We start from the raw sequence: 72,089 nt of genomic DNA, 5'->3' as shown, positions 1-72,089 counted from the left end.
CGAGTGTTCTGGCTCGTATTTGTCACGCTTACCCTACATAACCTATCTTGTCCATAACCTGAAATCTAACATCTTAATATAACCTAATGCTAACCTGACCGTTACCGTAACCCTATTTAACCTAACTTGTCCCTCACCCTAAATCTAACTTTGCCTAACCTAACTTATCCTTAACAATAACCCTAACATAATCTAATCAAGAAGACTGAAGGGCCATGTTGTTATGGCTCCTATTTGTCACCTTAACTCTAACCTAAAATCTAACACCTAACCTAACATAATTTAACCTAATCCTAATCCTAACACTACTTAACCTAACTTGTCCATAAACCCAAATCTAACATAACCTAACACTAACCCTTACCCTAATCTAACTTATCCCTAACTCTAACAAACGTAATCTAACATGTAACTAAACTAACTTGTATCTAATCCGTATACATAATCAAGGGCACCCCGAGTTGTTATGTCGCTCGACTCGTATTGGTAACGCTAGTGGTTCTGGGTTCGAATCCCAGCATAGCCAATGGCTTTTTAATTGATCATAATATGAAAAAAACAAGTGTAAAGTGGTGCTGACTCCTATTGCTGACACCCAACAGGTAGTTGAACGCTAAGTCTAAGCGGTGAGTGGTGACGTTAAGTACTAATCCTAATCCAAATTCCTAACACTTACCTGTCGTTTTTAGGTTAATAAGAAAATCAAGAACTAATAGGTTAGCATAACACTAACCCTACCTAACCTAATTTATCTGGTCCCTAACCATAACCTTGTATCAAACACTACCTAACCGTTCTTTCCCTCACCTAGCCCAATCCATTCGCACTCACGGAAACGCAAAAAGTCTACCCTTAAAACATATCTATGTACAATTTAAGGAAGAGACCTAAATTTTAGGTCTTAGGTCACCTTTGATGTCCTGTTAGGCGCATTCCATTTCGTCAACTTCAGAGGTGAACTTTTTTTAAAACAATCTCACCAGTTAATGAATTCGTTTGTTAAGATAAGACAGGCTTAACTGACCAGTGAAGCTAGCATAACCAAAGTGAGGATAAATGGACCAAAATGATAGGAAAATACCTCAAAGCTACAAAATTCAACAGGATCATCAGAGAATATTGACTATTTTCGTTTCATTCGTCGTTCCCGAAAAACTCTCAATACTTATTTATTTGCTTATCTCAGAACTTACATTAATCTTATTATCTTATCATCATATTCATCCTCGTCACGACTTTTCTCCAGTTTATCAACATAAAAAGCATTCCTCGTAGTTCACAACAAAAAATTTGAACAGGAATGTTGATTGTTGAAGCTATTGATTTATTTCTATTAAAATTAATTATTTCTTACAATGTGTAATTCGATATAAGAAATTTACAATACAACTGAGATAAGCATTGTAACTATCACTGAAATGAATAATGTAACTCTAATAATAAATGAAAGAACAGTAGACTTTAAAAAATTCCTGGATATGTTGAAAGTTATCGGCTATAAAACGCTGTCGTCTGTGGAAAATAATAGTTTTTTCTTCTCACTTTCCTCGTATAAATGAAAAAGAAAATTAAGACACCCCTTGGCACGTAGGCGGTGAGATCCTCGAAGAAATCAACCTCCCCGCTAAACCAATAAAAAAATCTCGAACTCCCGATACGTAAGAAGGTCTATTGAAAATTAAGAAAATATTTGTAAAGAAAGATAGCTCTTGCATGTTAAACCTCGTCGCGGATAAACCGGGCAAGGATATGCAGATCACGTCGCCCTTCTTGCCTTCTCGGTCGAGATTTTTGAAAAATCGGCTGAAGCCCCGTCGTCATCGATTCCTTTTCCAAATCAAGCCCTCCGATTTTTTGTCACCATTTCTGTCGAATGCAAGTTAGCACTTAATACACAATACTTAAAATGTTTAATTTCTTGTTTCACGCATTACCAAAATTTTTTCTAAAATAACTATCGTACGCTCTAAGGTTTCTTTTAATGTTAGAAAAAAAATACAATGGACAAAATTGAGAAAAAAGTTCGATTGTTTCCCACAATATTGGTCAATTCGGAAAAAATCAGGAATATCGCAAACTAACATAAATTTTTGTCCCTCAAATTAACCCTTTTTAATTTCAAATTAAATCTTTTTAATTTCAAAACTGATTTTTTTCAACACATTAACCGTTTTTAATTACAAATGATCCGTTTTTCATTTCAAATCAACTCTTTCTATACAACAACAAATAAACCTAGGAGATGACATGAAATGTAAGCACATAAAGTTAATACATTTGAACGAAAATTTTAAATATAAAATAATTGTGCTCTTCGAAGACACAAGGGATATAAAAATTAATTACAATTAAAAATAAAAATACATAAAATTCAATATAAAAACTAATGATTATTCATTTATTTTCAGATTATTTTAATATAATCTTTAATATAATTTTAATATAATAGATCTCTTAAAAACCTATGAAATTTAATTACACCTAAAATTAAAAATTATATTATACAAAACATAAAAATAGAATATTCGAATTTTAATTTGATATATTTAATCTAGTTATATATTTTAGCATCGTGAACAAGTTTTTAAAACATTGTACATAAGAAGAATCCTTTATTTCAGCATTTAATTTTCCGTAACTTTTAATTAATTTTATTTAGTTTTTATATAAAACTTCAATTATTTTATGTTTTAAAACAATCAAATTAAAAACAATCTTTTATTTTAATATTTAATTTTACATAATTTTTATTTTGTTTTTTACATAAAAGCTCAATTATGATATATTTAAAAAAAGCTCAAATTAAAAAAAGAATCTTTTATTAACTGAAATAGATTGAAATAATTTAAAAAAATTGAACAAATTAAAAAAAGAATTTTTTATTAAACTGAAATAGGAAAAATTAAAAAGAGGAACAAATTAAAAGAAGAAATATTTATTATTATGTTTAATTTTATATAAATTTAAATTTTCATTAATTTTGTTGTTTTTTAAAGTCCAATTATTTTATATTAAAAAAATATCAATTTTAATATTTAATTTTACATAATTTTTTATTTTATATAATTTATTATTTATTTTCATATTGTTTTCTGACAGCACAACTATTTTATATTATAAAATACAATTCTCAATTATACAGGAATATTTTTCTTGAGTTGCATATACATCCTATAATCTCGTAAGTCGTTTTATTGTTTCAAGGGTTGATTTAAATTTTAAAAGGGTTAATTTGCAGTTAAAAACAGTTAATTTGATCTTTAAAGAAGTGAATTTAAAGGCCCAAATAGTTAATTTCAAATTAAAAACTGCTAATTTAAAATTTAAAAAAGATAATTTGCAGTTAAAAACGGTTAATTTGAAATTAAAAGGATTAATTTTGGTCAAAGGGTTAATTTGAAGCATAAAAAGGTTAATTTGATGGAACAAAGTTATATATTCTTTCGAGGACGTTGACTTTTCTTACTTCTTTGTTGGAATATCTGTGAATTTGGAGAGACCAAGTTTTTCAGAACAATCTTTTTTCAAATAAACAGTGCCAAGTCTTGAGAGTTGACAATAATCAAGGCTTTAAAAGAATAGTTATCCCTTCGTGTCAAGTCACTTTTATTAAGCCAGTTTCTAAACTTAAATTTTAATATTTTGTTTATTGAAAAATAAACCCCTCAATTCCTCCCCCGCCCCCTTAAAATGATAAACAGCTCAAATCTATTGTGAAGAAAAACGGCTCCGGGCTGAAGTGTAAATTCGATTTTAGGATTTGGCTCGGGGACGAGATCCGAAGAGAATATTGATGGGGCCCGATAAGGAAAAGGATGGGGCGGTGTTGGAAGGCAAACAGACGCAACAGTTACTGTTTGTAATTAGTGAGAATAATGTTTGGAAGGAGTGTTTGTACTGTTCATTATCCAGATGGGGGTCCCCCTATCGGCAAACCCCCGGGGCTACGTTTTATATTGAAAATATCATAACTCTGTTATTGCCCTGCTTGTCTTTCAGCTCGCCCTCCTCCTCTTCGCCTCTCAAACCAAATCTACTATACAATCAAATAGATAGTTGTTTGCATACCGTTTATTTCTCATATAGAGAAAGCAGTTATGGAAAAGGGGAAGTAAACAACTCAGGTTGAATATACGTTTCCTCGCTTTAAACACGAAAGTTTAATACGTTTGGACCGACTTTCATAAAGAAAATGAGAACACACCATGCTGATTATACTTTTATAATATAATACAATTTGAAAAGAAAGGACTGTGGACATGACAGCACCGAGTTTAACCAAACTTGGTTTGGTGATACGTCGAAAAATATTAGACAAGTGCTCGAGTATCCTTGCAAATGCTTTTCCATGTTTCTAAAATCGAAAAATCCCCTGGGTTTTTTAAATTACTTCCACTCTAATTCGATCCTATCCTCAGATGGCCATTGAACCCTTTAGGACCTTTGTTGTCTTAGACCAAGACGAATTTTAGCAATTTTTTAAAAAGTTAGCGGGAAAACCCGTGAGTTTAGATTGACGCCAAATAAATCAGTGTTGCCAATGCAAGGGCAGAAACAGAGAAGGGACAGCACTGAGCCTGCCCTAAACTCGCGGGTTATCCTGCTAACCTTAAACAAAATTGTCAATGTTGGCATTGCTCTGAAGCAATTTTGGGTAACAAAGGGTTAAATTATAAACTAAATACGACAAATTGTATATTTGGCACGTATATTAATCGATACGAGAGGCAGTGGTGGGGTGAAGAGCCTTGTTGAAAGTAGATTTTAAATTGGCGCAAAAAAATTAGTGTTGCCAATACACGGGATGAAACCCTAAAGTGAAAAAGTAAAGTAAAAACACTACCCTCCCCCTAAACTCATTGGGGTAGCTAAGCTTTAGCAGCCTGAAGCAACTTTGGTTAAGAAAAAGTTAACTACAATATACAATGCCATCCTCTCTTTTGGAAATATTCCACTTTCATTTCTAAAGCTCATAAACCTCCCAAGCACATATCCTCCTACAGACCCATCTGCCTTCTTCATGTGATGTTTAAAATCCAAAAAGGACAGTTTTCGAAACGTTAATATCGATTCTAGATGCATGACGTCATTCCACGATCCAGCAAAGTTTTAGAGTCGTTGACTCGATTTTCTCCACTCTACAGAACAATGAGTCGCCCTCAAACACTTATAAACTTCTCCGCCTTATTGCCATATCTTAGAATTCTAAATGACGGTTGCTCCAGAGTAAAGTGCGGCAACGATTACTCAGATATCAGACCTATACAAGGCGTCCTTCAAGGTCGCATTCTTGGCTCCATCCTATTTATCATGCTTATCATTTCCCATCCCCCATCCATTAAGGTCGTAAAGGAACTGATGTCATCGCTGGCGCTATGCGTACTTTTAGTTCTTTTCCTGGTCTTTCCAGCGTATTTTTCAACCTGCAGCCATTTGAGCGACTCGATCTGTTACTGACTCTTCTTTTGTATGAAAACTAAGTCGACATCCTAAAATGCAAGCCTCTCATTTGTACCTCTGGCCGTCTTCTATAGAATATACACTAGACTACAGTTACATAATGTAACAACATAATTTATTAATAATTAATTAAGGTTTTTAGTTGAGATAAAAAAGTCAATCAGCTATCGTGACCTCGATCCACTCGGACACCAACTTCCCATCTCAACCGCACCTTTTGAATTTTCCCTCCTTTTTGCCATTTTAATTTGGCAATGCCTTAATTAATTGTAATATATTAATTGGTCAAGCGGACCACGAAATTAGTGAATATAATTTATTAACGTGACAGACTACGTGCGATTGTAGTGGCCGCGTGTCCGATATCTTGGAGACAGCGTCAGACATTGACGTGCAGTACGAACATTATTGGAGAGAATTAAAAATATTAAATGGTGAACAAGAGTAAATAAATGACTTATAAAATCGATCCATTTTTAAGTAGGTTTTGTATGTAAGCAACATAAGCATAATATTGCACATTGTAAAACTACTTCTGCAAATAAATTAAAATTTTTGGGAATGTATTGATTTGTTCTTATCCAAATACAATAACATTATAATGGATTTGATTTCTCACCACTCGATATACACCCCAAAGTACTCGATATTCTTCGAGGCGGGGATGACCCCACTCCATTCTCGCTAATAAATTACTTTCACTATCTAGACGTCACGCACTCACCCCAGATTACCCGATATTCCTCAGGGCAGGATTAGACAACCCCTTCCNTTTCTTAAAATAATAATATATATTATTTATTTTAAAAATGTTTATTTACTTTTTTACCATATAAATTATTTATTCAATATTACAGTCAGTTACTACTGTCCGGTATGAGTCGCTAAACGCTGATGTATGTTCTAATTTTCTTTTAATCTTTAATTTGATAGATTTTAAAACTACGTTTCTCCCATTTTCTCTAGTATTGCGGTTTTTTAAGAAGGCGAATGTCCCTTATAGAAATTTTTCTTCGTCCCCGCGATTAAATTTTCGAAGGCAACGCGCAAAGGGCCTTCGTGGCAGGCAATAATTGTCGAACGATTAATGAAACGCCAGGAATTAATAAGGACAAATTATGCCCGGGTTTTCCTTATTTCAATTAATATTAATGTTGAAGCATAGGGTCGAAGGTTGCGCTATATTATATTAACCCTGTTAAAGAGGGGGTTATTGTATTTTTAATTAAGGGCGGTGCATAGTAGTAATCCTAATTGAGCGAGGGTCGAGGGTGTGTAAATAATTTATCCAAAGCTTTTAACTAGGAGAGGTCAGAATGCTTTGTTTCAGCGATCCCAGAGGAGAAAAATTCAACTAAACCCACCCCGTCTCTCGCCCTTGCTACCCTCTCGTTTCATCCCACTCTCGTTTATTTATAATGTTTGTATACCTTTCTAACAACATCAACTTTACTCTCTCTCGTGCTTTATTAAATCCGTCTTGAATCTCTGCCCGTTTATTCCGTCTTAACTCATGAATTATATCAATACGTCAACGATTCAGAAGGAAAATATATAACAATCCAGTTTTTAGATTAAATTATAATAGAAAAAATATTCGAATGGATGTATTTAAAATCATAATCGTTACTATTCAGCGTGCGTTAACACAAACGTCTAAAATCAATAAATTATCTAAATTTCTTTAATCTAATGATCACTAAAACTGGCAACCGCTTCCATAATTCTAAAGAAAATAGCGATCGACAGCAAAACCACCCTCAATCTATACAAAATGGCACCACTAAAATTCATAACAAATAGTCTGTTACGAGTCAAAACTGAACCAATGACAAGAGAGAAATACAAACATAAACTAAAAACAATAAAAGCGATTGCACACAATAACCGATAGAACAAAAAACCCGGTCAACAAAATAATCAATAAAACGCATACACTTAAAAACAAAAACGTACATTAAACGGACCACATACAAAGAATAAAGAACGTACAAACAAACAAATCTATGTTTATTTAGAAATCGTGAGATGCGGTCTGGTGTGATGTAGGTTTCAGAAAAACATTTTCTTTATCGTGCCAACGTTTCGATCTTTATTGAGATCATCTTCAGGGCCTGGGATTTACAAACATTGTTTACATATAACAATTACATTTTTGACGTGGAAAAGTGAATTTATACAATGCAAAATAATAAACACAGCATCAATTACAGAACAGATACATGTAAACTCAGTCGCAGCTACGGCAATATCATTAATCAAATTCAATATAGATAACATACCTATATCACCACATTACATTCCACACATCATTGTATTGTTGTATTATTACAATTTCAATTTAAATACAACAGTGTTACAGTTTCAACAAAGGGAAGGAACTAGATTGGTTCGAGAAATTTAAAACTAAAAAAAATATATATTTAAAATTAAATGGAAAAAATGTTCTCCTGTTGACTTCCATAATGATAAAACAAGAAAGTTAATTTGGATAAAGCAGTAATGAGCAATCAGCTGAGGAATGTAATTCCTTCGACTAGCCAAAGGTCGTGGGTTTGAATCCCGCTTGTGGCACTAACTTTTACATCTCAACCAAAACCTTAAACAAAAAGTATAATCAATTAAAATAATTAACACCTTCAATTATGACTACTAAATACATATATTGATTAATTTATATAATATTCAATCCAAGGATTTCCTTCTATAAAGAACAGTTGTCAATTTCAGATCCAACATTACCTACGGTGCACTATAGTGCAACTCTTTACTCTCAATTTTTCTGTAATGTACCAAGCCTAAAATTCTTTTCTGAACCTCTTCTATGTGACTGATACTGGTGGATTGAAAGATGAACAATAATCTAATATTGGTCGTACAGTTGAAGTGTATACAATTTTAAGCTTATCTGCATCATGGAAATGTTTAGTATGATGTGTAATAAATCCTAAAGTTTTATTCACTTTAGCAATAGTTTTACTGATGTGTGTGTGTGTGTTGCATATTTTCTCCACTTCATGGATAAATATTAATTCAATCATGGATATGTAATGTAACCCTTCCCTAACCCTACATAACCTAACCTATCCCCAACATTACGTAATTTAACCTAGCCAAACCATTCCTAACCCTAATATTAACAGCCCTAACTCTACCTAGCTTAACCAAGCTTTTCCTACGATAACCAGTCTCTAACCGTACATAATCTAATCTATCCCATTCCTATCTACATAACTTAGCCTAACCCGAATACTATTCCTAACCCCTACCTAAACTTAATCTTACCAAACCTCACCACAATACTAACCCTAACACTTACCTAACCTAATATATCCCGACTCTAACCTAGCCTAGCCTAATGCTAATACTAGCACTAACCCCTATGCTTTTAACCTAACTCAATTTAATCCTACCAAACATAACCATAATAATAATAATAACCCTAACTCTACCTATATTATAATCTAATTATACCTAAGTTAACTTACTCTAGTCCATCCCTACAGTAGCCCTAACTCCTATCTTATTAGCCTAACACTACTTAAACCTACCAAACCTAACCATAATACTAACCCTAGCCCTAACTAACGTAATGTATCCCGTCCCTAACCATACCAAACGTAACGTAATCTAATGCTACGTAACTTAATCCTACATAATCAAATTCGTTCGTAACTTTACTATAACGCTAAACCTAACCCTACCTAACTTAACCCAATCTATTGCTATATAATTTAACTCTACATAATCTAAGTCCTCCTTAATCTATCATGTCTCCAACCCTACTTAAATTAACCTAGCCTAGCTAACCTTAATACTAGCTCTAACCCCTACCTAAATAACCTAACTCAACTTAATGCTATCAAACCTTACCAATACTACCTTACCAATAATTTTGAATATTCTGGAGTTGGGTGAATGGTAACTAGACTATTTTGTTTTAATTATTATTTTTCATCCATATGTTAGTTATTTTATTCACAATTGATAAGGCCCTGAGGTAGAGAAAAAAAAGAAAGTTGCCATCTCACTGGCACAGTGTTCTATACCACAGCCTCCACCAGAAAGACAATAGCACATTGCCCAAGTATAGTCTTTAGTGTAGTTCCATTGATATCAGCTCCTGATTGTACTTGGTCTTAGAGCAGTATACCAAATATAGTCGACATAACTGGTACTCTTTATCTCAGTGTGTTCTATTAAGTGTTTTAATAGAACATTATAAATTGTCTGGAGAAACGTTTACGATTATTATTCAGTTGTTAACTAACATTAGTGCTTTATTTCAGGGAGCTGTTCTTACACAAGCCTTTTCTCGTGCAGAGACAAGCATCAGCACGATGGTATGAGCATTGCAATGTATTATAATAATGTAAATAATGCATATCTATACTGATACAATATTTCCCAATTTATTTTTACATTTTATTCCATGAACTCCTTTTTATTTTATTGTCTTTTTATCAAACTGATTCTGACAATACAAACTGGACTTGGAATAAACTCATATTTATTTTTAGGTGTGACAAGAAAAGATGTGATTATGAGCCCCGTGCCTCAACGAAGAGGTGCTCTTCAGCTGTGGCAGTTTTTAGTTTCACTACTTGACGATCCAACGAATTCATCCTGCATTGTATGGACTGGCCGAGGACTTGAATTTAAACTAGTCGAACCAGAAGAGGTAATTGACTTAATTGATAAACAAATTCAAAAGATTTGTACAGAAAAATAAAAACAAAGGTTGTTGCTGTGACTTCCAGTACTTGTTATGATGTCAATACAGACCATATGGGTTGTCGGTCCCTAACAGCCCACTACCCTCATAAGCAAGCAATCCATCTGACCAGAGCAGAAATTCGCATCAACTTGCCCCAACAGAATCTTGCCATCCAGTGTTTTCACTAGTAGAAGTAACATTCCTTAGCCGGAATTTTTATATTTACACGTGCCCACCACCAGAAAAAGGGCGCATGGTCACTCAGATATTGCTTTACAAAAACTTGACATAGACAGTGAGAAGGGTGCCCCCTTGAAGTCTATGAAACAGTCCCACTGCAAGAAATCAACAAGCTTGGCAGAAGACCATAACCTACTAGGCAGACCAAAATGATCACTAATAACCAAAATATGTTCATCACTCTGCAAATAACAGGGAAAAATTTCACAAAACAAATTATTTCTGTTTGGTGAGTTCTAGAAAGGTTTGTCTGTTGAACAGTGAAATATGAAGTACTGACATTTTAAAGAAATAAATAGCGTCAAGAAAAGGCCCTAACTCTACTAGCATAACCTAGTCCTACTCCTACACACGCCCAGGTAAAGCATAAAAATTTTTGAATCTAACCCCAAAGTTGATGTGATGTCATGACGAACATGTTCCTCTTATTTATTTCAAAAATTGTCCAAGCCTCGGACCCTTAGGCAAGTATTAACAGTTTATAAAACCTCAACTTTGTCATTCTTATCAGGTGGAAAGAAGATGGGCAAAGCCAAGAAAGAAACCACAGCTCTATCAAGACAGAGGGCCAGATACGTCGACATAACCTGTCAATATAGCCACTTTGGTAGCGTAATTCTCACACCAAGAGAAGAATGCGTAGAAACACTGAGAAAAGTGAAAAAAAGCATGCCCCAAACAGATCTATATTCATTGGAGTTTCTGTGGTCTTTTAATGAATTTACACAAGGCTTCAGGACTGATAGGCCCACCTGATACCAAAACAAGGGTGGTTTTTTTTGTTATTCTCAGTGTTTGACAGGGTTATGATGCAATCCCAAACTGTTCTGGACTTTACTATTGACATTGCAATTGCCTTTAGTGCCTGGCTGTCCAATTTGGCTAATTTTTTGTTGGATAGACCTTTTGATCTCACTGGCACAGTGTTCTGCAGCCACAGCCTCCACCCAAAAGACAATAGCACATTGCCCAAGTATAGTCCTTAGTGTAGTTCCATTGATAGCAGCTCCTGATTGTACTTGGTCTTAGAGCAGTATACCAAATATAGCTGGCATAACTGGTACTCTTTATCTCAGTGTGTTCTATCAAGTGTTTTAATATGAAATTTCTCATCAAACCATAATTTTGGAATTATGATCCGAAATTTTTTGTCAAATCATAATTTTAGAATTATGACACTGACAGGCATTCCCAGAACCTTGTCAGCCTGTTCTTAGACTCATCGGTAGTAAAGACCAGGGCTGTTTGGGATAAAACAACAAAATTAACCTTTTTTGGGTACCAAGGCATACAGAGCAGAGGGGCAACATGGCTGATAAATTGGCTTAGGAAAGTTCAGTCAGGACTCTTACCTTTTGTGGCATACCAAATGCCAAAAAATGTAGATCCATTAGACAATGTGTTAAGAAGTAGTCCTCAGTTCAATGGAGCTTTGTCTGGGGAATGCAAAATACTTCATTAAAGGATCATTACAGAAACTAATGATAGAAATATTAAACCTAGGGCTTGTTAGGAATGAGTGATGACTGGATACTGCTCAAGAAGCATACATACTCAGAGCAGCAGAAACTATCCTGTACAAATATTATCAGGAAGTAGAAACAACCAAACATGTTTTTTTATTGCTGTGAAAGATTATTCAAGCTGAGATTCCTACTGGGAGAGGAAAACCCAAGTCTTAAAGGATATTCACAGACCTTAACAAAGCTTTGGTACCTGGTAAAAACTCATGTTGAACCGGCACAGGGTCTGTCTCCACGTGCGGGTTTTTGAGTTATTCAAACGCATTTCGGCATTGTGCCATCTTCAGTGAGGAAACCCCTCATCAACCTACTAAAAAGTGTTATGATTAATGAGAACTGGTCAAGGTGATAATGCCATAAAGAAGCCAACTCTTTTTAACCTTTAGGTAACTAGACCATATATTTAGTTTTTGAGGGGTTCACAGCTAGCCCAAGTTCTTCTTTCTGCTACCTCCAAAAGGAGGTCCAACTTCAGTTTTGGATCTGCAATAAACAATCAGTATAAGCAAGAACCTGAACTGGTTTATGAAATATAGTTCCTGCACTTTGAATTTTTTGAGGGAATAACTACAGGTTCTGAGTCTTGATACACTGGCCTGAATTAGTGTTCATAGAAAAAATCATGTTTAATATTTTTGAATAATATTTTTCTTTCTATTTTATTATTATTTATTAATATAATACACTATAAATTCAGGTTGCAAGAAGATGGGGAGTCCAGAAAAACAGGCCCGCAATGAACTATGATAAATTGAGCAGATCACTTCGGTACTATTATGAAAAAGGGATCATGCAAAAGGTTGCAGGTAATTTTTTCAAACATTTGTTTAATAATACACCTCACTATAAGGCTTTTTTTTTTTTTTTAGGAGAACGCTATGTATATAAATTTGTCTGCGACCCTGAAGCGTTGTTCAACATGGCAACATACGGGGCTGACTATAGGAAAACCGATTCAAACAAAGGCTACAGTGAAATGCTCGCTATTTACGGTGGCAGTTACCAATACAGTCAGCAAAATAATGACTACCCACAAGAGACAAACTACCCTTATAGTTACCATAGGTTGCAGAGACAACACCAGAACAATACAATATCTGATAAACCGACCTCGAGTTCAATCGAACATGGTAAATCCGAATCTTTCTGCCTCAGTGTTGGCAGTTGTATTTGATAATTGTGATATATTCAATGTATATTTATATCTTCATGTCTGCAATAAATGTAAATATTAAAATAAACCTTAGTTAAAGTAAATTATATTAGTAGTTTTTCTTTTAGGCGTAGAATGTCTTAACATTCTTAGATCTTCAGGTCGAATCAACAGGTCTTTTGAGTCCTACACACTGAAATGAACAAGATTTAAATAAATATTGAAGTTTTTTTATTTGTTCTTTTAGTATTGACATTAAAGGTGTGTGTATTGATGAATTAACTCAAAACAGACACAATAACTATATTAAATTTTCACTAATTATTGGTATGTACATAAAATATAGATTAGCTGATTTCACTGGTAAACACAAGTCTTCTTTTACTTTTCATGATGGTGGGAAAAGACCAATGCAGTGTGGCCATCAGCCACAGGTGGATTATGTTGGCATAATTGTATCAGTTCACTGTAGTAACTAATGTGTTTGATATCAGATTGAAATGTATCAGCGGTACATTCTTCATCACCATTGTAACTCTTTCCATGGCAAAGTGGCTCGAATGAATTGTGATCTAGTTGGCATGTCGATCTTGAAGGTGCTGGCAAAAAAAACTAGGAATATTATAATTGGTTAGTTAGTGGGGGTCTATAAAGCAATAATAATTGTATTAATTCACTGTATTAACTAATGTATTAATATCAGATCGAAACCTATCAGAGTATTTGTGAGACAAATACTTCGTCATTTCCATTGCAACCTCCTTCCATGGTGTTGCGGCTAGAATGAGTCGTGAAATCTAGATGGCATTTTGATCTAGAAGACACTGGTGAAAACCTACTGAGAAGATTATAATTTGTTAGAGGGACTAGACAAACTATAACCATTTTATTTAAGTAAGTGTATTAATTAAATTATATTGGGTTGTCCGGAAAATAATGCAGGATTTTAAGAAACTAGTTACTTTAAAGCAATGTTCTTTAATCAAAATAATTTCCCATACTCTCAATACATTTCTCCCAACGTGTTGGTAACTTATTAATTCCGTCTGAGTAGAATTCAGAATTTTTAGAATTGATAAAGTCAATAAATGCATTTTCCAGTTCCGTTTGATTTTTGAATATTATGTGTTGTAAGTAGTGGTCCAGGTGTCTAAAAAAATGGTAGTCAGTAGGCGAGAGGTCCGGAGAGTTGGGTGGGTGAGGCAAAGTTTCATAGCCAAGCTCCAATAATTTTTGTGACGTTACACGTGACACATGTGGTCGAGCGTTGTCATGCAACAAAATGGGCCCTTTCCGATTGACCAAAGAGGGCTTCATTACTGCCAATTTCTGATGCATGGTATTAATTTGGTTACAGTATGATTCAGCATTGATGGTTTCGCCAGGATTTAAGAAGCTGTAGTGTATTAAACCAAATGAAGCCCACCATACCGTAACCATTACCTTTTTTTGATGAGTTGGGGGCTTTGGAAAATGTATTGGAGCTTCTCCTTTGTCGAGCCACTGTCCAGAACGTCTAGTGTTATCGTAGAGAATCCACTTTTCGTCACATGTAACAATTCTGGCCAGAAATGGGTCATTTTTGTTTCGACAAAGAAGTGATGCACAAACATCAAAGCGCTGATTTTTTTGGCGATCGTTTAATGAGTGTGGAACCCAATTTTCGAGTTTTTTCACTTTTCCAATCGCCTTGAGGTGGTCAGCGACGGTCGTTTTACTGACTTTGAGTTGCTCTGCAAGTTCTCGAACAGTTGTTTTGGGGTTTTCTTCCACCACTGATCGCAGAACATCATCATTAAGAGAGGAAGGCCTTCCACGACCTTCTTCATCTTCAAGGCTGAAATCTCCCTCCCGAAATTTTTTAAACCACCTTTGCACAGTGCACTCATTAACACAACCCTCGCCCCAGACTTGGTTAATGTTTCTAGCCGTTTGGGCTCCGCTTCGGCCGAGTTTAAACTCGTAAAAGAAAATCGTACGAAATTCTCGCTTTGACATTATAAGGATGACTGAATTATTTCCAAGTAGCGGAATGCTACAGAGGTAAACAAACAATATCATTTGGAAGAGGATTAATAAGTGTTGACATTCATACAAATGAGTAATCCTGTAAACGTAAACAGAATATTTTATATAGATTTTTTTTAATGAAAACTTAAAATCCTGCATTATTTTCCGGACAACCCAATAACAACCAAAAGAAACGACAATTAAAGCTATATATTAGATTTTCAACACTTCAACAATGCACTCCTAACTTGTTATCTACTCTACAGGTTAACCTCCCTCTTAACAATCGAGTCGAGGTAGTGCGCGGCAAATTTCAAAATTAGTTTAAACAAATATAAATGTGCTATATATATAAACTTTAACCAGAGTTGAAAAAACGACTGTTCTATACACAAATCCAACCCCTGAGCCACTAATGCAAGCTGGCTTTAAGTTGGGATAAGTACCTTGGGATTTTATTCTCAGGATCAAGGAAATGTGTGGATCAAATCACATTTCCTGGAGACCTAGTCCAGTTTTGAGATATGACTGTTTCAGGTGGCTGTAGGAACATCCTAGAAAAGTACAAGTTACAAGGCTGTTTAGGGAACATAAGACCGTGGAGTTCATTGACATTTCCAACTTCCATATGTATAACTCTAAGCAGAGTTGAAAAAACTACTGTTCTATAAACTTATCCAACCTCTGAGCTCTTAATACAAGATGGCATTTAGAGGCTTTGACTAGGGATAAGCTGTTTGTTATTTGGAATGACCCCAGGTTTAAGGAAAAGTGAGGATGGTACCACTTCATAGGAATTCTTGTCTGGTTTTGACAAGGTAATCAAGAGGATCTATTTGGGAGAGATGATTGTTGCTGTAGAATCTTCCTAGAAAAGTACAAGTCACAAGGCTGTTTAGGGAACACCAAACCCCTTCCTGGTATCTTCATTCCTCACCATACTGTTTTTGGTACGTTTTTTTAAAAATTATATTAATGAAATAACAGTGTGGAGTGTAGTAGTTACTCCATTTTCAGCGGGTTTTTCATGGTGGGGGTTCTGCAGAGGAGGGAGCCCCTCTCTCTCCTAAAGTCCCAAGGTGTTGACTGCTGTGCCATAGGTGTGTCTGTGTGGTACTGCGTCTCGTCGCCCAGGTCGGGCGGAAATGGTTTCCGGAAGTGTGGGAACTCTGTAAGAAATAATCGGCTAGAGAGCGGCAACATTGAGCCGGCTCTTGGTTGGCAAAGGGCCATCGGTCGTTGACACACTGGGGGCGAGTTAGTTCGAGGAACAAATTTAGAATTGGTCCGTAGCGTCTTCTCGTGTTTCACCAGCCCCGTAAAAGGGACACCCGTTTTTAATTCAGGCCCACCTCGGTTCGCGAGAAGCACACTAACGTGCCAATGTTCATAAAAGCCACAACCCACGGGGTTCGCCATTTTGATTTAATTACAATAATAAAATAAATAATAAAAACAAATAAAAATAGTTTCTTAAGTTTTTAAACAGGCATCTTAGGCTGATCCGATATTTGAGGATCATCATTCTAGTAGCTTGAGACAAAAGTTTTTTGAACTATTGAAAGCAGTTGGAATACGCCTGACAATAAACAGCGAGTATAGGCGGACCCAAGACGAAGCCCTGCAAGTTTTACAAGGTCTATTTTTAAATTGTCCTCGTGATATTTGGTATCATCGTCCTCTGTGTTCTTTTCTTTTGAACTTTTTGCTTTGTAAAAAAATATGCACTTCTGTGAAATAATTCTACAATGAAATTTCAAAGGCTATGCCAGGGGGATTCGAACCCAAAAATGCCTGCGTGGCAAGTACGAGTCGGAAGACCTAACCACTCTTAGTGTTAGGTCCTAATTCTTCTTACTCTTGACATTTTGGTGGTGCATTTTCCTTTTGATATTTAAACATTTTGTTTCCATGCCACGTTCTTTGAAATCTGTGTACATGAAATTGTTGTCCCAAATGGTGAGTATTATGGAAAAAATATCAACCTCAGGGAAAAAGGGTCATAAATTTAGTTTACTCTAAAAAATATACAAAATTTGGTAACAGAGAGAGAAAGAGAGAATGAGTAAGAAAGGAAAAAGAAAGAAAGAGAGAGAGAGAGAGAGAGAGAGAGAGAGAGAGAGAGAGTGACTGAAAGAGAATGAGATGTGAGAGAGAGTGTAATTATTTTTGAGGTTTACTTTGAATGTATTAATTTTTTTCAGTTGTTTAATTTCTTTTGATAATTTATTAAACGCTTCAGAAGTTTTTATAAAAAAAAGAGGTTTTTTTACAGTATTTCCTTTTTCCTAGAGAGTCATAGTGAAAGAGAGAGAAAATGTTTAAAAGAGATAGGGAGAGAGGAAAAATGAAAGAAAGAGAGAGGAATAGAGAGAGAGGAAAAAATAAAGAAATAGGGAGAAAAAGAGAGATGGAGAGAGAGAAAATGAGTGAGAGAGGGAAGAGAATGAGTGAGAGAGAGAAAGGAAAAAGAGAGAAAGAGGGATAAAAAGAGAGATGGAGAGAGAATGAGAGAGTGAAAATGAGTGAGAGAGGGGAAGAGAATGAGTGAGAGAGAGAGAGAGGAAAAAGAAAGAGAGATAATGAGAGAGAGAGAGAGGAAAAAAGAAAGAAAGAGGGATAAAAAGAGAGATGGAGAGAGAGTCAGAAAGAGAAAATGGGTAAGAGAGGGGGAGAGAATGAGTGAGAGAGAGAGGAAAAAGAAAGAGAGATAATGAGTGAGAGAGAGAGGAAAAAGAAAGAGAGATAATGAGAGAGAGAGGAAAAAAGAAAGAAAGAGGGAGAAGAAGAGAGATGGAGAGAGAGTGAGAAAGAGAAAATGAGTGAGAGAATGTGAAAGAATGAGTGAGAGAGAGAGGAAAAAGAAAGAGAGATAATGAGAGAGAGAGAGGAAAAAAGAAACAAAGAGGGAGAAGAAGAGAGATGGTGAGAGAGTGAGAGAGGGAAAATGAGTGAGAGAGAGAGAGGAAAAAAGAAAGAGGGATGAAAAGAGAGATGGGGAGAGAGTGAGAAAGAGAGAATGAGAGAGAGAGGAAAAAGAAAGAAAGAGCGAGAGAGAGATGTAGAGAAAGAGACAGAAAGATGGAGATGGCGTGAGAGATCGGTAGATAGATCGAAAGAGAGAGAGAGTAAGAGAGAGAGAGAGAGAGATATCTGTTGAAACTGTAATTAAAATAGTTTCGATGGGAATTGTGTCAAACTCGAGATGCCTTTGTTTAGAGTACAGCAATGGTGCCAAATTCTCGGCTTGAAGATATTTTTAAATGATTGTCGTTCTAGAGGAGAAAAAGTCCACGACATTTAGGGAAAATGGACCTGCCCCATCCTGGATATTGTTTCAAACTCCATTTATAAATCTGTCAGTTGAACTAGGGTGGGTCTTTTTATTTTTTAAATATAAATTTAGATAAATATTCTAGAGGAAAATAAACATCTGGTAATGCGCATGCTCGGGTAGTTTTATTTTGTTGTGCGCCCTTAATGAAAATAACCAGCCGGCTATATTTGTCGGGTCTTCGATTCTCACGACCTAGAAAAAACAAAACATAAAAACAATGCTTTATCATTATGTATATAGTTATGAAAATTAATAAATAAATATATACAAATAATAATAAATTAAATGTAGACGTATCAATCTATTATATTGTACTGAAAATGAAAACCTCGGCCTCAAAAGAAATTTATAGCCCTGCAGTCAAGCAAACTATTTTTAAAAGAAAGGACACTCCCTTTGACAAAGAAAGAGGATAAAGAATGTGTTTATATAAATGAACACAAGTTGATACTATTGATAACTCCACAAACATTTTTTCGTTGTAATGAAACTTTTTCTGGTGGTAGTAGGTCGAAAAATATTAGACACGTGTCCTAGCATTCTTGCCTTTGAGCCCTGGGAGCCGAGAAAGAAATATCTTAAAGCAATTTCTTTTCAATATTATTATATGTCAGTCGATTTGTTTTTCGACCTAGAATAGGAAAATAATCTAGAGAATCCTATTAAATGAGATTACTTATATAAAATGTTGCAAAAACCAAAAATCGGTCTCAGTAAAGTAGTAAAAAAATACTGATTTGTTTTATGCACCCTTCAAACCCTTTAAATACGAATTTTTATATCAAATTATAAAAATTTATTTTTCGGCTAGATCATCCGGGTCATTCATTTCCTTTCTGATGTCCGGTGTTTTTTTTTTCAGCCCCGATGTCCGGTGTTCCACTTAGAAAATTCACAACTCATCTGGGTTTTATCCTAAATCTAACTTTATTACCATCGTTGTAAATATGAATTAATTTACTTTCAGCATGTGTCAACAGCGTTTAGATTTTATATTACTAAAAGTGAGGAAAGTAAGTTTTTTAAATTGATTTTGACATCTGTAAAATCTAAAGAACAACGGTAAAAATGCTATAAGAATAAAATGGACGTGAAAAAGTGAAAAAACATGTGAGCAGAAATCACCTCCTTTAGAAAAAATAAATATGACCACTTTTCAATTTTCTTCGTCACATAGGGCGTTAAGTAGACATCGGCGTCTCATCAGTAGACGGGGAAGATTATGTGAGATGGTAGCGGAACTGAGCTGAATAAATAAGAAATTGGGATGGGTGGAAAGGGATTGATGAAATTTTTTGTAATTGCTTTTCGCTACTTCTGGAACATAGAGCTTATTAAGGTCTCGGTTTGAGGCTTGATACAGGCTTAGGACTTTAGAATTTTCGGAATCTTTGGATGCGTCCCTCTCTCATTCTCTCACTCCCCTCCCTCTCTCTCTCCTTCTCACTCTCTCTCTCTCTCACTCACNCTCTCTCTCTCTCTCTCTCTCTCTCTCTCTCTCTCTCTCTCTCTCTCTCTCTCCTCTCATTTTACTGGTAAGTCTTTCACTGAAGTACCTTGTTCATAAGCATGTGAGTCATTAAGAAGGATTAAAAAAGATCACATCCATTTCTAATGAGTAGTTTGGTAGATTTTTTCTTCTAATTAGAGTTCTAGAATTAGATTCAGCACTGCATATTTGTTTATTGAGCCCCCCCCCCCCAAGATTCCTTTTACTAGGGTGGAAAAAATGCCAACTTTGACTAGGACAAAGAATCAACAAATAATACTCATTGCATGATTAAAAAACATTAAAAGTTCAATTTTAATTTATTTAACGTATTTCTGGCAGCCAGGTTGAATATATATGTATAATAAATTTATAAAATACACCGATAGATATCTCAATTTTGCAAGGATCCAGGAGAGAAAATATAAAAGAAAACCACTTATCCGATCATTGTCCCAAAATTCTTGGTGTAAATGTTCGAATTTTTTGGTTTGTTTCTTTTTTTACACCGAAATCGCTCCGTTCTCAATCGGGAGCCCGCCCCCAATGCAAACTAGAACAGACTTGGTCTATTTCCGTCCGGTAAACATTTCCTGCTAAGGTTCGAATCGAATTGGAATCCAGTTTGAAAGAGATTACGACGTCACTGTTTGAAACGTTTTCAAATGTGCAATTTTTTCAACGGGAGGATCGATTGTTCAAAATAAACCTGGACTAAACACTTGCAGATTAAACAGGGAACGATATAGGTTGAATTAAACCATAAAAACTTTTAACAATAGCTGTGGATCAACAATAAAGTATCTGACTAGAGTGGGAGTCGGTAGCTCCTTCTTGTTGAGTTGTGTCTTGTTCTCCACTTTTGTCACCAGTTGATAACCCAAGCTCTTTTTGAGGATGGAGGGTGCTAGGATACGAGATCTAGACAGCACCGATAAACTAAAACTAGGAATATTATAATTTGTTAGTTTGCGACAGTGTAAAAAACTATAATAATAATGTTAATTCAGAGATTAGCTAATGTGATTGATATCAGATAGAGATCTATCACTCGTACATTCTGCATCACAATTGTAACCTCCTTCCATGTTGTGGAGGGTAGAATGTGTCGTGAAATCAGGAAGCATGTCGATCTAGAAGGCACCAGCAAAAACCAACCGGAAAAAATATAATTTGTTAATTAGTGACAGTCTAAAAACTATAATAATTGAATTAACTAACGTGATTGATATCAGATCTAGATCTATCACTGGTACATTCTAAATTACAATAGTAACCTCTTTCCATGGCGTGGTGGTTAGAATGAATCGTGAAATCTAGACGGCTTGTCGATCTAGAAGGCACCAGTAAAAAAACATTTGGAAAGAATATAATTTGTTAATTAGTGACAGTCTAAAAACTATACTAATTGAATTAGCTAACGTGATTGATATCAGATCTAGATCTATCACTGGTACATTCTAAATTACAATAGTAACCTCTTTCCATGGCGTGGCGGTTAGTTTGAATCGTGAAATCTAGACGGCTTGTCGATCTAGAAGGCACCAGTAAAAAAACATTTGGAAAGAATATAATTTGTTAATTAGTGACAGTCTAAAAACTATACTAATTGAATTAGCTAACGTGATTGATATCAGATCTAGATCTATCACTGGTACATTCTAAATTACAATAGTAACCTCTTTCCATGGCGTGGCGGTTAGTTTGAATCGTGAAATCTAGACGGCTTGTCGATCTAGACGGCACCAGTAAAAACAACTGTGAAAATAATGATTTGTTTGTGGCAATGTAAAAAGTATAATAAGTGTATCAATTCACTGTATTAACTAATATGATTGATATCAGAGAGATCTATCACCTGTACATTCTATATCATAATTGTAACCTCCTTAATTGTCATTTTCCCAGTTGTTTTATGCCAGTGCATTCTAGATCTCAAGATACATTCTAGCCGGTACACCACTTTCCCCTCAATAAAGTTGTCTATTACAGTGTACAAAATAGGAAAACTGAATTGGGCCGACAGAATTGCAGTGTCATTTGCATAAGTGCTGGGATTTATGAATATAAATGGTGCATAGGATGTGACCAAGAATACACCCTAGTGAGATACCGCCTTGTGTCGGTCTGCTATCCAGTATCAACTGCTCTGAAACCTTTGGGATAGGCATTAGATTCACTTAACATCATTCCTTCTCTTTTAGCAAAACTGTACGTTTATTTTATTTTTATTTGTTATTTTTTATTACGAGGGTTCGCAACAGCAGATGTTATATCAACCCTCGGGGTGCTGGTGTTTTCGAAAAAAAAAAACCATTCGTAAGCATGTCGGGTTCGAATGCAGGGCTGGTGGATTCGAACCCAGGACCTTTACCTTACAGTGATGAGCGCCGTGTCAACGCCTAAACCGTTGCGGCCACCGACGCCCCTGTGTACGATTATTAATTATTCTTGAGCCTATAAGGGAAATGAAGGGAAAGTTTAATTATACAGATAATCTGTGTTGGATAAATCTTGATTGAGGGTGAAACGTTTTTTTATACTCTCTCGTTGCGCCTGGGTTCATTATTTTTCTACGATGCACGATAGATGTACGTCAGATTGAAAAAGTAGGTTGAGAGGAAAAAAGGTGAACCTCCTCCTAGGCTTATAATTAGCAAGTGACATAAAAATAGAAGGTATCCGATGAAAGGGTTTCTCCTCTTGCCAATTACAATCGACGTTTTTCCTCGTTGGCAATTTTTAAAAATCTTTTTCACTTGGATTATAGCTCTTGAGAATTGAGGCGTCCTCTGATAATATACAATTCTAATCGGCGGTTTTCTGTTTTTATCCCTTTTCCCGGACGTTTTATGGCCGTATTCGAAGATTCCTGGATGGGATTGAATTTCAGCAGTCATGTGATTTCTCCTCTCTAAAATTTTTGTTCAATTTGTAAAAGGCGTTAATAAACAGGCAAAGTAAAACATGTAAAAGATGGTATAGAAGGGAATGTTGAAAAAAAAAACGTATTAATACACAAGTATAACAATTTCAGTGTGAAAAGCGCGCTAGACGAGTGCCCTTCGTAGAATTATTTATATACTTTCTATTAAAAGCTTGGCGAACGTCCCAGAGGCTGGAGCAGCGTTGAATTTAATAGTCCTTATCTCTGACACACTCTCTGGCGCGCATACGCACAATTCTTGCACGTTTTCTACCTTTTGTCAGAAATTTAGAACTGAATTTAGTCTAGGACTTTTACCCTTGGCTTCATTCTGACATTTTCGGATTCAATAATGAAAATGTGTACAAATAAATCAATTCAAACCGTCCAACATTAAATCAATACCATGCGTTTCATGCCTGCCCAAAAATTTAAACTAAAAACATGGAAATTTAAATGCTCTTGGTAATTAGAATTTTCATTGTTTCAAATTGATAATCACCCAAATATAATATGAAATATAAATATTAATAATAATTCCGTTAGATTTCGTGGCCAGATTGACCAAATAACATCTTTCACTTAATTAATCTTTATACAGGGTGAATTGCTACTCGTGCTACAAACTTCTCCAGTAGATTCTTCACCCTAAAATGAACAAAAAAGTTCATATTGTCCATGGTCCGATTCTCAACCATTTCAGAGTAATTTCGCTTTTTATCGATTTTGAAAGATATCACGTCCTGGCGTCGGAAAATCGTGATATCTTTTAATCTAAACATTTCTCTGAAAATCTAATAGCACCGTTGAAATTCCCGTTAATTTTTCAATAAGAAGATGACGGTGGCAAAATGTTTGGGCTAATTTTTTGTGTTTTATTTCAGCCAGAACTACAAAAAGAGTGGAAAATTGTGTAAATCGGAAAGTGTATAAAGTAATCCAGAGTTTCTAATTTTAGTCTCAGAAGGCAGCAAATTTGAGGAAAACTACCTGATTTAATAACGCTTCCAACGCACTCGTCATTTTCTTATTTAGTGGTTGTGAGACCAAGATGTTGATGACAAAAAGAGAAAAAATGGTGGTTCAAGGATTGCTAATGTTTGAGAGTGACTTGCTACTCGTGCTACAAACTTCACCAGTAGATTCTTGACCCTAAAATGAACAAAAAAGTTCATATTGACCATGGTCCGATTCTCAACCATTTCAGAGTAATTTCGCTTTTTATCGATTTTGAAAGATATCACGTCCTGGCGTCGGAAAATCGTGATATCTTTTAATCTAAACATTTCTCTTAAAATCTATAAGCACCGTTGAAATCCCCGTTAATTTTTCAATAAGAAGATGAAGGTGGCAAAACGTTTGGGTCTTTCTTCCTTGACCTTCTAGCTGTTTGTAAACTTCTTAAGCATTACATACTAAATGGGCATTAAATTAAATTAAAAAATTTCAATGGAATTATGATTTTGATTCTCTCTAAAAATTAACGGGGATTTCAACGGTGCTTATAGATTTTAAGAGAAATGTTTAGATTAAAAGATATCACGATTTTCCGACGCCAGGACGTGATATCTTTCAAAATCGATAAAAAGCGAAATTACTCTGAAATGGTTGAGAATCGGACCATGGACAATATGAACTTTTTTGTTCATTTTAGGGTGAAGAATCTACTGGAGAAGTTTGTAGCACGAGTAGCAATTCACCCTGTATAAGGTATTGGTTAAGATAAAGATTAATTAATTGAAAGATTAATAAAAATGTAACAGTCGAATTTGTTTTGACGTAACACAGCGTATGCTGATGATTGCAGTTCCCAGTTGAAGAGACCGAGTAAGATGGAGCTGATCGAACAAAATAATGAGCTGAATTCTAACTTGGATTGGAAAAGTGATTCACTGAGAATGGTTTATTGCTAAACAAAGAGAAGACAAAGGTTATGATTCTGAAAACTTCTAATTCAATAAATAGTGTAATAACCGACAATCAACTGATAAAACACTGGCGTAGTTATAGATTCACGTCTCTCTTGGGATGCACATTGTCAATTTGTGGCTTCTAAACTTAGCAAAGGATTATTTTTACAGAGAAGTCTCAAATCTATTGTATCTCAAAGGGTTTTAATTAATGTTTATTTTTCTTGTTTCCAATCGTATTTCGTTTATGCCTTATTGATCTGGGGTCACTCCAATCATGCTAAACCAATCTTCAAAAAACAACGTAAAGCTATGGGAATTTTGAATTTATATTGTATGGAATGTTGCAGAGAAACATTTACTAAATTAAACATTTTGATTTTGTCCAGCTTATATATCTTACAATGTGTTATGTATTGTTAGAAACAAAGTGGAACTTCATACAAAATTTAATTCTGTACATAATCACTTCACGAATAAAATAGTTCCGGAGCGGCTGAATCTTAAAAGATGTACAAGACTATTGTAAATATTTATTGGGCTATAAAAATTGTTAATAATCTACCAAATGAAGCCAAACTGTTACCTGAAAAAAATTTAAACTTAACACAACAAAATTCCTCACTGTTAATGCCTTTTATGAATTTGATGTGTTTTTTCATATATTAATAGTGGAAAAAAATGAATTAATTTGTACTATTCTTGACGAATGTAATGACAAAATTTGTATTTTGTTTCCTTAACACAATAAAACTTTTGTATCTTTGTAAGCCTGTGAAACAATTGTTATTTCGACTTTTGTTATTTCCCAGGAGAAAAGGTCGGGTTCGACCCGCCTCAGAAATAAAAGATCTTATTAAGCCGAGCCGGTGGCATGATGCCGAAATACCTTCGAAAAGAAAAACCAGCAAAACAGGCGAGCCCCAAAATAATCAAATTCATCAGAACGGACCGCTCGCAGTCCGGCCACGCATCGCCGGTTAGCAGATTACGAATTCTCCAAATAAACAGAAATTAAAGTGGATTTGGTTTTATTTGTCTTGGAAGAGTTTTGTATTTTTTTTTTTTTTACGCTGTGATAGTCAAAAGTCAGTAAAACATCATCCTTCCCTCACGTGAAAAATTCTAATCTGTCCGGCACAAATGAACCGAGATTGCCTAAAATGTCTCATTCTCTCAAACGCCCTTTAATCCCTAAACCGTATATTTTTCTCTACTTGATTGAGGACTTTGATTATAAAAGAAAAAGATCGCCTGGGTCATGCCAGAGGGAGTGTCACGACGAAGGAAATCCTTCTCCTCAGCCCCCCCCCCCCTGGAACATGCCATGAAAAAGTGCCAAAATGTTATTCGAAACCACGGTCTGTAACTTACTTCATTTTACCCGATAATTTATATATCCCGTTCGACAGTGTTTACGTTTGGCTAGATTTACGGCCGTTGTTTTGTCGAGTTTAAACCGCTTCTACAGTAGAATCTGTGTTAATTGAAAGAAAAGAATTGAAAAAAGGCCCGCTGCCCAGTGTTCACTTGTGATCCCCATAGAAATATTTTTGGTTTTTAGCTGGAAAATATTGTCAATTGGAATGTTTCTGTGTATGTAAGTTTGTTATAAGACCAAAATTGCCATTATGTAATTAACACCTTTGAAATTAAGGTCGGAATAATTTAACAAAAACTAAAGTTGTTTGGTACGAAACATATAGATAAATAGACAAAGTTATGTATAAAAAAATTATATAGGGGCACATGAAAAAGCAAAAGGATGAGAAAGAGGGGAAAAGAAGAAAGAATGAGCGAGAGGGTGATACAGAACAAGAAATAAAAGAGGAAGAGAGCAATAAACAACGAGAGATAACAAGAAAAAGAAAGAAAGACAAAAAGAGAGAGAGTGCAATATAGGAAAAGAAGGACAGATTGGGCGAGAGAGAGAGAGAGAGAGAGAGAGAGAGAGAGAGAGAGAGTGCGAGAGAGAGGGAAAAAGAAAATAAGTGAACAAAAGAGAAAAAAGAAAGAAAGAGCGAAAGAGAGAGTAAATGAGGGAGAGAGGAAAAAAGGAAGAAAGAGAAAGAATGATAGAAACAGAGAGAGAGAGAAAAAGAGAGCGAGAGAGAGAAAGAGTGAGACAGACGGACAGAAAGAATGAGAAAGAGAGTAAATCAATGGGAGAGGAAAAAGGAAGAAAGCGAAAGAGAGAGGGGATTTTCAAAGAAAGATAGATAAATAGAAAGGAGGTATATACATAGATATGGAATAGCTAGAAAGACGATGAAGAAATTGCCCCTAGGAGAGAGGGAGTCATACAGAATGTGGCAAAAGAGGCACGTACGTGACATGAGAAAGCTGTGTTGGCTGAGCTTTCACATTGGTCTAAAACGAGCCCGTTATTAATTTTAAGAGCGAGTGAGAGAGAGAGAGAGAGAGAAAGATAGAGAGAAAAAAAGAGGAACAATAAGAAAAACATAGAGATTAAATGAGTGAGAGAGAAACAGAGAGAGAGAGAGAGAGATAGAGAGAAAAAAAGAGGAACAATAAGAAAAAGATAGAGAGTAAATGAGTGAGAGAGGAAAAAGGAATGAGGAGATAGAAAGAGAGAAACAGAGAGAGAGAGAGAGAGAGAGAGAGAGAGAGAGAGAGAGAGAGAGAGCAGGAAAGAGGCATAATTTGATAAATAGGGAGAGAATAGAGAGAGGCGAGAAGTAGAGAGGGTGAACACAGAGAAAAAATAGTTTAGAAAGAATCAAGCAACCAGAAGGCGAGATTGATGAGAAAGATTGATGAAATGATTGGAACATTGAGTATTCTATAAAGAGAGAATGTATATAAATATTTCGAGAAATCGATTTTTGGAATATTGTGGCGAGAAAAAAAAATTGCACATAAAAATGTTTTAATTTTAAGTTAGCAAATAAAAATTTTTAACCCATTGACCGTAGACACTAAGTATTGCAAGGTATAACTTGCTAGGTAGACGCTTTCATGTTCATACCACTTTGCTAATAGAAGGAGGGGGTTCACTAAACAACGTCTCTATGGATGCCCACGCTTTTATACTGCTTTTCTGCCAACAAGGCTTAACACGTGTACCCATTGGGGGAAGAAAATTATTGGGGTTTTTTCTTTCGCTTCTGCTCTTTCGTCTCGACGGATCGTCGAACTAGTTCCGGACAACGAAACAACTGGAAAGTAAAGTTTTGGCCCCGGCTCAACTCATTGTCAAGGTCCCCATAATTCTCCTTTTATTTAGTGGATAAATATCGACTCATTTAATTTTGGAATTGAGTTAAGTTCAGGTTTTAACTTGTCTTTTAAAACTAATATACATGAAAATAATAAACAGGAAGTAGACTTACACATTTTGTAAATTGAAATAATTCATCAGGTAATTCGACAGGTCGAATATTAAGTTGAGTGCATGTACTTGACTGTCGTTTTTCTGAAAATATGCACCTCAAATCCAAGTATTTTATAAAATGTTCAAATTTGGAAACTAAACCTTCTGACGTTTTCCTTTCTTTTGGGCTCATGAATAATTAAAATTCAATTTATATCATGTCCATTCAAATTGAGTAATTTAAAATTATTTTCATCACTTTGAAATCAGTGTGTTAATTTATATATGATATTTCACTGATTAAATACAACTTACAGATCTTCAAAAATTCATGACGCCTGTTTGTGAATTTTCAGTCATTTAATTTGCACCACTAACAATTGAACCCTAGCGGTTTTTTTTTTGTTCTCACTCTGCCTATGTGGCAAGCATACATGATATGTTAAAAGGGTGGTGGGGGAGGGTTGCCTGGGTTGAATTATTCTTTCAAAGTAACGCCTTTCAATATCGCATTACATTTGCAGAAATATTCATTTACTTTGGACATCCGGATGATAACATTTTTTCAATGCTGTGAATATTTTAAGAAAATACAGTCCCACCTGATATCCTCACGTTTTATGAACATGGTTCATTTTTTACTTATTATTAAATAATTTTCATTATGATTCAGAAATCGTGAGATGCGGTCTGGTGTGATGTAGGTTTTATAAAAACACTTTCTTTATCGTGCCAACGTTTCGCTCTTTGTTGAGATCATCTTCTGGGCCTGGGATTTACATTGTTTAAATTATAAAATATAAATTCACTTTTTTCAACATCCTACATGTATTTGTTAAATTTAAACAATGTTTGTAAATCTCAGGCCCTGAAGATGATCTCAATAAAGATCGAAACGTTGGCACGATAAAGAAAATGTTTTTCCGAAACCTACATTACACCAGTCCGCATCTCACGATTTGTGAATAATTATCGATTAAAGGTCAATAACCAGCACACAAAATTGTCATTATATTTTAACAATCCATTGGTAAGTTTTTTTTTTTTTTTAGAAACGTAATTTTTAAAGATAACTTTGATTTTGTTTGTGTAGCAACATGACTACACATGAATCCCGTACAACAAACTTAGAACATGACGGAATCAATAAGATTCCGCTATTTCCAAGTTTTCTAGATCTAATTTCCTAACCGACATCACCACTGTGGAAATTCATTCTGAACTATTTATTCCTAAATAAATTAATATCTGTTTTTCTTAAACATTTATTTCATTTCTTCTCGGAGCAGTACAATTTAATATTTGTATCAATATTGCAAGATTTTTATTATTATTTATCTGGCAGCATGTAACAACGAATATATAAGGGCAATAATAAAATTAAGGTGATATAAACGAAACTGTATTACCGTTTAATTTGTCTAATCCATTCATTGATACAGGGAATACTAGAAAATTTTGCGATACGATCTTATAGTTTTGAATGGTCGTTTTTCAGGTGAAATAAAAGGGAATTCAAAGTAGTGGTGGGTGTTCTATTATTGTCATTTGCGCTACCTCACGTGATATTGCCAGCGAATTATTCTAACCACTAGATTTCTGCATGTTAAGAATTTCGATGTGTGCGAAGTAGACTGCGTCTTAACATTTTTGCGTCGGTTACGTTTGTCCAATATGGAGGTAGTTAAAGAATGAAATTGGTGAACTACAAGATGAATTCCATCTGATCCTTCAGATATTAATAATGCCTGAACGTATTAACAGAATCTATCATTAATTTTTATGTAAGGTATTTGTTGAAATGAAAAAGTGAGTGTCACGAGCGGGATTCGAACCTACGACCAGCGGCTAGAAACGCCGCTGCACTACCACTTGAGCTATCGTGACTTCGATCCACTCGAACACTAACTTCCCATCTCAATCCATCTTTCGAATTTTCCCTCCTTTTTGCCATTTTTCAAATGTCGTGTAATCAGGATACGATTCTCGGCAACAAATGAAATGGCCACGGAGAGTCAGTGAAAATATGCCTCGTTTTACTTATTAAAGCCATTATATTTGGTGATCCGATTGACCAAATAACTTCTTTCAATTAATTAATCTTTATATAAGGTATTTGTTGAAATACAAAAGTTAGTGTCACGAGCGGGATTCGAACCCACCACCTTCCGCTAAATATGCTGCTGCTATACCACTTAACCTATCGTGACTTCGATCCACGAAATATAATGGTTGGAATTTGTAACTTTATCCTACTTAGCTCAAGTTCAGAATCTTTCTTATATTAGTGCTTCAAAAACTCCATGGTTCGACAGTGCTTGCCCCTATAATAAATAAATCATCCAATTTATTAAAACTAGTTTAATATTTTAACTCTTGGGCTGTAAGAAATTCTTATATAAACCAACAGGGAATATAAAGTTAGAGGTGAGAGAAAGAAAAGGGTTATTTCCACAGAAGAATAAACAAGTGAAGCCGAGTTAGGGATTATAAAGAATTATGCCAAATATTTAATCATTTTGGGGGTAAAAACTCTGTGTGTGTAAATGATATTTCACTGTCTGCTTGGGACATTCACTTCACTAATCTGTTCACTCCCCCTGTTAACCTATAAATGATACATTATGCTGACCTATGCATTATTAATTCTGTTCTTGATTGTCCTGTCACTCTAAATGTATTGTTATCAGAGGTCAGTAATTTAAAAAATTACAAGTTGCCGCATCCGGAATGAATCTTTTAGATACTCTCCGAATATTTTTGTTGAAAGGCTATTGATTTTTAATAGTTTTGTTTTTGATACTAGGTTAACCCCCAGTTATTTGAATCGTTCAGTTACGTACATATGTAAAAATCAATTTTTTTGAGTATTTTTACATTTTTTATCTCATACATTTTTTATTATAATTTTAACTTTAGATTTTTTATAATTTTTATTTTACATTAAGAAAGTTTTTCTGTCTTATTTTTATTTTAACTGCCAAAATTAATAAAAAGTATTTTTTAAGTATTTCATTAAATAAATTTAAATTAAATTTCAAAAGTAACTTTTGTACATATTTTTAAATTTTTAATGTGTGTTCTAAAATATCGGAATATAATCGGGTTGTGATGATGATGATGATGATGAAACTACGAAGCAGGGTTTGTGCTCGCCAGAACTGCAACCGTCTGGCTTATTGTACCCCCCTAGTTCCTATGTTCAGTGTAATCGACTAAATCATTGTGAGAAATATTAGATCATTGACTATTCGTCTATAATTTCGTTCCCTACGTTTTTCCTACATGCTCGGTTAAATCTCCATCGAGACGTTCCTTAGCATTTGAAGATGATGAGTGGCTGTTTCATCCTCCTCATTGTCTAATCTGCAGATGGGATCATCGTTATATATGCCCATGTCGTGTAGATGTTAATGTTACCGTTAATCTCTCCTCCAAGTGCAGCAGTGAGCTTGCCAGTCTTGGTGAGGGTTGGTTTAACATAAATTTACTGTGCTAGAGCGCCGCGAGTGTTTATCAACTTCTTCTTTTGTTTTATTTGGATACATTCTGCGATGGAGGATTCTGAATTTGTTTTTGTTATCCCAAGTATAGATTCGAGACCAAGGTCTTGCAGATCTTCCTCTGGCCAGTGTGTCTGCTTTTTCGTTACCTTCTATTATTTCCTGGCTCTCAAGGTATCATCAGGTTGTTACATTTCCAAGGTTTTGGAGATTTCGGATGCATTCACTGACTAAGTTAGATGTAATTTTTTTTTTTACTTTCTAATGCTTTAATAGCTGCTTGGGTATCAAATTTTATGAGGTTTTTTGCCAGTGTAAACTCTTTTAAGATTTTCTAGTGCACAAGCACGTATTTCTGCTTGAAAGGCTGAAGTGTATTTCCCTAATAAATTCACTAGTTTCGTGGTCCGCTTGACCAATTAATATCTTACAATTAATTAAGGTTTTCAATTGAGATAAAAAAGTCAATGGCACGAGCGGGATTCGAACCCACGATCTTCGGCTTAATACGCCGCTGCTGTACCACTTGAGCTATCGTGACCTCGAGCCACTCGGACACCAACCTCCCATCTCAACCACACCTTCAAATTCAAAAGTTGTGGTTGAGATGGCAAGTTTGATTGCTCATATCTTGGGCTTAAACAAAAACTCTCGATCTGGTTCCTTCGTTTGTTTTGGAGTTATCTCTACAATATCATTGTATCTGATGCTCCCCTGAGTTCTTCCTCTCCTTTATAGTCCGCTGAGACTTGCTTGGGTATCAGATTTTATGAGGTTTTTTTGCCAGTGTAAACTCTTTTAAGATTTTCTAGGGCACAAGCACGTATTTCTGCTTGAAAGGCTGAAGTGTATTTCCCTAATAAATTCACTAGTTTCGTGGTCCGTTTGACCAATTAATATCTTACAATTAATTAAGGTTTTCAATTGAGATAAAAAAGTCAATGGCACGAGCGGGATTCGAACCCACGATCTTCGGCTTAATATGCCGCTGCTCTACTACTTGAGCTATCGTGACCTCGATCCACTCAAACACCAACCTCCCATCTCAACCACACCTTCAAAAGGAAAATTCAAAAGGTGTGGTTGAGATGGCAGTTTGGTGTCCGGTGTTATCTCAACTGAAAACCTTAATTAATTTGCCTAATAAGTTTGATTGCTCATATCTTGGGCTTAAACAAAAACACTCGATCAGGTTCCTTCGTTTGTTTTGGAGTTATCTCTACAATATCATTGTATCTGATGCTCCCATGAGTTCTTCCTCTCCTTTATAGTCCGTTGAGACTTATACTCCGTAAGAAGTAGTAAAGCATGTTTCCAGGATTATACATTCAGTACCCATTTCTGAGAATGGGTATCTGATTTTACTCATTATGGTGTTGCGCGAATAATGTAAGTTTTATGTAATTTGATAGTTTTTGGACGCTAAAGTAGCTTTTCTTAGCCTCCCTTCTTTGTACTTTGTCATTTTTGGACCAATTTAAAATCCGATTGCACTAATATTTTCAGCGTAAAAAACCTTCAGAATTTTTGTTGGGATATATAAGGTTGTATTTGAAATTTTAACCTTGAAATGGGCCTTATTTACCCTGTATAATTTTTCTCCAAAAAATATAAAAATTTGTAAGTGGACTAAAAATGGCAACAGTTTAGTTTTATTTTATTATTATTATTATTATTATTATTATTATTATTATTTGGTGTTATTGGCCAGCGTTATTGTTTGCCGTAGGCTTTAGAAAAACATTTTCTTTATCCTGCCAGCGTTTTGACCTTTATTGAGATCATCTTCATGGCTCAAAGTGTTTGTTTTCTCTTTTGAGGGCACTCTCAACACGACACTCAAGAATCTACCCGGAAAACAAACCCTTTGAGCCCTGAAGATGATCTCAAAAAAGATCGAAACGTCGTATGATAAAGAAAATGTTTTTATAAACCTACGTGACACCAGACTGCACCTCACGATCTACAAATATTTATTGTTATTATTATAATTATTTTTTGATAGCGTTATTAGTTTAAGAGAAATTCAGCCGGGCTATCTAAAAAGGACACCCTGCAGATTTTCTTCGAGACAGGAGATAATTTAATCTGAAACTCTAAGAATTTTATGAGTATGATGGTGAGATCGAAAGCCAAATAAGCGTTCTGGTAAAATGTTGGTGGAAAACAATTCTTTGGTGAATTAATTTTTCTAATAATTTAGGAGGAGCGGTTAAAAAACTAATGGGTCGGTAAAATGAAGGTGAGTGTAAATTTTTATTTGGTTCTGGGATCATTTTAATAAAAGATAGCATAAAATAAAGAAGTCAGAAAAACGATGTTTTTTGAAAGTTCTTAGAGAACTTCATCTGTTATCAAATCATAGCCTGTATTTTTAATGTATATTTCTGCTGTCATGTTTCTTGTGACATATATGTTTTGGAATTAATGGTTTAGTTGGCATATCTAAAGACATACGTAGGTATTACAAGTTAGTCGTGTATATGTTTATCGCCTTCTTGAGATGACCTTGGAATACGTCGGAGAGATGTTCGCCAAATGTTTTGTACTTTTCTTTATCAGAAACGATCCAAGTTCCATCATCATTCCCGAGCAGAACTGAAACAACGATATGACGGAGGATATGTTTAATACTACGATAGAGGGACTTATGCTGTGTATAAAAAAGTTATAAAAATGAAATAAAATGTATTTTATGAATTTTGTTTGCGTACGTAATACCCAGTGGTAAATAATTGTCTAGATTGCCGTTTTTTTATTTTTTATTTTCTTAGCAAAATTTACATTTGAAACCTTATAATTTGTAACGAGTATGATTTACAAAAATACTTATTTTGGTGATTGACTCAATTATGTAACAGAAATGAACTAACAAACTTACAATTATCATGTAGATACTTTAAATTATCCCTTTTGCTCTTAAAATTTTTTAATTTTTTGATGATAATAGTTTTGGATGGAAATTGGAATTGCCATGACCAGGAAATTGAAAGGTTTAATTAATTTAACGTATGTATTATATTCAAAGTTGCTTTCTTCCTTTTTTATCTAACAATTCATCTTGTCGTTTACCTTACCTTATTATTGAAATTTCATATAAAGTTTCTTTTTTGTATTATTTGGTAGTAATTGTATTATCTGTTTTAAATTTAAATTAAATTTTGCGTTTGACAACTTTGTGCTGGTCATGTAAATAATAGTTATGAACTTGTTAAATAGTTTCTGGTAAAGGTTTTAGAACTAATGATGTATTTTAGTTAATACTTATTTTAGGAGATCTTATTTTAAAGATATCTTGCTGGACCGAAATGTCGATTTAAAGTTATTTGATTTATTTGACTGACAAAAATCTCTGTCCACCAAGGTTCACTTGCCCAAGGCAATCCAAAACCATGCATCTTACATCTACAATATTCTATACTCATCTATAGCAAATTTGGTTAAAAAATCATGAATAAAAGGATCATTTTTGCAGAAGAGTTAGAAAGGTAATGTTTTTATGGCATGAAATTATTTTAAATTTTAAAGTCTTTATCTTGTCTTCGAATAAAGTGAGCGATAGCACTTTTAAAAAATATAAACTTTTATTTCATGCTTACTAAAGCGAAACAATGTGTATTTACAATTTTTACATTTTAGCACCAATCTTTGTTTTGTTGTTTCAATGTCCATATGATTTGTTGTTGTTATTGAAGGAATATGGTGCGAATCAGTCTTGAGCTTAGTGAGAAGGTCTACGACTCTGTGCGTCTCGACTTCGGGACAAAAAACTTTTCGATATCTTCCAGCTTCTTGCCCTCGGTTTCTGGAAGGTAGATGGAGAGGAAAAGCAGTCCGCAGAAACCAAGTGCGCTGTATAAAAAGAAGACCCCGTACAGGCCGAGATAAGAGTCCAATTCAAGGAATGTCTTCGAAACTATGAAGTACCACAAATAGTAGGTTGCAGCAGCTATTCCTCCGCCGACTCCTCGCCCCCTAAAAAAATAAAAAAAAAGCCAAATTAAAGCAACGTTCAAACTGCTTGATTGGGGATTGCAGTAGCCGATTGGTTAGCGTAATATATACCTTCTGTTGTAGCCCCCCAAAACTTTTTTTTTTTGTTATAGTAGACTACTATACTCAACGATTTGTTAAACTAATTTATTCATTTTTCCAAACGTTAGCACCGAAAGAACGTATCATTCATTAAATAAATATTTCTTTTCGGTTTCTTACGGTCATAGCGTGCTTATATAAATATTTATTAAAATTATTTAATAATCAAATTTGGTAGTATTTGCCTTGAATACTTCGGCATATATTACACTCGAGGAGAAAATATTAAATTAAAAACTTATCCGTCAACTTCTGTAAGATAAATTTAGTCGTTTTGTCAGTTTATCTTCTCGATACCCGTACAACAGTTTTATTAGTAAAAAATACCTAAAAACTAGAAGTTGATAAATACATTTTACTGAAGTAGATATACTACGTGAATGTTGATTTTTAATTTGAACAGGTTAAAATTTCCAAAAAATCAATATATAAGCAAAACTTTAAAGAAAATGGATGCTTTTTACATGATTATAAAATCATATAAGTCCCATCTGTTAAATAATCCCAGAAAACAAACATTGACATTAAAGTTAGTTTTAATTAATTAAACATTTATTCGAAGGTTTTGGTGAGACAAAAACCTTATATTAAATGTATAATTGATTAAAACAACTAATGCGGTCAGTTATGATTACTAAATGGATTAAAGTTAATTTGTGTGTTCAAGATATCTTGAATTTCAAGATCTGGATAGCAACATTTGAAAGCTGTTGACTTAAAGAAGTGCAGCGATACTTGCAATTGAGTCCGAAGTTTCAGAATGTAAATTGACTTTTGAATTATTCACATGAGATTCAAAAGCATCATTCACAATTTGTAACATAATCAAATCACACGTTGTTTACGTGTGTAAAACACTCTGGAAAAAGCCGTATTGATTTCTATACCACGGAATGAATATTCTTGCTATGATTAGTGGATTTGTATCCACAATTTTAACGCGCAGTTTTGTTAATCTCAAAGGTGATTAATTGGAATTCTTATAGAGTGATCCACTTGAGTTGGTTTCTAATGGTCAAGTGATAATTCCGTTCACCCGGATATAACATTAAGTGCTTTTCAACCAGGAAGATTTTAGTACTGTTAGATCGTATTAATTTTCTCCTGTTGGAATACATTTTGTTCGATATTTAATATAGAATTTTCTATATTTCATACAACTGTATTAAACCTGTAAATGGACCAAATATTTAGTATAGAGAGGTGTCTCAAAAATGATTTGTTGGAATTTTTTTTCTTCAAATTAATTGTTTAAAAATATTGTGAAAAAAGTAGGTGCCGACTGCTTCGTGCAGCTATTACTACTCCTCCTCTCATTCTCCGTTTCTCTGTCTCTCTCACACCATTTTTTCTCTCTCTCCCTCCTCTCTCCATCGCTCTCTCAGTCAGTTGATTTTTTCCTTTCTTGTTTTGCTTACAATAAGTACTTACTTTAAGTTTTTACCAAATTATGTATTTTTATGCACATATTTCTCCTTTCTTCTAGACTATCTGTAGAGAAGTGTTAATATTTTTCTTCGGCGACTTTAAATCTCCTAGTTTTTGAAACATTTCCCCCTTATTTTTTCATACAATGTCACTCTTCTTATTTCCATTTTTTTCTCTCTCTCTCTCTGTTTCTGTGTTTTGAGAGAAAACGCTCTCGCTATAATCATTTTTGTGCGATTTAAGTCGAATTAATAGCTCTTTTTCATAAATGACTGTCAATGTAGACACTCGGAGCCGTTACATTCAGACATTTTTCTCCAATATTGTAATTTATTTTAAAAATGAATATTCAATTTGCGGAAAATAAGCAATTGTTCTTTAATAGCTCAAAGATAATAGGGAGAAGTTACGTAAAAGCACACGTTAGATATATTACAAAAAAACATTTATTATCCAATTTCAAAGTGGAACTACAATTCATGGTTATTAACGTTGAAATTGGCAAAAATTGAGACAGTAAAAATTATTTTGCAGGTGAAAAGTTTTCTAGTGTATATAAGAATGATCGATTAAAAACAAACACTCATAGAAAGAGAGAGTGAGTTAAAGAGAGTCAGGGAATAAGGGAGAAAAAGGGAGGGACAGAGCAAAGATGTACGCATTTTTCAGTAAAATGAAACTTTTTTTCAACCAAATGAAACTTTTTTCAATCAAATGAAACTTTTTTTTTCAATCAAATGAAACCTTTTTTCAATCAAATGAAACCTTTTTTTCAATCAAAGGAAACCATTTTTCAAGCAAATGAAACCTTTTTTTCAAGCAAATGCAACCTAAAACCTAATGATAATAATTATGTAGAGGAATCAATAAAAACTTACTTTGTGTAGGAACCATCGTTTTAAAAAGGATTGAACTCAACACCCACTCCATCGTTCATAATTTCTATCACAGAAAGTTGTTGCTCGCTCAAAAACACTTTTCTATCCGACTTAATTAAACTTCGACGGGGTGGATGTAGAAAAGTTTAATAAGTACGGATCTTCACAGGAAACGTTCTTGTACCTAAGCCTTACAATTCAATTATTGTAATGTATTCAATCATCATAAAAATTATTGTTAATACTATAATGTCATTTATTTATTCCTCTACATAATTATTATCATTAGGTTTTAGGTTTCATTTGCTTGAAAAATGGTTTCATTTGATTGAAAAAAAGTTTTATTTGATTGAAAAAGGTTTCATTTGATAGAAGAAAAGTTTCATTTGATTGAAAAAAGTTTCATTCGATTGAAAAAAAAGTTTCATTTAACTGAAAAATGCTATATATGGCTTCAATAGGTTCAGGTTTGATCCGTCCTAAAGTCTAGGTGCCTTTTGTCTATTTTGGCCAACGATACTTCAATTTTAATTTGATATTTATGTATTGTAGTAGTCGGCATTCATTTGCTCAAGTAGTCAATGTAGGTTTTTAATGCTCGTGTGTAATTTTGACAACTGTCGTTCCTATGTTTTTAACCGGACAACCAAAGAGATTACCAGCATTCATTGATCTTTTTATCAGATATTTAATTTACCACAGCAAAAGGGAATGGGGTATAGCTGAAAGATAAAAGGACAGCAGAGAAAAAGGCCGCATAGCCAGGTAACCATCTTTATCCAGAAAAAAGCGAAATTGACCGGACGGGATTCGCACTGCAAGCTTTGTCCCTTGACTCACCTTATTCTCAATAATTTCCTTGTACCTTACAAACGATTTAAATTGCTATATTAAATTTTAAAACTGGCGTTTTAGATGATTTTTTTTATTTAATGAAGAAATTAAAATAGTTGACAAGTTTATTGCACACTTCTTGGTCTGACAATCTACATCCATCGGTTCTTCGATAAACAGAGAATCTCAATTTTTTTACAACCATTTTCATTTTTGCATAAAAAAGAAAAAAAATTACTTACATTCCTTACGTTTGAACCCTACCGTGTACATTAACAGGGATATGCCTGGAATAAAAAATACAAAAAAGTGGAAGGGTTTTCAGCGTTGCACTTTAATTTATTTAGTTGGGATTCAATTTAGAGAAAGAACCCTTTTCGCAGAAATGTCCTAATTTAATTTGGAATCACGTCTCGATAGCAGAATTACTACATTTCTGCTTGAATTAATTAATTTATTATTATTTATTAATTTAGTAAGTGCTTTTATGATTTCATATTACATTTTTCCATTATAAAATGAGAGTTGAATTTTTTATTTATTGCTTTTTCATTAAGTATTAACAATAACATCAACAAAATCATGGTACTTTTTTTTGAAAGCCGGCAGATTCTAGAAAATAGATAACTTATTTCAAAACAATTAGGCTCTTTGATTTGCTCACATTCACCTACCTTCTTCTCCGCTGGTAAATTTGGTAAATTTTTCTTATCTAAATGGGCAATAACTAACTCTGATATTAGGGAAAAATGGCGTCTGCAAACAAGACTTTTGGTAAAAGAAAAGGCAAAACTTTTTCAAGCCATGGCAACTGAAGTAATATATATGATTATCAGCTTGCTGTCAATAGAACATAGAATAAATGAAAAATAATTACTTTTGTGTGACGATAATACCTACTTGTCTGCCTTATTGCTATTGTTACTAGTTTCAATGACAATGAGCACATGCATAATATAATTTTTCCATATTTTATTGATTACTAAGTGTTCTTAACAAGTTAAAGAGAATAAGAAGAAAACGAGAAGAGGAAAAAAAAGGGAATTTTGAATGTTAAATTTGGCGCATTTAGTGTCAATATTAATATAAATAATAATTTTAATGTTAAAATCAATGAAACGTACTAAATTAAATAAGGAGAGAAATTACCAGAAAAATTACAATCTACAGAGTTAAAATGTAGGAACGGGAGGTACTAAAAATGACTGGACTTGAAGATGGAAAGCTTGAAGCTCAGTGAATGTAGTCAGGATGGGAATTCCAGAGTTTCTAGGCTCCGATAAAGAAGGATCGACTAAAATCGGTGGATTTGTATAATGGGATAGGTGCAGATTTTTTGACTAGGAGAAGAAAAACCGCAATCAAGTCTCTACACTAAGGAAACTCTGGTAAGGCTAAGGTGGTTGATTAACCACCTAAAGCTGGCCCGTGAGTTAGAAAAATCGAGGAGGACAATAGATCACTCTGGCAGAAGTTGCATGAGGGGGTTAGAGAAAGTATTGGGTTGTCCGGAAAATAATGCAGGATTTTAAGTTTTCATTAAAAAAAATCTATATAAAATATTCTGTTTACGTTTACAGGATTACTCATNGAAATTATTTTGATTAAAGAACATTGCTTTAAAGTAACTAGTTTCTTTTTTTTTGTTTAATACCAAAATCCTGCATTATTTTCCGGACAACCCAATATATACTGCAAAATGAGGTACAGCCATTTCAACCACGTCACAAAATCGATACATGAGATCTCTTTAGGTAACTAAATATGGACCGAAAAAATCAGTTCACCGTATGCCAATTCGAAATAGGGAAGCACTTCAACGAGAAAAATATGACTAATGACAATGATTCTAAAACTTGAAATATTATTCATTATAACTAATTTTTTATCTCGCTACACGTTCGATATGCTAAAATAACCTTCTGTATAATGTGTGGTGTTTAGTGACCGCTACTTAATGATTATTTAGAGGTCGTGAGAAGCGGTCTGGTGTGACGTATGTTTTAGAAAAACATTTTTTTTGGCACTCTCAACAACAGACAAGAATGACATATCTACACGGAAAACGAACATTTTCAGCCCTGAATGTCTCAATAAAGTTCATAACGTTGGCACGGTAAAGAAAATGTTTTTCTAAAACCTACGTCACACCAGGCCGCTTCTCACGACCTCCATTTCTACTTCTGTATAATGATTATTCAGAAATCGTGAGATGCGGTCTGGTGTGATGTAGGTTTCAGAAAAACCTTTCCTTTATCGTGCCAACGTTTCGATCTTTATTGAGATCATCTTCAGGGCTCAAAGTGTTGGTTTTCGAAAAGAAACCCAAACGAGGACTGAAATTAAGTGAAGGGGAAAATTAAAATTTGTACGGATTGTAAACCCGTGAGGGATTCCGTGAATGAAAACTGAATAAATTTAACTGATTACACAAGGGAGATCGTTAGACATTCGTTAATATACAGAAAATTTAAGGGGGAAGGAAATCTTAGAATATCGTAATAAGCGATTCAAATGACCTGTTTTCGTTCAAAATGCATCGCCATTTCCGGATTTTCGTTGAAACCGACATCGTACAAAATGAAAGAAAACTAAGGTTGTTTAAAGTCAAGTGGAACCAAAATATATTTTGTTGTAGGTAAATTGATTTTTCCCCAAAAACGGAGATAATTTCTTTGTACTTATAAAAAGGCGTGGTCCATAAATTTTTCCCCTATTTTTTCTACAGCCGTAGTATTAATAATTTTATAAAACAACAAAGTACGTAACAATTAATCGCGACTTTCATTGATTTACCTCACCGTCCCATTCTTTTTTCGAAAATACATTCTTCTGCCTAAATCATGCGGAACGCTTTGTAAAAGTACTTTATGAAAAATCTCCCTTGCACATTTTTAACGGATTACATTTTTTGTCTAACGTTAATCCAGGCCGATTAAAAGCGAACATGACCAAAGGACTATATTTAAAAAAATTCATATTCCTGAATAATTACATTACCTAAAATCAAGCTTTCTTACACTTTCACTTTAGCCTTTTTCTTTCTACTAATTTTATTTAAATAAAACTAATTATATACAGTTTGCTTTGTTAAAATAATAAAGCATCGGCTAGTAGGTTGGTTATTCTTTAAAGTGTGGTTTAACATGATTGTAGGCTTTATAGTAATAAAAATAAACCCACCACTTCTCCTTTCTTTTTCAATTTCCAACAATAACTGTTTCTTGACGAAACCTAATCCTAATAAACTACTAAATATAATACTAAACTTAAATAACGGAAAAATTTACCCGTTTCATCTCAAGCTGTTCTACGAATAAAACGTGTAACCCACTTAAATTCAGCTTTTGGAAAAATATATTCGTTGTTTTATTGTGTCGTACCAATGGTAATTCGTGTGTAACATGAGATATTATCAAGGAAACGATTATGTAAAAATTATGTTATTTTATTTATATTAAAAATAGTGAGCCAACCAAGAAAATAGGAAATATATATTTCTTCGTTGACTCACTATTTTTAGTAAGTTTTTGAAAATATAATGTTTTTTTTAATCTAGCGGTTATTTCCTTATCCAAGTATGAGCTTGTAATTGAGGCTTTCAGGAAAAATATTTTTTTTACATAATCCACCTCTGTGTTACTCGCGTATGACTTGAAGGTTTACTGTTTTCAAAGGCAGCATTACAAATATTCGTTTGAAGTACATGTTTATTTTTCTTTATGGTTCCATGTAAAGGGTCGCTTTTCTTAAATTTATGTTGAATTGCTATATTTTGTTCTGTGCTAAATAAGTTTTAACTATCAAGTTGCAGTATTAAAAGTCGTGTGGCTTTAGTTTACACCATTTCTTGGGGTATTCATATGTAGTGGCATAAAGATGAAAATTGATGGAAACTAGTCGTTAGAAGTTACAATAGAGAATAGTTTATTCAAATTGACATATCCTTTTAAATATAATTACAAATGACTATTCGGAAATCGTGAGATGCTGTCTAGTGTGACGTAGGTTTCAGAAAACCATTTTCTTTATCGTGCCAACGTTTCGATCTTTATTGACATCATCTTCAGGGCTCAAAGTGTTTGTTTTCTGTTTTTTTTGGGCACTCTCAACACGGCACACAAGAATGGCACACTTACGCAGAAAACAAACAATTTGAGCCCTGAAGACGATCTCAATAATGATCGAAACGTTCGCACGATAAAGAAAATGTTTTTCTAAAACCTACGTCACACCAGACTGCATCTCACGATTTCTGAATAATTATCGACTAACGGTCACTAATCACCACATATTTCTGTATAATGTTTTGTATTATATATTACTCTGCTATAGTTTCTAATGTTTACCCTTTATTTGCAAATAAAATGGTACATTTTTATTCGTAAATAGAATATTTTGTCATCTTTAAACCTCAAACCTATGATTAAACTATACAATAGGTGGTTGAATATTTTTATCCTTAGAACATTGGAAATAGTCAAGTTTAGAATGTTAGACGTTTAAATTAGCTTTCAAGGTTTATCACATTTCAATCTTGTAATTTGAAAAACCTGTAAATAATTGTAAACTCTGAAGTTGATTTTGTAAATTCTCATTTTCTTATAATTACATAATTATGTATATTCTTTGAATAGTAATGCACTCAAGAGGCCGCGGTAGCCGAGTGTTTAAGGCGTCAGACTCTCGGCTAGTAGATCCCGGGGTCGTGGGTTCGATCCCCACCGTCGCCTCTGGACTTTTTCTGGCATCTAAGGGGACCGGTGGCCGCAATTGAAAACAATTGACACGGCACTCATCAATGAAAGGGGCGGGATCGGATCTCAGCGACCCTGAATTTGGTCCCGACCACCTTCAAAAATGAGTTTCTTCGATGGAAGAACACCAGTACGACGTGGGCTCAAGTTCACATTTGTGTTGCGAACCCTCCCCCAAAATATGGAGCCAGGGATAAAGTACAATAAAGGATAAAGTACAATAAATAAGCTTTGTGCTCAAAAGGGAACTCCTCCAGTCCCTAGTATCCATTGTTTTAAAAAAAATTAAAATAAGCACTCCGAACTCTGGCTGACTGTCTTAATACCTTGCAATAATAATACTGTTTTTTATTTTCAACTCTAAATTTCTTTCATTTTGTAAAAAAGTATATATATATCTATCTATCTAAATTAACTAATCTATTAAATATAAGAGGGAAAAGGTTGTACAAACCTAGCTGGAAACACTTCTGCCAGAAGTGTCCAGGGGATGACCCCAATCCCGACGTTCGTGCAGAAAAAGAGTAGCGAAAATAGGACGAGAGGAAAGATTCCGAGATCGAGCTGCCTTGTTTCCCTCAGGAAAGCGTAGACTCCGAGGCAGAGAGTAATTAGTGAACAGGCCGTGATTGAAATCAGAGAAAGCCCTCGTTTCCCGAGTTTTCGAACACTTCCCATACAAACAAAACTTCCCAGAATTTGGCTCGATGCGGCAAACACCTGAAACAAAACTTTGTTGTATCATTTCGAAATTTACCTCGTTTACTTTATTAACGGTAACTTTATACGTTTAAATTAATAACGGTTTAAAAACTGTTTTACCGTGCCGACGAAAGGGTCAAGTGGTACGCCGAGCTTTGTGAAGACGTGGACCAAGTACGGTCTGCATCCGTTTAAAGCACCGCAGTGTAGAAAACCGAAATAACAAACAACCAAACCCAACGGCTTTAGCATCTCTGGCCTGACCAAATCCTTCATTTTCTCAGAGAAGGTTGGTTTGTAATCTTCTACCACAAGACCTTAAACAAAACCCATTGTTTAAAGATATATATTGGATAGTTATTATCAAATCATATATAGCTGTCATAACTGACCATATTAATTATTTCAAAATTATTCTTTTCATCTAAGGTCTTGGTTGAGATGAAAAAGTTAATTTCGAGAACTTGATTCGAAAACTCCGCTGATCTGACCACTAGGAGTAAGTCACGATAGCTGAAATGGTTAGAGCAGCGGCGTATTGAGCCAAAATTCGTGAGTTCGAATTCCGTTCGTGGCACTAATATTTTCATCTCAACCCAGGCCCTAGATGAAGAGAATAATTAATTGAAATATGTTATTATCAAAATTTGATAATTAAATACATTTATGATAAATTAGTAGTAGTAAAATTGAATATGTTTATAGATTTATGTTTATATATATTTATATACAGGGTGTCCCAGTTCCTTCTGAGGAAACACAGGGAATCGATTCTACTTTTCGTTCGGAGCAAAAAATGCTCAGAAGAAAGTTTTAGGAAAGTTCCTTATTTTGAAGATATTCGTCAATTTAAGTTTTTTCAACTTTTTACTACTTTACCACATAAAAACGCTTCCAACTTCCAAAATGTTGAGACTACAATAAATCCAATTACACCATTTGAAAGAACGCTAAATTTGCTGTAAGATACTTCTATTTGCAATAATCTGAATGACATAAAATGTTAGGCAATATCAGTTGGAACATGTCAAAATTACAAAATTTAAAATTTTGGTCATGATTGCACGTTCTACTGAGATTACAAAAAAATACCTACAACTTGTCAAATTTTACTAAAACTTCTGCATCTAATATGCTTTACGTTGATATATTCAGGTTTTTAAATAACGTTCTAGTAGAGTTAAAAAATAACAATTAAATGTCCGAAAACGTGAGCTAAGGTAAATTTGAAGGGGGGGGGGCGTAGAAATTCAGAAAGTCAGTTACATTCGAGAAGAGGGAAAACACTTTGAGCATTTCCTCTGAAAAGTTCCTCCTTTGTTGTTTGGTGCTTGCTACAAGAAGAACCATTGCATTTTATTGTATAAAGCTTTCTGGTACGGTTTTTGTGAGTATGAAGCTTTCTGGTATGGTTTTTGTGAGATTACAGATGTGTCATTTTTATTTTACAAAGCGAGTTCTAATAGATTTATTTCTACCTCCTTCAAATTTACCTTAGCTCACGTTTTCGAACATTCAATTGTTATTTTTCAACTCTACTAGAACGTTATTTAATAATTCACTAATTTCGTGGTCCGCTTGACCAATTAATATATTAAAATTAATTAAGGTTTTTAGTTGAGATAAAAAAGTCAATGGCACGAGCGGGATTCGAACCCACGATCTTCGGCTAGATACGCCGCTGCTCTACCACTTGAGCTATCGTGACCTCGATCCATTCGGACACTAACTTCCCATCTCAACCCCACCTTTTGAGTTTTCCCTCCTTTTTGACTTTTTTATTTCAACTAAAAACCTTAATTAATTGTAATATATTATTTGGTCAAACGGACGGTTATCCTCTTAATACTTATGATTAATTATTGATCATCATAATTGAAGAAATTAAAATTAGAATAATAAATAAACTGTGTATTTTTACTTGATAGAATTTATAACTTAGAATTATGATATGTTATTCTAAGGCAATTTTTTGCCAATTGAAGTTTTGATTGTAACTTAATACTTACAAACATCCAATAAAAAATTATAAAGCCGCATTTTAAATGTGAAGGTAAGAGCTTGGAGTCATAAAAGCCACATTGTTGTGTCAAAATTTACAGAGAGACAGGATGGCCAAGTTATTTGAATTTTTTCTGTTCAAGTTTGATGTCTTGTTGGTTTTTCTGCGAGTATCACTGATCGCAGTTTGATTATCTCTTGGTATGTCTGTTCTCGCTATGTGCAGTCTTCCAACATTTGATCGGATATGGTTTTTATTGTTTTATGTTAAATAGTTAATGTAACGTTTATTTTTATAACCAAAATGCAAACAGTTTTAAATTTTAGCCTGCTTTTATTGAATAGAAGTTAATATTAAATTATAGAATATAATTAATTTTTCATAAAATATAACCGGTGATTAACCACAGGGAAAGTAATTAGCAACACGTAGTTATTTGAAAACAACTTTTACTTATTCCTTGATATTGTTTATTGTTGGCGGGACAAGTGCTCCACATAAAATAAAAACCTTTCAAAGTGTCAACACTGGGAGGAAAATTAAAGTTGCGAGTCGTTCTTCAAACTTTATCTCGAAGGTGAAATTTTAATAATGTTAAATTACTGGAATTAAAGGGACATTATATTACGACAAATATAATTTTGTTTAATTATAATTCTAAATCGTTAGAAAACATGCAGGTTTAAATGCAGATAGATGCTGCCAAATATTTACAACAAAAAAGAACAAGATATTGATTAAGCACCTTTCCCATTAAATTAGTTTTCGATAAAGTACGTTATGTGCGGTCTCACTGGAAAGCAATATTCGTATAATTACATATCCGATAAAGAGTTACGGGAAACCCACATGAACTGGAGAGCATCCTTTTAACTCGCCATAATTTCGTTTATTAATTAAACTGGGGCATTTGTCCCTTATTGGACAAGCGATGCGTACTCATATGCTACAGCTCAATTTCTCACTAATGACACAATCACCTAGTTAAAAAGAATCTAGTTTTTATTTGTAAATTAGTTTTAAATCGTTAATAATATGATTTGAATTAATATGGAAATGGTTTTGGATACATTTGTTATTCAGATATCGTGAGATGCGGTCGGGTGTGATGTAGGTTTCAGAAAAACATTTTCTTTATCGTGCCAACGTTTCGATCTTTTATTGAGATCATCTTCAGGGCTCAAAGTGTTTGTCTTCTGTGTAATTGTGCCATCCTTGCGTGTCGTGTTGAGAGTGCCCCCTTTTTCTGAAACATACATCACAACCGACCGCATCTCACGATATCTGAATAACTATCGATTAACGGTCACTAATCTCTATACATTTGGATACATTGTTGACCACATTATTTATACTATAAGAGAAAAACAGACCCAAAAACTCCCAAAAAAAAAGAAGATCAACACATGATTTAAAGAGATAAATTCATTGTGAAGGATAAAATAATTTAATTTTTGCCATTTCTAAATGTTGTATCTCACACGAAAAACGCATTTTTTTTAAATATTGTGAGTTGTAATTGTGGGTGTAGGAAGAGTGGAATTTTTCTTTAATAACATTTGTCTTTCAAATAACATCTTCCTTGCTCCACAACGTATTGTCAATAATGTTGAATAATGTTGTCATAGCAAGTTGAATATAAATATAGATCCTAAATATTCCTTACATCTGAATCCAAATGTTAAATCATGTCATCAATTTCTAATCAAAATGGTACTTAATGACATAATAATTGTCAATCCGGTATCCAATAGCAATTAAGGTTATATTGGGAGTATTTCACGGGTGAGGAGACTCCGTAATCAAACTTCCTCGTAGTTAATAATCGAAGGAAAATTATAACTTCAAAAGAAAAAAACCTTATAATTGTCTGAAAGGAAGAGGGCTATAGATTGCATTATTAACGGACGGAACAACACTCCGACTTGCCTGATTTTATCGTAGTTTCTCAACTCATCCCAGAGTCGAAAGTATGATCATCTTTCATTTTAATTCGAATATGGTTATTTAAGTTATTTTAATTTTTCCTAGAAGTAGAATATTTTTGATATATAGACTCAGGGATGCCGGATAAAATAAACGTACAAATTTTCCGAGAGCTGAATACCTTTTTACGTCAGTAGTTGGAACACATTTCGAAACCTAGTGTTACACACCAAATGTAATAAATATAAAAAGTAATTTATTTTTAGGCTGTTTCCATCTGAATAAATTTATTTTATGTTTTTGAAGGAAATTCTTTTTATATTTGCTTAAATATACTGCAAGACGAAAAAAACGGACACTAGTATGTTGTTTATTTCATACTACATGCTGATTTTTATTAATTTTAACATACTTTTTTAATGTGTGGTGTTTAGTAACCGTTTGTTGATTAATTCTAGTATAATTTAAACAATGTTGATAAATCCCAGGCCCTGAAGACGATCTCAATAAAGGTCAAAACTTGGAACTGTAAATAAAATGTTTATCTAAAACCTACCAGACCGCATTTCCCGATCTCCAAATAATACTTATTTTAATATCTTAATAATATTTTAACTCAAATTAAACAAGATCGGATATTCATGAGTTTTAATAAAAGAATATATAATTATGATAGAATAAATTTGAATTTCCGGTTTTTAGTGGTTTCTTTCAAACCATAATAATTAATTATTTTGTTTATTAAAACTCAAGAATTTCTGATTTCTTTTAATTTGGTTCATATTAAAATTAGTATGCTGTAATTGCTTGAAATAAACAACAAAATACGAGCTTCGCCTTTGAGATTATTGACACGTTTTTATGCACATTGGAAAAATCTTAGAATAAATGTAAAAAATATCACTGTCATAATCATGCACCAATTTTAGTCAATGCTGGTATTACAAATACTTGCAATCATAAAGAAATTTGAAAATAATTTGACTTTCCAATTCGTTACTAATTGACATTGGAAATTAATTGTACTGATTATGGTTTGAAAAAATGGTTGTATGATGTTTTTATTATAAATAATGTATACAACACAGCAATACCTCACAAAGGAATTGCGAAGACCAACCAGCAGTCTTTCTTTTTGGCCGTATGATCTCCGTGTTAGCCATAACTTAAGATTGATTTTTTAAATTATGTTATTTATGGTAATATTGTTTTATCTTGTGCGGTTTTGGGACTTTCACGTTTAACTACAACTAATTAATATGTTTAGTTGAGATAAAAAAGTCAGTGTCGCGGGCGAGATTCGAACCCACGACTTTCGGCTAGATACGCTGCTACTCTACCACTTATCGTGACTTCGATCCACTCGGACACTAACCTCCCATCTCAACCCCCACCTTTCGAATTTACCCTCTTTTTTGCCATTTTTCATTGACTTTTATATCTCAACTAAAAACCTTAATTAATTGAAAGATATTAATTGGTCAAGCGGACCACGTTAACTAGTGAATTTAACTTCAACTTTAAATAACTTGTATTAAATAATTTAACTATACTTTAAATGTATAGGTCGTTTTCAAATACATAGTCCATAATATCCAGGTTCGCTGTGTGCATCAATATTAGACGATGTTGGTGATGGGCACATTCCACCATATTTCATTGTTTATTTATTTTTTTTTTATTATTTTTTTGTTGCCGGCTAACTACCTGGGTCGTCGCCGGGGCCCCCATATAAACCTTCTCGCATTTGTCTTCTTATCTATGTTATGTGTATATTCTTTTCTGAGTCTTCTTATGCCTCAACTAAACAACTGTTGCCTTCCGATTCACCTAATAGGGGATTCGTTATCTTGTTTGTTGTTACCATCCCACACGAGATAAATTAAAATACATAGATATAATATATACACATTTTCATAATTCACATTCATACTAATTTACTAACCTATACTACAACTAAATTGGAGGTCGGAAGATTATCGTGATCTTGCGGCCCCCTGTCTTTCACACTAATAAATACGTTCAAACTGTATTTACAAGTTCCACTCACACACTAACCTATCCTAATCTAAATTGTTTGACGGGCCTGTGGAGTACTCGATATTTCTCGACAGCCACGTCCTTTCACGCATCACCTCTCACGCTAATAAATACATTCATTCTGGACAAGCCACTACACTTCGGAAGTATAGTACGAACGAAATGCCAATGACCCGTCCCTCACATCATACTACAAATATATAACATATCTGTACTAATTTGGTGGGTCTGTGGGTACTTGATATTCCGTCACAGCTACACCCAAGCATACTTCGACATTCATGCAAATAAATACATTCCTACAAATAGGAGGGATATACCACGTGTGGTGAATTATATATAGCCATAAGCATTGATTAATTTTAGGTAATCAATGACCTTCCGTTTCTCATTTACCTTTTTGTAAGTGGTATGGCAGCCAGTTGTGATTTAAAAGATATAAAATGTAATTTTAGAGAAGATATGTGCATGATTTTAAATATGCTACTGGTGGCAAACATCAAAGCGCCTGACAGCGAGACGCGACATTTCTCCGTAAAATGGAAATTACATAATTGTTTTTAGATTGAAAAAAAAAAATAAACATAATAATGTGTTTTATTTTCAAACATTCATTCTTTATACATTAAAAAAGAAAATAACATATTTCTTGCCATGATCTAATTGTTCGTGTAGAGTTGAATTAAAAATATGTAAAAGTGAATATATTGTTTTCAAACATGCATATTTACATACATAATAATCATATTTACATCGTCTTTCACCACATGGAATTGTACTACACAATACTTAAATACTTGTAATGCCTTTTATGATCTTTGTGAAATGTTTAAGTTATAATATAGCGTAATTATTTTTAATTTTTTTTTTACATATAGTAAAATTGCACAGTACAAGGGAAAAGTCTTAGTAAAGCCTACCAGTCTAAAATATTATAATTGAATCCTAATTTTGTACGCGAAATAAGCATTTATTGGAGACATAGGTTTTCCTGAATAATTATTGTTCCCTTCACACCAGTAAATGGAAAGCGGGTAACACTTAGTTTTAAACAATTCCAGTAGACCCTAGCCATTGTGATGAATAACAATTGCAGGTTTTCCCTTTGGCACCGGTGTTCTCAAGCCGCAAAATTAATATTCCAAAGGTTCAACTCTTCAAAGGAAGAAAGGTACGATCCGTCGGATCACGCTCACGAGGATTCCTAAGTGTAGGCAGTAGTCCATGACGTTTACTGCTCTGAAGAGATGGGAAGCGATTTAATATATTTCCGAGGAACCAGTGAGCCCGATAAAACACATTCCGGAGCAGTCGCCCGTGACCCGCTTCCCCTCTTGAAAACTTGACCGAGTTCGAAACGCGGGTACTAACATCGACTACTACCGTATGTGGAAAAATACACCTGAGAATGTCAGATATCAATATTTTCGGAATAAAATGTATCATGAGGAACGTCGAATATAGTAAATTTATAAAATTCTTCAACAAGATGGATTACAAGGAAAAAGAGACTTTCTTTCTATCGCGATCATTAATGAAATTTATTTTATTACATGTTTCTATGTCGCATGTGCACTTTATATGAGATTTTCAATATTTCTTTTTTTATACGCGTTAATTAATTAACTCGCGATTCAAGTCATTTGGTTAATCGTTATGTCAAGCTAGTCCTAATAAAATGGCACTAATTTTAGCAGAAATAACAACAATCAGAACACGAATCTCCTTTTAAAACTCTTGAAAGTTTTAAGAGGTAAACATTAAATATTTCCAAAACACGTACCCAATATAATTTTATTTTTAAATTAAATTATTAGACCAAGTAATAATCCTCTGATCATGTTATTCCCGCCCAATCTAAGTAAATATTTTGAGCAGTCAGGCTGGCCTGCCTGGAGGCACCATGATAATTTTTTTTTCTGGAGAGGAAAAGTTTGTTTAGGCTCTACTAATTATTGGGCCAAGATTATGCCGCAAAAACCGTGGAATAAACCCCAGGATGGCGGATGGTTTTACAACACAACGGTCTGACCCCCTGGTCACATATGGAGCTCTTTTGTGGTGGCAAAAAAATGCATAGGAAGGACAAAACAAATTGAATATCGTACAAAGACTAGCGAGTTGAACACATTGTAGAACGTACACAAGGATGATGCGTAATTGTTCGACAACATCGACCAAAATCAATCTCCCGGAAATTACTTTAATTTACAAAAGTGGCTTTGGAAAGTGGAGTAAAGCGGTCGATATCGTATCAAAACCAAATGGATCGTTCCTGCTGTCTTCTAAGCTGAGGCTCATGAAACCCAACCATGGATTTAATACAGAAGAAATAAAAAGGTGTACGGATGCACATATTTTCGGACAGGCAGGCAGCCATATGCTTTTAGCTCCCCACTATACTCGAAATGCATAAATTGCCTAAAATACCGAGTAAAATTCGACAAAGTTACCTTGTTGAGGTTCTCGGGGTATGAGAGTGTAAAAGGGTAAGTATAGACTGACCAAATAACTTTTGGGCACAAGAGGTTAGCGTGTTGAACGAGGTGGTGGGTTCGATATCCACCGTCGCCCTTGGAATTTTCTTTTGAGCTCTCCCCTTCACCCAAAAAATATAAATATATGATAGTGCCACAAAAGTACTGTAGACTGTGTGAATAATATAATGTGATATTATAAAATCATAATAATGTGAATCATGAATCCATTAAAACGAAAATAAAAACATAGCCAAACGAGGGGCATCCTTTTATCCATGAGACCAAAACCACTACTAAGAACATCAGAGAGTGTGCGGAAGTTGAAACATGAAAAATGGCTTGAAATAAGCAATTAAGCACTGGACGAATATAATCTATAAGTCAATTAATTAATCTTTATTTAAGGAATTGGTTACATTAAAAAAGTCAATGTCACAAGCGGGATTTGAACCTACGACCTTCGGCTCAATACGCCGCTGCTCCACCATTTGAGCTATCGTGACTTCAACCCACTCGGACACTAACTTCGCATCTCAACCTCACCTTTTGAATTTTCCCTGCTTTTTGCCATTTTTAAAATGTCGTTTAATCTGTTTGATTCTCGGCGACAAATGAAACGGCTAAGGAGAGCTTAGTGAAGATATACTTCATTTAACTTATTAAATTCACTCATTTTCGTCGTCCGCTTGACCAAATCCCCCTAAAAGGAGGTAAAATTCAAAAGGTGAGGTTGAGATGGGAAGTTAGTGTCCAAGTGGATGGATCGAAGTCATGATAACTCAAGTGGGAGAGCTGCGGCTCATTTAACCGAAGGTCATGGCATCGAATCCCGCTTGTGACACTGACTTTTTTTATCTCGACCAATAACTTACTTAAAGATTAATTAATTGAAAGATAATATTTGGTCAAGCGGACAACGAAAAGTAGTGAATTTAATAAGCTATAAGATTTGTAAATATTTCAAAAACGATGGTGAATAAACACATTTTCCTCCGCGGGCAAAATATGAAAAACACCACAGGAATCTATAATTGCCACATAAAGATTATTGCAAAGCAATAAAAAGGGATACCATGCAAAGCGTAACAAAATGATCAATAACGACGAAATTTCTTTCTTTCGATGCTATATTTTGGCACATTCTAAAAATCATTAATAATTAGTTTTATGAAAACATTGTACGATATAATAAATTTTTCACGAATTCACGAATTGTGAAAAGAGTAAGCAACAAAATTGTTCTTAATAACTTTCTGGCTAGTTCGGAATCAACGAGAAACTAACTCAACCGAATGTTGAAACGGAGTGATCAGCTTTTGTTAAATGGATACATAGAGAGCTTCATCGTACGGCCGGTTAATACAGAAAGCGTGCGTTGAATAGAAATATGATTAGTGGAATTTTACCTCCTTCATTAGTTGGAACCGGCGAGTAAGCAAGGGTGGGTGGTGTGATCGGGGTCGTGATGGGGCTGTTTAGCTTCGAAGCTTCCGCATGAGCTTCCATTCCTCTGAATTCTTTCAGTACGACCTCTTGCTTAACCCACCCTCTGAGCCAAGCCAACGAAGCCCTCGCCTCTTCGCGCCTCCCTTTCGTCAACAACCACACAGGAGACTCAGGTACCTGGAATAACAATAGAAATTATTGCAATATACAAAACTGAGAGCGGTTAAATCAAGAACATCACGACGTAAACATTATCTAACATAGCAGTATTGTCTTTTTTTGGTACATTTATGTATAAATATTTCTAAAAACATTTTGAATTTAGCGTTTTTTGTTTAGTGAACATAAAGTTCAATATTTATATGAAAAAGTTGTTTTTAATTTTCTGAACTTTTGGTTGTTTTTCGCATATCTTACAATCAAATCAAAATCAAAAATCTTCAATCAAGAACTTACTAGTTAAACATTACAGAGTGAGCTTCAATTTGTGTCCCCAGCCTTATAATTTTTTTAGAACACCGAAGCTATTTTTTTTGTCTAGTTTCTTTTATGAACCAAAAAATGTTCATCTAACTTTCTGGGCTAACGGGATACTAATGAGAACTTATTTATCTCAAATAGCAAGTATTAAGCAATGTACATTTTTGAAAGGTTTTTTCACGCTTAATTCAGCAATGCAAACATTTGTTTATATCCAATACAATTGAGATTCAAACTTTGAACGTTTGAGTGCAACTTGACATTTGGAATAAATAATCTGAAGTATAGACTTCTGTTCGAGGTACTGCCTGTATATGTATATGTCAATTGACCAAATTGGATTTTCTTATGTACAGTGCTCAACTACTGATGCGTGGAGCTTATGAAAAGCGCCGGTGCGAATAAGTAAAAAGCCAGAAACATCAGATGATTACACTTAGCACTCTGTGCGTCGTAGAACTATCTAAAGCTTGTTAGGCCAAAGATCCAGCTGTGCTTATCGTGATAAGTTTGGCCAAATTTCAAGCGATGTTCAATTTGTGGAGGGTCCAGAAGTGACGCGAAAGCTTTAGCAAGTTGAATTGTAACAGTTGATGAGCCAATGAGACAATGGCCTTAATATTAGAAAGTAGTTATTGAATAGGTGACCTTCAAACTGACTTTATTTTGAAAAAGTTGCAAACTAGCACTGACTAACTGCAGAACCAAGTCAATCTTAGGACTTTTAACATCTTTAACAATCCGATCTAATAAGATTTTTTTCTACTGCATTTTTCTAGGCCTGCCAGGTTTTATTACTTCCCTGGAAGTAAAACCATCTACTATTCCACAGACTCAACTCGAATCTGCGTCAATGTTTCGACGAGTTGAAAAGCCTGTACTAAATCGATTCAACGAGTACATGAAAGTTTTCAACAGTAAAAGTCCTTTTTTGCTAGGCGGAATATTGCGCGAATTTGATCACTTATCGGAGAACTGTTTCGTCGTTACAGCCATTAACTTTCCTTTAGAAACGAACCCCTGAACTAGACCTTTCAGCTCGGAAAAGAAAGATTCATCAAACCTAAGAGAAACTGCCACAAATCCTTTTTACCGTGGCAATTATTCTACGAAGAAAGACTCTAACACATTTGGACAAATTAAGAATATACTCAGCAAAAATCGAATCTGATCTAGACTTATGTATTTCTTATTTATAAAATTATAATTTAAAATCCGCAAAACAGTTTGATCACGTCAGAATTTAAGTACAGATATAAAATTGTCAAGCACACACAGGTTCAATAACTTTGTGTTTCTTGTTTGTTTGCTGTTTTACGTACATTTTTTGTTAATATTGATCCTCAGTCAAACGGCTACAAGGATCTCATCTTTTTACACGGAAATATTTAAATAGTGTTGATTTCGCAAATAGCCAATTAGGGTAATGAAAAAATGTACAAATATAAACTAATTGACGAGCTTTCACTCTCGTTTAGAAACATGCCAAAAGTTACGCACATGTACTAAATATACAATATTTGTACGTGAGGAAAGGGATGTACTTTCTAAACAAAGAAAATATACGGACTCAATTAACCTGCATAAATATATATTTTTAAGGCATTCGGTATGCATTTTACGACTAGATTAGTTTTCAATAATATTCAAGAAAGAGTATATTAAATTACTTTACTTTTAATTAACGTGGTTTTATTCTTTTTTATGTCTGCGGAATATGCCGAACGCGTAGAGGCTTTTTAAAATTTTACATGGGGGTCATTTTCGGATGCACCGTAGGGACTCATGTCAGCCGTGTTTTTACATAGGAGAAGCACAAATTACTCAAATTTGAACGCAACCACCAATTTCTTTCTATCTTGCGTTTAAGACTCACTAATTCTTCATATTATCAATTATCAAGATATATGAACAAGAGAAAAACAAAAAAGCCGGAAAATTATATTACGACAACTTTAATTACAAGAATATTATTAATTAAATAATAAATTATCTCATTGAAGTTTAAATAAAGCCAACTTTAAACAAGAATAGACAAAACACTTCCGAAAATGACAAACAAATTGATGTTCTTAAGATCCCAATTCGTATAGTCCAGACCATGCTCCTTCAGATTTCCCACCACTCATCGGCGTACTTCTTTAAGAGTAATACGGTTTATTTCTCTTTTTGTTATAAATACAATAATATAAAATTGATAGGAAAAGCTTCTTTTTTATTGCATTGTTCATGCTGTAATAATGAGATATTCCGGTCGTAAAACCGTAGGTTTAGGCGATATACATTTTTAACTGTTGAATTTTTTAATTGTAATTACCTGCAGTATGGCAATGAATGTGATGACGGGAACTGCAGAGCTTATAGCTGCAGCTGTCCTCCAATCCGTGAAGGATTTCAACAGGCACATAATAAGGAGACCGACCGAGATGTAAACGCTCGTAAAAGAGGCTAGCATTCCTCTGAGATGAGCCTGTGAGATTTCGCCGACATAGCTGAAAGTCGGCGCCTCCATAAAACCTATACTAAATCCCATGAGAGCCGAAGCGACGAAGAGCATCGGGACTGATTGGGCGTGGTAGACGAGCATCCACCCGAGAAGCTGGGGGAGGTTGACCATCAGCATGCACTTCTTTCTGCCGAGGGTGTTCTGGATGAAACCGGAAAGAACGCTCCCGGTCGGTTGTACAATTAAAAGAACACCAGCTGCAATTAATAACTATTTAAGTGAATTACACAAAAGCGCCAGGTCAGCCTGGCATAATATGCTCTACACTATTTCTCTATTTATACGCAACTAATCACCATTTATAGTTTGTTTTGAGCGTGAAACATTACAAATGAACTTACCCAGCCATGATGCTTCGTAGTCTGTTAAAGATAGTCCAGTAGGTGCATTTTTCAACGCCCCTATGATAACAGTTGACGAAAATACCATCATACCGAGAGATAACAACAGCATACTTTGAGCCATTGTTGCCAGTACCTAAAAAAGTTCAAACGTTAGAATTGGAAGAAATTATTTTGTTTAATAGTATTGCTGTTGCTTAATATTGAAAACAAGTATTTAAAAGTTGATATAATGGATATATTCAGCATATATGAGCAGATTTACTAAATACAAATATAAACATGGAATAGCCTTTGGATCTGGGAAGATATTCACGCTAGAAGATATATATATAGCCAGTTTTGGTTTAATTTCGAAGACTGATCACTAATTATAATGGAAAATATTTCAACAACAAATCAGAGGAAGTTTTGAAAATTAATTTAGAAAAATTACGTATTTAGTAAACTACATAAAAACTGTAAAAAAAATATAGGCAGAACTAACTAGGCGTACCCTTAACACGTGCTAGAACTTTAATAAAAACTTAAATTATATTGAAATACTTAATAAAAAAATTAGTTTATTTTCATTACATCATTTTCAAATTACACTATCTAAGTATAAACGGTTTTCCTTAAGTATTCCTTCTAATGTATAAAATTACCGAATGTATAAAAAACCGAAAGAAAGAAAAGAAAAGAAACACAAGCCAATATTAAACGGAATATTTTAAACTATTTGTTCGGATTTTTTTTTTAATTTTACTTAAACTCTGTCTAATTAAAGGGAGAACAGAAAAGCGGTTTATTGTTAAATCCCCTCGTTCACTTTCCGAAGGGTTTGCTCATAACATTTCTGCTGCAAAGTAACGGTCTGAAATGTAGCCCTTCGTTAAGTCACGTCAAAAATATTCCTTTTTATATCCTTTTCCGACCTTGATGATGATGATTTTACTAAACAAACCTCTCTAGTCTCAAATAGTGTTACATGTAGCTTTAATAAAGTAGAATCACAATTCAAAATTTACAATAGATAAAATTGTATACCTATTACTTACTATGTAACGTCCATATTTCTGAGTTACTACTTCATACTCATAAGTTACTAAAATATTCGTAATATAACATCATAATTTTGAACAATTTCTTTTATTAAGTTTAAAACCAATTCTTGGTATTATAGTATTTTTACAGAGTTAAGCTAACACAGGAACGATTAAACGATTAAATCCTGTTTTGTATTTAATTAAAACTATTTACAAAGGAAAAACAAATGATTATTGTTGAAATAAACAGGTTGGATAATTTAGCTCATCAAGTTGTACTATTCTAAAAAACGAGAAAATATTGTAGTTATGAAAAAGCCTTAATATTATAGTTTTATATAAATAGTTAAGTGATAAAGCGAATTTCAAGGATCTAAAATGACAATGTTCTCTTGTTTATTATCAGGGATGTGGTCAAAGAAAATATTTTAGTTTTAAATCTTCGCCTAGATTTAGGAATTTTCTTGTACCTTCTACAGGGCTCTAAAAAAGTGAAAAAGACACTGGAATGTGGTAGGACATAAAGGACGGGTGGTAGATGTCATCAACACAACTAAGTTAAACTCATAAATTCATTCCGGCTGAGGCCTTAGTTTTTAACAAAGTTAATGTTAATATTTGCTAACCGTATGAAATCCGTGGTGAAGTTGTTAGTTTTTTACGTTTCAGGCTACTGAGCCATCGTAAGGATCCCAAAAAATTGGCTAATACCCTTTTAGCACCCCAAAAGCCAATGGACATTCCTTCCAACAAATATTTATTGATTGAATTTAAAATTTGTTGGAAGGATTTTCATTGATTTGTTTGGTGCTAAGCAGGAATTTTCCAAAAATTAAAACCATCACCAAACATTTCGAGATTTTTTTAATACATATTCATGTACATTTTTATGTACCAATATGAGCACTTAGACTCATTTCCATCTTCATTCTGGTAAAATTAGAGAAGGTATAAAAAAGTTTTCAAGCAATGAAGATATAGCAACAATTGACTTTGTTAGACATTGCCGGTTTACAAAATTTACATAGATTTCTCTTCATGTGTTAAAAAATGTACAATTTAGCCGAGTTCGGCACAATTAATTATTTAATGTAACAAATATGAAAAAAATAATGTAAAAGCATATCTTTCTTTCTTGGGACGTGTATCAGTCTATTTTCATAAAATTGTGTTTGGCGTAAACTATAAGGCCATCAAAGAAATTCAATAGCTCCTATGTTTCTTTGATATGAAAGCGCTAATACATATAAAACGTTTATATTAAAAACCATTTAAAATTTCACAACAGATTCTAATTATAAAATTCATAGATATTACTAACATGCTAGGTTGCTTCGTATGTGGGTTCACTGGTTTTAATAAAACTTTTTTGGTCATGCTAGGTAAAATTATATTACACACCTGTCGCAGCGTCATATCCTCGGTCGGCCAAGAAAATCTATTTTAACCAATTTTTATAAATATGTGTTACTACCTTGTTGCAAATGTATTTCCTACTTATGTATTTCTATTATGTTATATCAGTTAATTTTTTTAATCCTAAGATTTAAATAAAAAATAAGCATGATGGTAAAATGTATAGAAAAATTATCAAAACGAATTCCAGTAAAGTGGCCAAAAAATGTTTTTGTCGAAACAAAATCGTTTAAGCAAACCCTTAAATCTGAACACTGAGTACTGCGTAATTCTTATTTAATTTAACAATCTTTTGACGAAGGAATAAATTAAAATAGATTCACTAATTTCGTGGCCTGCTTGGCCAATTAATATATTACAATTAATTAAGGTTTTTAGTTGAGATGAAAAAATGGCAAAAAGGAGGGAAAATTCAAAAGGTGGGGTTGAGATGGGAAGTTAGTGGCCGAGTGGATCGAGGTCACGATAGCTCAAGTGGTAGAGCAGCGGCGTATCTAGCCGAAGATCGTGGGTTCGAATCCCGCTCGTGCCATTGACTTTTTTTATCTCAATTACAAACCTTAATTAATTAAAATAAGAGATTAAAAAATATATACTCTTAGTTATTATTTTTTACATTGTTACTTCACAATGTACGTATAAAAGATAAAATTAAATTAAACTCTTCTTCAATTCTTCATATGAAACAAATATTTCCAATAAAAATTAACAGTCCGAGAATTTTTAAATTAAACTTATTGTTAGGTATCAAGCCAGAAATAGTTATACATATATAATGAAGACTTAAATACCTCTTTTGTTCCTTTCAATGTCGGGATGCACTGATAGGCTCAATATTTGAAAGACCTGTGTATTTATTATTGACTTGTTATTTCATAATAGTCGAAGTTGTGAGTAGCGATCAAGAATGAGATAGTTTCAAAAAACACCTTTTCCATTTTTTTGCCGACGTTTCGACCTTTATTCGGGGCATCTTCAGAGCTGGGTAAATTACAAAATATATGTTGATTGGAAAAAAATGAATTTCAGATGTAAATATAAATTTTGGACTAAATATTTCATATTCACATAAAACGTAGTGCTATTCTTGGGGTGTCATATTTGTTTTGTGTTAAAGTGTTGTGAATCGTGAATTTGAATTCTGCTGTTCCTATACTTTTTTATTTTTATATTTTTTCCAATCTACATATGTAATTTACCCAGGCCCTGAAGATGATCCGAATAAAGGTAGAAACATCGGGAAAATATAAACAAGTGGTTTTCTAAACTACCTTATTCATGACCGCTACTCACGACTTCAACAAATTTGGAAACCTTTTTGGACGCGCCAGCTTCTTCCTTCAATAGGAGCTGGACTACCCTAAAAACTCCTGAATTTTCTCGATAGAAACCGTTTTTCTGGCATGTCGTACCAAAGTTTCTGGAACATCATTTGGTCGTTATTTTATATTTATTTATTATAATTTTTAAGGTTTGAATTCATCACAACCATTCATTTCAATTCTTTATTCTCATTATGTATATATTAATATGCATATAGTTTATTGATAAAAATAATCAGTTTTTCTTCCTTTTATTCCTTTTTCTTCTTAAAGACAAATTTTTATCTCAAGAAAAAATATTCGTATTTGTGTCGGATATGCGGGGGTCATTTTTTTTTCTTCTTATGTCCAGTGTTCCACTTAAAAATCCATAATTCCTCTGTATTTGATCGAAATTGTTTATAGAACGTCAGAAAAAAGAATATTTTTTTAAAGATAGATCCTTCTCACAGTAAGTTGTTTTCAACGATCCGTATTTCGAGCATTTAGCTCATCATCAGCTTGTATAATTCCTTCAACCTGATGATGAGCTAAAAGCTCGAAATACGGATCGTTGAAAACAACTTACTGTAAGTAGGAACTATTTTTTTAAAAGGATTGAACACCATTCATCATTTCTATTTAAAAAATATGTTTCTTTTTCTCCTCCAATAACAGTGGGCACGTGTTAATATTTTCAGCCTAGTAGTAATACTACTATAGTAGTTTTTATCAGTTTGCCATAAAATCGGAAGTAAAACACGTATTCGGTTACTGATTATTAAAGAATTAAACATTTAAACACATATATTTAACAGGTTTTTTTAACAGGTTCGATTCAATGTTAGGATGTGTCACGCGTGTTGGAAAACGGGCCAAACATATGATGGTAAATCCCTGTCGGCTATCTTTTACTCGCTGTGACAATAACACGGGTCGCAGATTAAAGAGTTGTTTGTACATTTTATCTTTCTGGAAACAAATAGTAAATCTCGTTCAAATACCGAGAGTGATTGTATGTATTGCCCCAATTCATATTATCGTCGGACGGCTTTAGATGGCTGCGTTACACAATCCGTTTCTATTTGTACCCCAGTAATCAAAAATCGATAACCAAATTTCGAGAATCGTTTGTCGTCTAATATTTTACATGATTGTGGTGTAACATTTAACGAATCAACACGGAACGTTTATCGGTAAACTAATATGAACAATCAATTGAATTTAATAATGCTAGCCAAACGCAAAATATTACCCAATATATTTTTAATGCGGAACTTACTTTATATTTGTATAAATTTTTTTGTTAATCTTTTGTAGCTAATTTTTAATAATTAACCCTTTAAAATATGATTTGGCCTGATTTAAATACTTTTCTTACCTGATAATTAAATAATCATAAAGCCATGATAAATTGACATGTAGATAATACAAAAAAATGTAATACCAGAAAAATAACAAAATAATAAATTATATTAAAATTATTATACTTAACATATAATAAAACATTTAGTACAATTAAAAATTTATTTAAATTACGATTAAGCCGTTAGCACTTTTTGAAAGGGCCAATCTGAAATATTTTATGGAAAATCGTAGTTTTTACTATTTGTTCTTGTGCCATTTGGCCTGATTTAAATATTTTTCTTATCTGATAATTAAATAATCATAAAGACTTGATAAATTGAAATGTAGATCATGCATATCATTTCATACCAAGAAAAAAATTTAATACCAAAAGAAAAGAATAACAAAAATAATGTGTGGTGGTTAGCGACCGTTAATCGATAATTATTCAGAAAAGTAAGTTATTAGCGCGAATGGAGTGGGTTCAACCCCGCCCCGAGGAATATCGAGTACTCTGGGGGAGTGAATGTGANCAGCCAGTGGTGTCGGATTCTGTTTGGATTTTTTTGCATAGATATGTCGCTTTACTCTCTTATCCAGGTATTGGGTTGTAATACTGATATATATATTCAGAAATCGTGAGTTGCAATCTCTTTCTTCCTCCCTTTTTGTGTACTTTTGGATTGCATAGTCTACATCTGTAATTAATTTAGCTGTTGGAAAATCTGTTTTGTTGTAAGGAATGGAATATTTGGGACCAAGTGATACCGCATCTCACTCACGATTTCTGAATAATTAACAAATGTGTAGAGATTAGTGACCGTTAATCGATAGTTATTCAGATATGGTGAGATGCGGTCCCCCACCCACCGCATCTCACGATATCTGAATAACAATAATTAACAAAAATAATTTAATAAATTATATAAAAATTATAATAATTAACATATAATAAAACGTTTATTACAAGTAAAAATTTATTTAAATTACGACAAACCCGGTAGCACTTTTTGAAAGGACCAATCTGAAATATTGTATGGAAAATCGTAATTTTCATTATTTGTTCTTGTGTCGTTCTGCGAGTCTTCGACAAATTATTTGGGCCACGATCAGTTTACTGGGTCCATCTACTTACGCATTTTCGTTGAGAAAAGTTTCTTCGATCACGAGTCAATCATTTCAACAATTTTCCAAAACAAAAAATCAGTGTCACAACCTCAAACCCAGAATGAACGTGGTTATATTATGAAACAAAAATAAAATACGACCTGAACTTCCGTAAGTTACATAAACTATATGTAACAGAAATGTATATTTTAGTCAAAATTTTGTCAAGTTCAACGAAAAACTACAACAAGCAAAAGTGTTATTTTTTTAAGCTCTGCAACAAAAATATCAATTCAGGGCGAAAGAGAAAATTAGATTTACGATTAACAAGTTTGACATTACAAACAGAAAGTTTGACTTATAAACGCAGTTTATAGATAACATTACATTAATATAACAATGCCAGTTGTTATTAGTTATTAAAGGAAATTGAAAGATAAGCGTAAAATTAAATGTGTAAAATTTATTTGTAGCGAAAATGGGAAGAGACAGACAACAGGAATAACTATTTTACGATTGTTATAGCACTAAAAAAAATTGGAACGGCCAAATTTTAAATCAGAAGAATTGTGCTGTTACTAACAAAAAAATAATCCGTGAGTCAGAAATAACGATTTTATAACGCATATATTTGACAGGTTAAGGGGTATTAATTATTTTGATAATATTTTAAATTTTATCTTTTTAAATTCAATTCAAATGTTTCTTGAACATAAAAAACAAAACAAAAATTAAACACCCGTGCTTTACTGTATTAATACAACCTGTACGGGATACCTATTTAAATTATTGAATTAATTATACTTATTTTGTTTTATAGACTTTTATTTTCTAAAAACCTTAAACATATAGAAATAAACGAGCAAGGAGAAAAAACAAGAAAACCAAAAAACTGTTTGGTAACGAGCAAGGAGGTAATAGGACAATTACGCTTTTGTATTGTGATTTGCTAGGTAATCACTAGCGGTTTAGTCTTCAAAACCTGTCAGGAATAGATAATTATTCTGTTTACTTGCGGTAGGGAAGTTCTGAATGATCGTGTCTCCGGCGCCTCTCCTATTTCGAGGGTCAATTTTGCCCTGTCAGGGACTGCTTTGGATTCACCCTTACTCATCTCGGTGTTTCCGCTGAAAGAAGAAAAACGCCCATTAGTGTTAAGAAAAAATGGAAAAAAATACGTCAGCAAGCTGAAAAAATAAATTTTTTCTACATAAGCATACATTTTTTTAACTTTTATGCTCTTTTATCGGCCCTGATCGACGGGTTTTGACAAACGCACTTTACCTTTGACCCTTGGGGCCGGGATAGCTTCTACACCAATGCTGCGGCTGTAACATCCATCTGTCATATGCGGAGGTACGTCAGCTCTCATCTTGAGAATCAAAACGTCCGATAAGCCAGGAAAGGCTAGGTGTGGGCGTTAAAGATCCTCATTGTCCTTGTAAGGACGACCGAGTAGCATGCGGGAACGTAATGTATATTTTATTGTTGTGTTTCATATAATTTATCGTATCTACTTCATTCCGACTATCGTACGATTTTTTATAAAAAGCATTTTTACTCAGCGTATTTTATTATGAAACTAGGTATGGGTCTAAAAATATTTTAAGTAGAATCTCTTGGTGCCAGAAGAATTTTAATTATTTGGCGCGATAGGCCGACCTGGTGATTACATTTTTTCAAACATAATACGTTTTTTTTCCACAAATTTTGAAATTCCTTTTCATTCTAAACTAATTTACTGTATTAATTATTTTAGAATGAAAAGGACTTTAAAAATCTGTGGAAAAAAAGCGTATTAAGTTAGAAGAAAAGTTATCACCAGGTCGGCATATCGCGCCAAGTAATTAACATTCTTCTAGCACTAGGAGATTCTATTTAAAATATTTTGAATTGAAAAATTCATCTATCACTTTTGAAAATATTGAAGTTTTCCTTCAAAATTCGATAATTACAATTTGTCATAAATTGGATAAAAAATGGAAATTTTAAAAAGAAATTTATGTAGAATTTTGAAAACCTAACTTGAAAAAACAACAATCAGTTAAGAATAAATTGAAATGCTCAATTTATGAAGTAAAACTTCTATATCTTTAGAACGCATTGATGATATATTTGAGTTCTGCTATAATTTTTTATATTGGTTAGATCAATAATCAAAATGCTGTAAAATATTTATCCTCAAAAATTAGTTGATTCATTCTCAAAATATTGATGTTTTCCTTCAGAACTCAATAAATTTAATTTATCGTGTAACCGATATTTCTTGTTTAAGTTTTAAAAAATCAATACCAATTAAACATTCTTATTATATTCACGTTAATTTTTTAATTGTCTCCATTTTTCACTACGTACACGATAAATTAAATCTATCGCGTTCTAAAACTTCGGAGTTCGAAAATTTGACTATTCATTGTATCCTGCTCATTCTGTCTTGTCTAATCCTGAAAGATGATTTCTGGTCGCATTACTATTTCCGCTCTATATGAAGCCAAGTTGCTTGGGACCGGGATGCTTTTAGGACACATCAAGCATCCTTTCTTTACATGCTAAACATATACGCGCGTTTTAGAGCAGCATGAGTCTGTGGTGACCCAGAGGAACCACCACAGACGGCCCTATCCAGGGCCTCATCACCGCCCCTATCTCACTTATCCCCCCCCCATGGGTTCTGCCCATGGAGGGCGTCCGCATCCACCGGGAGTGGGGGAAGGAAGATATATCCGGAAAAGGCGGAGAGAGGGGGGAATTTCGTTTCCCTAGCCGGAAGGTGACTGGACGCTCGGACAGAGAAAAGGAAAAAGCACGGATTACCAAGGAAAAGAACAGAGAAGAAAAAGGAGGAAGTTACCCGGACGGGACTAGCAGAGGACATTGGACCACCTCGGGCAAGGTAGGAAGGCTTCCTTTTCTTTGCTCGCCCCCCTATCTCCGGAGAGTTATTCATTTGGTTTGACCATATATTCACGAATGTAAAAGGGTAACCTTGTGAAAATAAAAATCTTGTTTCCCTACTGGAGGAACTTTTTCAGAACCCCGAACCCGACCTTGCTCCCCATCTCCTGACTCTAAAATTCGCTACAAGTTTATCAAACTTGCATGGCAAATGCATAATCGAGTTAGGAAGATCGTGATGATTGCGATCGTCCAAAGCACATGACAGCAACGTTTTCAAATTTCATGATTTGTTGAACTGTTTTTGGAAAAACAGCCGAATATATGCTGGTAAACATGCAAATATAGATAATACCTGCTGGGTTAGCATGTTGAAAAATATTTAAATTAAATTGAAATTGTGTATTACAAATTACAAACAATAGTGTATAATTAATATTTGCACTTACTGTATACATATATTTATATATTTTAATGTAGTTCTTTTTTTAATGACAGGATTTTTAAGTGATCAAAAGTAAAGCGTTTTTTGTTGCTTTTTTGTCTGCACTTACTTGGGAGATGAGTTGGGCGCCATCCTAGTTATGTTAAACCAGCAAGTGAGCTTGGGATCATCTGTGATATCTTATATAAGCTTTCTTCGTATTGTTACATAATATCACCCCTCTCTCTGAAGGCTCCCCTTAGCGCATCCAGGCATTCAACAAACATTTGTATTGGGTTTTTACTGGCGTCTTAACGTCTGGAAAGATTGGGTCTAAGTATGGGAGTCGCAAGCCTGTGAGAACCCGTATCAACCTCAAAAAAGCTTTTCTGTCGTAATTTATTCATATAAACTATTTAATGTGTGAAGTAACAAAATTTTTAATAAAGCTGATTGTCATAAAATAAAGAATTTTATATAATTCACTCTTTGTTTTCAGTTGAAATAAGATTGAGTTTATTATAGCGATTTCTAATATATATTGTAAAGAAAAAAGGCCATTTTTTTACTCAAATCACGGAAATGGACTGCCGTATCAATTAACGAGTCAAGTACCAAAGTTTTTGAGAAACGATTCAAATAAACTTTGGACCGAATCTTTAATGAACAGCTATAAATAATTCTTGTACGCAATTGAACAGTGGTTGGTATTCACTCACTTGTAAATTATGCAAATGGCTTCAAACAGAAACAAACAAATTCTTTTAAATTTACAAATTTGTACTGTCATTTAAACAAAACGTATAACAATAATGACTTCACGTAAAGGAAACACTAATAGAAAATTTTACATTTTCGCCGCTTGAAATGTTGCTTGATCAAATATCTTTCTCACATGCACAAGTTTTTGTACTTGGGAAACAAAACTTGCCTGTATTAAGAGCAGATAATTATGATTATCTGACAAATAATTTGCCTCGGTTTATTTATTAAGTTTATTATTAGGTATACCGAGTAACAGAGAGAAGTTTAGCATAAGAAAATGTTCTTCCTGGCATACATTTTAATTACAAAATTCTTCAAAGAAAACGAATTATTGAAATTATAAAACGTGAACATCATTTAATCCAAAATCGTTTTATGAGGTACATATTTGTATCTCAAAAAAATCAATAAATTAATTAAGGTTTTAAGTTGAGATAAAATAAGTAAGTGTCACGAGCGGAATTCGAACCCACGACCTTCGGCTTTGTACGCCGCTACTCTACCACTTGAGCTATCGTGACTTTTAAAATTAATTGAATGTTATTAATTGGTGGTGATTAGTGACCGTTAATCGATAATTATTCAGAAATCGTGAGATGCGGTCTGGTGTGATGTAGGTATCAGAAAAACATTTTCTTTATCGTGCCTAAGTTTCGATCTTCATTGAGATCATCTTCAGGGCCTTGTGTTGTCTGCATTTCAGCAAAAAAGTTCTATGGTTGATAGCCGATGCGAGTGTCTTCTCATTGTTGGCAATGTCCTTCAGAATACTTTTAGCTTCGTTTCCAGATGTACTTTAAATTAGTTCATATAATCCCATGTTCTTCTCGGGTAGAAGTGTGTGGTGATTAACGTTAACTGAACTTTTTTGCTGAAATGCAGACAACACAAGGCCCTGAAGATGATCTCAATAAAGATCGAAACGTGGGCACGATAAAGAAAATGTTTTTCTGAAACCTACATCACACCAGACCGCATCTCACGATTTCTGAATAATTAGTTATTAATTGGTTAATTAAGCGGACCACGAAAAATAGTGAATTTAATGAATTGAAATGAAGTAAACTTCACTAATGCTCTCCGTGGCCATTTTATTTTTCGCCGAGAATCCAATCCGATTAAACGACATTTGAAAAATGGCAAAAAGGAGGGAAAATTCAAAAGGTGGAGTTGAGATGGGAAGTTAGTGCCCGAGGGGATCGAAATCACTATAGCTCAAGTGGCAGAGCAGCGGCGTATCTAGACGATCGTGGGTTCGTATTCCGCTCGTGACACTGACTTTTTATCCCAGCTTAAAACCTTAATTAATTGAATGTTATTAATTGGTCAAGCGGACCAAGAAAGCTGGTGAATAAAATCAATAAAGCTGTTTTTAATTAAAATATAGACTATTGTAATTACCCTAAATTTGCGTTATTACAAAATTTCAACCAATATGAAAAAAACATGTGTTTGGTTTAATAGCTATTTAACAGCGGTACCAAATAAAATGTGTTAAATAAACAAGACCACAAAACAAGCATGCGCATATGTGTATAACAGTAAATAATGAGAAGGGATAAACAAATAATCAGAAAAATAGATTGATCGGATAGCATAACATTAAAGATATTCATAGGGAGAGCGAGAGAGAGAGAGAGAGAGAGAGAGAGAGAGAGAGATGGTGAGAGGGAGAGAGGAGAGATAAGGAAACAATGAAACTTACAACAAAGAGAGGTACTGAGACTTAGAAGATTAGTGAGCAATATTGCTCCGTAACCATCTCACACGGGCAAAAAAGATATGTGTAAAAAAATACTTAAATAAATATTTTACCCAATTAAGGAGGCTGTTTTAACTAAGTATGACAAGGCATAACATACTTTGCTTTGTCGCTTTGCAAGTACTACCATTTTGCTAATAGGGGAACGTCTCCCTTAACAACTTTACTACGGCAGCACTTGGTTTTATACTGCTTTTCCCCTGGAAATAAACCTTTACACGTGTTACATATTCGAGTAAGAAAATTATTGTCCTCTTTTTCGCTTCTGCTCGTTTGTCCGCATGCATGGCCGAACTTGTTCCTTACAACGAAACAATTGGAAAGCTAAGTTTTGGCCTCGGCCCAACACATTGCCAAGGTTGCTCATCCCCACGATTCTCTTTTTATTTAGTGGATAAATATCGACTCATTTTATCTTGAAGGAGAGTTAAGTGCACGTTCCCCCCTGTCTTTTTAAACTACTATACATCAAAATAATAAAAATAAGTAAATGTAAGTTTATAAGTGTTTTTTTAAGGAAATTCACACAATTTACTCGATTTTCCTTCGCAAAAATACGAAATGAAATGCCATTAAACTTTGACTTATTGTACATTTTAAATTCTTAAGTATTCTTTTTAAGTCTTAAGTTAATTCGGCAGGGCGATTATTAATGTGCAGTCAATGGATTTGACGTTTTCAGAAAATATCTACATATTTATAAATTGGGACAGTTAATAGAAAAATGTAATATTAGAAAGTATTTCTTTTGGCTTAATGAATCTTTTTTTAAATTAATTTTTTTACGAGGGTTCGCAACAGCAGAGGTCATATAAACCCTCAGGGTGCCGGTGTTTAAAAAAAATCCGTTTGTATGTATGTCAGATTGGAATGCAGGGCCGCTGGATTCGAACACGGGACCTTTACCTTACAGCGATGAGCGCCGTGTCAACACCTAAACCGTTGTTGCGGCCACTGACGCCCCTAATAAATCATTAAAATTCTATTTATGTCCATTCTAAATTAATAATGAAGGAGGAATTTTTTCCTTGTTAATCACTTTTTTATTTGCGATACTTTACTGATTAACCAACAACGTCTAGACCGTCAAAAATGTATCATGCCTATTTTGTCAATTTTCAATTGATTTGATTAGGGCACTTGCAACGAACCCTTTCGATTTCCCGTTTTTTTTCTATATCGAGAAAATCTGCTTATGTGGCAAGCAATCAGTATGAAATATCAAAAGGTTGGAGGCAGGAGTGTTACCTGGGGTGAATTATTCTTTCTAAGCACCACCTATCAATATCGCATTACATTTGCAGAAATATTTATTGACTCTGGCCGGCCCGGAATGATAATATTTTTTCAGTGCTATAGGATTATCTTAAGAAAATATAGTCAACCTGATACAGTCACGTCCTAACGAGGGCGTTGCTCATTTTTTTTATTATAAATGTATTACATACATTTGTAAGTTATTGATTTTTTTCCTTCGAAACATAAATTTGTTAACATTCCTTTGATTTTGTTTCTATGTTTGTTTTCTACTTGATGTACATACCAGTGCATCAAAGTTAGAACGAGACTGAACCAATACGGAAACAAGCTTATTTCCATGTTTTCTTGATGTAATTTTAAAACGGTCATCCCCACCTGGAAACTCATTTCGAACTATTTCTCTATTTCTCACTAAATAAATTAAAGGTCGTTCTTTTGAGGATTTATTTTCTTTCTTCTCGGAGCACAGCCGCGTAGAATTTATTCTTTACCTTTATATTGCAAAATTTTTATTATTATATTTATCTGACAGTGTATAAAAAGAATATAGTATATTTTATACACTGTCAGAAGCAATAATATACATTATATCATATATACGATATTTTATTACAATTTATTTTTTTTAAAGCCACTAATTCGTTGACAGATACCGTAAATACGTAATTATTCTAAAGAAGCGAATAATTTAAAAAATAAATAAATTAGAAAAATTTTTATACACCTTATTGATGAGTTATTTAATTATTCAGTGTTTGGAAAACCATAAATTTTGTTTTAATTTTTAATTTTCTCTTTCATCTCTCTTTCTTTCTGTTGCTTTTTATCTTTCCTCTGCTTCTGTTTAAAAAAAAATCATTCTCGCCCTTTTCCTTTATTCGTTTTGTTTAATTTATTTTAAATTGCAATTCAGTGATATGATAAGGACAAATAAGATAAAGAAAAGACTGAAATAAGATTCATTGCGGCCGATCCGATCTTTTTCCCCAGTAGCCAATTGGAACAGTCGTGAAAATCCACGATTACAAAGATAAGTCCATCTGCAGCGGACTTAGGACACAATTACAGGCTACTTCACACACTAGGCGAACTTGTGAAGTGGTTCGACCTACAAATAAGTGCACTCAAAGAACTTTACAAAACTCTAACGTTAAAGTAAGACCCAAGTCACGTTAATTCAGTTAATTATGCCGTTTGTTACTTTTGTAAGTTGTTCAGTTCAAGTATTATCGATTGAAATACTTTAAATAGTAGTAAAGATAATAAC

General features: G+C 33.8%; 2 protein-coding genes and 1 non-coding gene across 3 annotated transcripts in view; 1 reads left to right on the top strand and 2 right to left on the bottom strand.

Moving 5' to 3' along the window:
* The window catches only part of LOC106664079 (ETS translocation variant 1-like), a 44,800-nt gene extending 30,765 nt beyond the window's left edge, over positions 1 to 14,035 (top strand). The window contains exons 6-9 of the mRNA XM_024228972.1: positions 9,750 to 9,803; positions 9,981 to 10,141; positions 12,638 to 12,746; positions 12,810 to 14,035. Of these exons, the coding sequence (XP_024084740.1) occupies positions 9,750 to 9,803; positions 9,981 to 10,141; positions 12,638 to 12,746; positions 12,810 to 13,114 (629 nt within the window). The 3' untranslated portion in view covers positions 13,115 to 14,035. The remainder of the gene's footprint in view (positions 1 to 9,749; positions 9,804 to 9,980; positions 10,142 to 12,637; positions 12,747 to 12,809) is intronic.
* Positions 14,036 to 34,346: 20,311 nt separating this feature from the next.
* On the bottom strand, positions 34,347 to 67,251 carry LOC112126112 (facilitated trehalose transporter Tret1-like). The gene is made up of 8 exons (XM_014399007.2): positions 67,166 to 67,251; positions 64,729 to 64,843; positions 57,518 to 57,653; positions 56,988 to 57,373; positions 54,151 to 54,367; positions 44,417 to 44,613; positions 44,049 to 44,314; positions 34,347 to 35,577 (listed from the first exon to the last, which is right to left on the bottom strand). The coding sequence occupies exons 1-8, from the start codon at positions 67,186 to 67,188 to the stop codon at positions 35,337 to 35,339; spliced, it is 1,581 nt and encodes a 526-aa protein (XP_014254493.1). The 5' UTR covers positions 67,189 to 67,251; the 3' UTR covers positions 34,347 to 35,336.
* Positions 67,252 to 68,248: 997 nt separating this feature from the next.
* On the bottom strand, positions 68,249 to 68,321 carry Trnac-aca. The gene has a single exon. It is a non-coding gene; the product is annotated as a tRNA-Cys (tRNA).
* Between the last annotated feature and the right edge of the window lie 3,768 nt (positions 68,322 to 72,089).

Source organism: Cimex lectularius, unplaced genomic scaffold (genome assembly GCF_000648675.2).
Source record: "Cimex lectularius strain Harlan isolate CLEC.00 unplaced genomic scaffold, Clec_2.1 scaffold128, whole genome shotgun sequence".
NCBI lineage: Eukaryota > Metazoa > Arthropoda > Insecta > Hemiptera > Cimicidae > Cimex > Cimex lectularius.
The sequence above is the reverse complement of the archived record's forward strand: the minus strand, read 5'-3'. Positions and strand labels throughout refer to the sequence as shown.

Coding starts and splice junctions, on each gene's coding strand:
- LOC112126112 (XM_014399007.2), bottom strand. CDS start 67,188: ATGGCGCCCAACTCATCTCCCAA. Junction 57,654..64,728: donor TCAGAACTTCCCTACCGCAA/GTAAACAGAATA, acceptor GAACTTTTTTAG/GTACTGGCAACAATGGCTCA. Junction 35,578..44,048: donor GCAGAAGTGTTTCCAGCTAG/GTTTGTACAACC, acceptor TTATTTTTTTAG/GGGGCGAGGAGTCGGCGGAG.